Source organism: Capricornis sumatraensis, chromosome 5 (genome assembly GCF_032405125.1).
Source record: "Capricornis sumatraensis isolate serow.1 chromosome 5, serow.2, whole genome shotgun sequence".
In the NCBI taxonomy this organism is placed as follows: Eukaryota; Metazoa; Chordata; class Mammalia; order Artiodactyla; family Bovidae; genus Capricornis; species Capricornis sumatraensis.
Window position 1 is genome coordinate 111,344,596 of NC_091073.1, and position 72,089 is coordinate 111,416,684.

A 72,089-nucleotide genomic window follows, 5' to 3' on the forward strand; every position below is an offset into this window, starting at 1 on the left:
GTCCATGAATCAAGGCAAATTGGAAGTGGTCAAACAGGAGATGGCAAGAGGGAATGTCAACATTCTAGGAATCAGCGAACTAACATGGACTGGAATGGGTGAATTTAACTCAGATGACCATTATATCTACTACTGTGGGCAGGAATCCCTGAGAAGAAATGGAGTAGCCATCATGGTCAACAAAAGAGTCTGAAATGCAGTACTTGGATGCAGTCTCAAAAATGACAGAATGATCTCTGTTTGTTTCCAAGGCAAACCATTCAATATCACAGTAATCCAAATCTATGCCTGTACCAATAATGTTGAAGAAGCTGAACATCAATGGTTTTATGAAGACCTTCAAGACCTTTTAGAGCTAACACCCCAAAAAGATGTCCTTTTCATTATAGGGGACTGGAATGCATTTCGGTTAGCAAGTGTAATATCCTCCTGTTTGATCCCTTTATCATTATGTGGTGCTCTTCAGCTTTTGTTACAGTCTTTGTTTTAATGTCTGTTTTGTCTAATATGAATATTGCTACTCCTGCTTTCTTGCATGAAATACTTTTAATGTCCCTCACTTTCAGTCAGGCAAACATAACTTTTAAACATATTTCTGATTATGCATCTCTATGTGGAAAAGTCTTCAATTTTACCTCATTGCCTTGTTTGACATTCAATATCCTCTACTACCTGGTTTAACATGTTTATTTTTTTTAATGACACGATAAACTGAGCCCGTAGCCTCAAAATAAAATGTCCCAATACCCAAGAAAACCAATGCTGATTTCTTATCTGAAAGTAATATCTGCACCCTCTGGCTAAATTCGTTTTTAGTTTGTATTTTATTTTTAAAAATTGTATCTGTTTCATTTTCTTTATAAGAGAATCCATGGATGACTTACCTTTATACAGCCTCAAACAACCATTATATTGTTGTGTTCAGAGTAGGAATTCAGTAAGCATTTGTTTAACAATGTATTTCATGTTGATTTCACAGACATCACTGTAAATAATGTGTTTTGGAGAATATTCATTACTTATTAAGGGCCTCCCTAGTGGTACAGAGGATAAAGCGTCTGCCTGCAATATGGGAGACCAGGGTTCGATCCCTGGGTCGGGAAGATCCCCTGGAGAAGGAAATGGCAACCTACTCCAGTATTCTTGCCTGGAGAATCCCGTGGATGGAGGCACTTGGTGGGCTATAGTCCACGGGTCACGAAGAGTCGGACACGACTGAGCGACTTCACTTTCACTTTCATTACTTATTACCAAATAATTGTCTGCTTATAAAAAGGAGAAAGAATTGTATGATTCTCTGTTATTTTTCACAAATTATAACTGGTATACATAATAAGCTACCTATTCTGATTATTCACTTTTACAGTTCACCTAATAAAAAGCTAATTTTCTTAATTAGTGTTTATTTGGTGTCGGTACCATCTAGTGGCAAATTTGAGTAATGCTCAGCAATTAAATCGGCATTGAAGAGTTAGTACTAAGCCAAGTCTTGAAGATCATCTTGGCTGAATAATTGTATAATTCATTATACAAATTATTAAACTGAGGTTTTGAAAGTTTAGGAAATTTCTTACAGTCTACATAATGCTGAACATATATTATGTGAAATGAACTGTAAATGGGATATTAAGAATTATAAAGTGTGATTCATGACCTCACATAATTTACCACCAACACAGGAAATAGACTTTAAAATGTAAAAGATGACAATGAAATATTTAAATTATTCAATATAAGTTAAAATTCTTAATGATTTATCCAGACAAAAGTTTCTATAAGAATTCAGAAGAATAACAAAAATGTGCTGAGTGCATTGAATAAAAAGTAAAGGTTTTAGAAGGGGTTGAATTTGTGTTGTATTTTGATGAGGTTTCAGTATATTTATTGTGTAATCCATCTTTGCATCACTGATCTGAGATGGAATTTTCATTAAAAAATCCAATATATATTTGTTTATTTACAGTCTTTTATTCTGATCATCTCTCTAGTCATGCACCAGTAACACACTGTTTGATCACTATAATCCTATGAAGCTTGAAAATACAAAAGGTTTAGTCTTCCTTATGACTCTTCTTTTGTAAAAATGGTCCCAGTGGTTCATGCTTCTTAGTTTTCCATATGATTTTAGCACATCTAATCTAACTTAAAAATCCTGTTACTACTTTGGAATTGCATTATATTTATTGAATCACTTAGGGGAATTGACATTTTTATAATGCTCAGTCTTCCTGTTCAAGAGTATGAAAATTTTTCTATTTGATCAGGTTTGTTGCATCAATAAGCAATTCTTTATAAAGTTTCTTTTGGACAGTTTATTTACATGTTGTGTTAATTTTTTAAGATACCATGATATTTGATCTTTGTGTATACGAGAGTAGTCTATTGGCATTTGGAAGGAAGATTCTTTTTTTTTTTTCAAGATTCAGAGTCTCTGAAATATTACTAAGATGTACTTTATTAATTATGCTATTTTAATCTTATATATAGTATTTTTTTCAGTGATCTGATAGGGACTGAGAAAAGTGAAATAGTGTCTCCTACTGCTTCTGTTTTTCTGTTTCTATGTAAATCACTAGCAGTATGTGCTTTATGAAGAATGACTTTATTTCATTTGAAGTTACATCGTTATAGCTATTATATCTTCTGTGTTAATTGTATTACTTGGTGTTATGAGTGCTCTTATATGATTTATGCTGTTTTTTGGTCTGAATTAAGCCTTCTCTGTTTACAACTCATGGTTTGCTTGTTTGTATTTGCCCTGTTTGCCATTATTTGAACTTTTCTTTCTAAATATTCTGAATCTCTGCTTTGCCTGTGTTTCTTGTGAACAGCAGACACTTTGAACTTGAACTTTGAACAACTTGAACTTTGTTTTCCTTTCAGGCTCTAAGTTTGAATGAATTCCATGATCCAGTTTTATGCCGATCTTGACGGATTCACAGCCTTGAGAAACTGTGCTGTATTTGTATCATGAGCATGTGTATTAATAACTAGGAGGATTTGGTTTCATCTTGGAGGTTATGCTTTATATCTACAGTTTTGTATAGCATTTTAAATTTTCTATATTTTTACACTGAATTTAATTATCTGCCACAGGTAATAATTATCTACTGTGGGCAGTCATGAAATTTGTCTGTGTACCTACTCATCATCCTTGTCTTTTTCTCTCCTTTCTTCCACCTGCATTTAGTTGATCTTATCATTCTTGATAATTACTGTCATCAATTAAATGTGAGTATTGGCTGCGCGGGCGCAGGAGGGCCTAGAGGAGCTATCCCACGTTCAAGGTCAGGAGGGGTGGCGGTGAGGAAATACCCATCGTCCAAGGTAAGGAGCAGCAGCTGTGCTTTGCTGGAGCAGCTGGGAAGAGATACCCCATGCCCAAGGTAAGAGAAACCCAAGTAAGATGAAAGGTGTTGCAAGAGGGCATCAGAGGCCAGACACTGAAACCATACTCACAGAGAACTAGTCAACCTAATCACACTAGGACCACAGCCTTGTCTAACTCAATGAAACTAAGCAATGCTCATGGGGTAACCCAAGACGGGCAGGTCATGGTGGAGAGGTCTGACAGAACGTGGTCCACTGGAGAAGGAAATGGCAAACCACTTCAGTATCTTGCCTTGAGAGCCCCATGAACAATATGAAAAGGCAAAATGATAGGATACTGAAAGAGGAACTCCCCAAGTCAGTAGGTGCCCATATGCTACTGGAGATCAGTGGAGAAATAACTCCAGAAAGAATGAAGGGAAGGATCCAAAGCAAAAACAATACCCAGCTGTGGATGTGACTGGTGATAGAAGCAAGGTCCGATGCTGTGAAGAGCAATACTGCATAGGAACCTGGAATGTCAGGTCCATGAATCAAGGCAAATTGGAAGTGGTCAAACAGGAGATGGCAAGAGTGAACGTCGACATTCTAGGAATCAGCGAACTAAAATGGACTGGAATGGGTGAATTTAACTCAGATGACCATTATATCTACTACTGTGGGCAGGAATCCCTGAGAAGAAATGGAGTAGCCATCATGGTCAACAAAAGTTTCCGAAGTGCAGTACTTGGAGGCAATCTCAAAAACGACAGAATGATCTCTGTTTGTTTCCAAGGCAAACCATTCAATATCACTGTTATCCAAGTCTATGCCCCAACCAGTAACACTGAAGAAGCTGAAGGTGAACGGTTTTATGAAGATCTACAAGACCTTTTAGAACGAACACCCAAAAAAGATGTCCTTTTCATTATAGGAGACTGGAATGCAAAAGTAGGAAGTCAAGAAACACCTGGAGTAACAGGCAAATTTGGCCTTGGAATATGGAATGAAGCAGGGCAAAGACTAATAGAGTTTTGCCGAGAAAATGCACTGGTCATAGCAAACACTCTCTTCCAACAACACAAGAGAAGACTCTACACATGGACATCACCAGATGTTCCATGTCCAGTTATAACTGTTGCTTCCTGACCTGCATACAAATTTTTCAAGAGGCAGGTCAGGTGGTCTGGTATTCTCATCTCTTTCAGAATTTTCCACAGTTTCTTGTGATCCACACAGTCAAAGGCTTTGGCATAGTCAAGAAAGCAGAAATAGATGTTTTTCTGGAACTCTCTTGCTTTTTCCATGATCCAGCGGATGTTGACAATTTGATCTCTGGTTCCTCTGCCTTTTCTAAAATCAGCTTGAACATCTGGAAGTTCACGGTTCACGTATTGCTGAAGCCTGGCTTGGAGAATTTTGAGCATTACTTTACTAGCGTGTGAGATGAGTGCAATTGTGTGGTAGTTTGAGCATTCTTTGGCATTGCCTTTCTTTGGATTTGGAATGAAAACTGACTTTTTCCAGTCCTGTGGTCACTGCTGAGTTTTCCAAATTTGCTGGCATATTGAGTGCAGCACTTTCACAGCACGATCTTTCAGGATTTGAAACAGCTCAACTAGAATTCCATCACCTCCACTAGCTTTGTTCATAGTGATGCTTTCTAAGGCCCACTTGACTTCACATTCCAGGATGTCTGGCTCTAGATCAGTGATCATACCATCATGATTATCTGGGTCATGAAGATCTTTTTTGTACAGTTCTTCCGTGTATTCTTGCCACCTCTTCTTAATATCTTCTGCTTCTGTTAGGTCCATACCATTTCTGTCCTTTATCGAGCCCATCTTTGCATGAAATGTTCCCTTGGTGTCTCTAATTTTCTTGAAGAGATCTCTAGTCTTTCCCATTCTGTTGTTTTCCTGTATATCTTTGCACTGATCACTGAGGAAGGCTTTCTTATCTCTTCTTGCTATTCTTTGGAACTCTGCATTCAGATGGGAATATCTTTCCTTTTCTCCTTTGCTTTTCGCTTCTCTTCTTTTCACAGCTATTTGTAAGGCCTCTCCAGACAGCCATTTTGCTTTTTTGCATTTCTTTTCCATGGGAATGGTCTTGATCCCTGTCTCTTATACAATGTCATGAACCTCAGTCCATAGTTCATCAGGCACTCTATCTATCAGATCTTGTGGCTGAAAATAAATACACAGGGAAGCTGTTTGAGTAGCTGAACTAGAGAACTGAGATGGTCTAGAGAGACTGTGCTTGAGTTCATACTACTCTATTAACAGAAAGATGGAAAAGGTTTCAAAATCAGTTTTGAATCAGGAGACTGTCACTTATATGATCCAGATGAGTTATTTAGCTTGAAGAGAATTGCTTCTTTTATTAATAGGCAGGTAATAAATATATACTTTAAAATGCCATTTTGATGATTCACAACAGTTTGTATAAAGCTCTTAACAGTGTGCCTGGCATAAACTGCAGTTATTTGGTTTATTATTCTGTTATCTAAATGTGTGGATGGGGAAAGAGCTCAATCCAATCTATTGGTAGGATACTTGGAGTCCCAGTCTCCAAGGAGGGTGTCCCCACACTCCACTTAAACATTAACTCTGGGAGCCCCACAGGTGAGCAGCCAGGACTTTTCCCCAAAACTCCAAGCACCCCCATGCTTTCCTGTGCAATTGCCCACTGAGAGCTCTGCTGTTGTAATTAATAGTGGCAAAGTTTTAATGAACTCCGCAAGGAGATTTTTACTGACACTTACTTTTTCGATCCTGAAATAGTCTCTATTCCTTCGGGATCAATTAAAAAGGTTTTTTTTTTTTTTTTTTTCCAATCTTTGCTAAGATGCCTGAGGCAACTTTCCGGCTGTGTCTTTTTTTAATGAGTGAGTTCTGTAAGAGGCTCCTGCGCCTTGAGATTCTATAGCAAACTTACTGAAGTTGCAGGAGTTCTTGGGGAGTAAGGATATGAAAACTGAGAAACCCTAAAGGTGATTTCCCTGGACAGGCTAAGAGGTTGCACACACCTTTTAACTCAGAATCTCTCTAGAATCATTTGCAGTCACTGAGGAAGGGAGGAAGTGAGGGAGAGTTCTTTAGAAGTCTTTAATAACTCAGTGATCGGCAAGCTCTTCCAATTAGTTTCATACTTGAGTACAGACTTTGGGCCTCTGTCCTACTGGCTGGCAACTGGAAGACCTACAGCACTGACCAGATCTACACTGGGGAGCAGAAGCACATACGCTCGCCCGCCCCATCCCCAGACTCAGGCTACCTCAGGGCTTTCATTAACCTGATGGCTGTGTCAAGTGATCCCCTCATCCCCAAGAATCAGCAAAGATTTAATGTGTATATGCATATATACGTATGTTACGCCATATGTGTATGTGCTTTTGTTGTTCTTGTTCTTTAGTGGCTAAGTCGTACCCTACTCTTTGTGACCCCATGAACTGTAGACTGCCAGGCTCCTCTATCCATGGGATTTCCCATGCAAGAATATTGGAGAGGGTTGCCATGTCCTTCTTCAGGGGGTCTTCCTGATCCAGGGATCGAACCCGTGTCTCCTGAATTGGCAGGCAGATTCTGTACCACTGAGCCACCAGGGAAGCCCATGTATATGCTTCAGTTCAGTCGCTCAGTCATGTCCGACTCTCTGCGACCCCGTGAATCGCAGCACGCCATGCCTCCCTGTCCATCACCAACTCCTGGATTTCACTCAAACCCATGTCCATCGAGTTGGTGATGCCATCCAGCCATCTCATTCTCTGTTGTCCCCTTCTCCTCCTGCCCCCATTTCCTCCCAGTATCAGAGTCTTTTCTAATGAGTCAACTCTTTGCATGAGGTGGCCAAAGTATTGGAGTTTCAGCTTTAGCATCAGTCCTTCCAATGAACAACCAGGACTGATCTCCTATAGAATGGACTGGTTGGGTCTCCTTGCAGTCCAAGGGACTCTCAAGAGTCTTCTCCAACACCACAGTTCAAAAGCATCAATTCTTCAGTGCTCAGCTTTCTTCACAGTCCAACTCTCACATCCATACATGACCACTGGAAAAACCATAGCCTTGACTAGATGGACCTTGGTTGGTAAATAATGTCTCTGCTTTTGAATATGCTATCTAGGTTGGTCATAACTTTCCTTCCAAGGAGAAAGTGTCTTTTAATTTCATGGCTGCAGTCACCATCTGCAGTGATTTTGGAGCTCGAAAAAATAAAGTCTGCCACTGTTTCCACTGTTTCCCCATCTATTTGCCATGAAGTGATGGGACCAGATGCCATGATCTTCATTTTCTGAATGTTGAGCTTTAAGCCAACTTTTCACTCTCCTCTTTCACTTTCATCAAGAGGCTTTTTAGTTCCTCTTCACTTTCTGCCATAAGGGTGGTGTCATCTGCATATCTGGGGTTATGGATATTTCTCCTGGCAATCTTGATTCCATCTTGTGCTTCTTCCAGCCCAGCGTTTCTCATGATGTACTCTGCATAGAAGTTAAATAAGCAGGGTGACAATATACAGCCTTGACGTCCTCCTTTTCCTATTTGGAACCAGTCTGTTGTTCCATGTCCAGCTCTAACTGTTGCAGATTGAACATTTGATTGAACCAATCAAGCAATTCATGATGAAAACCATTTAATTTAAACTCATTTGTAGAAGTAAGTTTAGGTGGTGAAGCAGGTAATGGAAAGGACTGATATTTCTTGCTCATGTGACCAGTTCTTCTGAGTTCTTTGATCTTGCATTTATACTGATTTTCATACTTAACCATCCATCAAGCATATCAATGGAGCAAGATTAGGATTAAGGTAAATAGAAGAAAAACCTAGGATAAATTCAATCTGTTATAGACAGTCCAGCTAGGAGAAACATTGACAAGATATTGCTGATGGAATTTAATAAAGAAGATCTAGACCATTATGTAAAGATAAATAATTTCCCCATTTCTCAAAAACCTCTCCCTAAAATAAGCCAGCAAACAACTAGTAGTCAAAAGAGCTTCCTGAATATGCTAGGGTTAGTTTCTTATGTAAAAAATTAGATGAATTAAATTCAGTTTATTTTAGAGAAAGAGAATTCTTAGGGTGAAGAACTACTTGATAGAAATATAGAATTTGAAGTGTTAAGTACTCTTTTAGAGCAAGAAAGCTTTATCATACACGAGTTTCTTTTCTTCCTTCAGAGATACCACTGATATAGCTAATGGAGCAAAAGGTATAATCCACAAGAACAAACAGAATAGCAGAGGAGACATAAGCAAACAAGAGAAATTGTAACATTAAAATATATTTATAAGAGGTACATGGAGGAATGTTAGCTAATGTATCAGAGAGGAAGCAACCAAATAACAAACATGCAGAAGGGCAAGCCACTAAGCAGGAAAATGCGTTACCTCTCACAGCCCCTGAGAGTCTGGAGACTTGAGGCTGAAGACAATGAAATCACTGCATATTTTTATTGTATTTTCTGGTTAACATCTTAATAACAGTCTCTTTGGAAATTTAAATTTTCTATACGTGTTGAATAACATTCACACTTGTACAGATCAAGGCAAGTGGAAAATGATGTGAAGAAGTACTGCTTGTCTGAAAGCACGATAATGCCTTTTTCTTAGTAACTTTGGATTCATTTACTTGCATCTGTAAATGTTAACTTCAGTGTAGCTCTATGCAGAATATTCTTGTACCTAAAAAATAAAGTTAGAATTACTCATAGGATTAAAGTGAATAGTTTGCACCCTGGCATAACTATAACATAGCTCACTGGGTTTTTTTAATTCATATTTTCTGGTCTGTTACTCATCTCTTATCTTTTCTTAGCTCTCATTGGGAGATTAACTTCCTCTCACCATCTCTTAAATATTGGTCCTTTGAAAATTGAACCATAGTTGATTTATAATATATTAGTTTTAGATATACAACATAGTGATCCAATATTTTAATGTATTGAACTCCATTTAAAGTTTTTTAAAATTTTGGCTGCATTTCCTGGGCAGTATAATATATGCTTATACCTTATTTATTTTATACATAGTAGTTTGTACCTCTTAATGCCCCACCCCTATTTTATCTCTAAGCCCTTCTCCCTTCCTACTGGTAACCACTAGTTTTGTTCTTCATGTCTGTAAGTCATCTGAAGGTTTGTTACAGTTATATCCATTTATATGCTTCACTTTTTAGATGCCAACATGTAAATTATAATATGTAGTATTTGCATTTCTCTGACTTATTTCACAAAGCATAATGCCCCCCATATCCAACCATGTTAAAAATGGCAAAATTTCAATTTTTTTCTGGCTGAGTAATATTCCATTGTTCATATAGACCAGTCTTCTGTATCCATTCATCTGTCAGTGGACACAGGGGTGATCCCATATCTTGGCTATTGTCAATATTCCTACAATGAACATTGGGGTGCCTGTGTCATTTAGAATCAGTGCATTACTTTTTTGGATATATATATAGGAATTGAATTGCTGGATTGTATGGTAATTCTATTTTTAGTTTTTTGAGGAACCTCCATGCCATTTTGTACAATGCGGTATGCTAAGTCATTTCAGTCGTGTCTGACTCTGCGACACTATGGAGTGTAGCCTGCCAGGCTCCTCTGTCCCTGGGATTCTCCAGGCAAGAATACTAGAATGGGTTGCCATGCCTTCCTCCAGGGAATCTTCCTAACCCAGGGATTGAACCCAAGTCTCTTATATCTCCTGCATTGGGAGGCAGGTTCTTAACCACCAGCTGCTGTACTAGTTTACATTCCTATCAACAGTGTACTAGGATTGCCTTGTCTCTATGTCCTTACCAGCACTTCTCATTTGTGACCATTTTGATGATAGCCATTCTGACCGGTATAAGGTGACACCTCTTTGTTTTCTGATTTACATTTCTCTGATGATCGAGCATCTTTTCATGTGCTCATTGGCCATATGTACATCTTGTTTAGACAAATGTCCATTCAGGTCCTCTCCCCATTTTTAAATTAGGGTGTTTTTTTTTTAACATTGAGTTGTATCAGCCATATAAGCCAGACTCCTGGGATGCATCCAGGCTCCGCTTTTCTCCTCACCACACATCAAAGAGTCACAGTACTGATAACCTGTGTTTCTTTTACATGTCTCATATACATTGTCTCCTGTCTGTGTCTATAGCTACCACCTTAACTCAGGTACTCCTTACTCTCATGTGATAACCCTTCAGGTAGCTTTGCTTCATAGTCCCCATCCTTATTGTTTTAAACAGTTCTCTACACTTAACTAAAAAGTGTAACCATATATTTAACCATGTATTTAGTTGTATCATTCTAATTATTTAAAATGAAGTCCAGCATGTTAGGGAAACTTGTCTGTGAGTCCCCTTGCCAATATTACTCTTTTGCTGTGCCCTCCTCACACCCTCAGGTATAGTCTGGCATGCCATATTCATCTTACATCTTATTGAAGAGGGTTTAAGCCCCTCATTTACCATGAAGCATGTCCCAACCGTCTTTCAGAATAATCTAGCACCACTGTATACTGAGCATACTCCTATCACAGTTCCTTAAATGTTTACTTGCCTGGCTAGTTCTATAGGGAGACTACAAGATCCTTGAAGATCAAGGCAATGTCTCACTAATGTTTGAATCTTTAGTGTCAAGAACAGTGGCTGCGTACAGCAGATACTCAGTAAATATAAATTGAATGAGTGAATTATGAATGAATGGCATTTAAGTTACTGTGATTCGTATGAGTAATCATGGATATTAAGTATTCACATACAAATACGATGTGAAAATTAGAAACCATCTATTCAATCCTCCACTTTGGAGTAGTCAATTTCTTTTACCTTGTTAAGTTCTTCAGCTAGTTTCCTAGCCATGCAAACTTCTAAACTTTTCTAATCACTCCTCCAGAGGTTTTAGGACAATTATTCCTTGAGCTTCTTTATTCTACCCATGCAAATGTATGTGCTATGAATCCTTGATTAGGCAACCCAAAACTATAGGCATATTTCCTTCCGTGTCTTCTTAACAGAGAACCACATTGCTCATATGTTAACAATCTACTGGGCTGGCCCAAAAGTTCATTTTATGGAAAAACTTGAATGAACCTTTTAACCAATTAAATACTTCTTTTCTCTTCAGTAAAGAACTGGGTATGTTCTTAAAACAGAATTTTGGCTATTTCTCTCCAAAACTTTGCCCAATAAATAAATGTATATACAAATATACATACTCATACAGACACACATACAAACATACACATATATATATATGTAGGCATGACACACATAAGAGAGACAATAAGAAGAATTTTCAAGAAACCCTCTATTGTTTTATTATGTGACTATAAAGACAACACCTCAGTCCAAGGCATCATTATATCACAAGGTTCACTGAACTTTTGAGTGCATCCCTGCTTATTTAACATATGCATCATGAGAAACACTGGGCTGGGAGAAGCACAAGCTGAAATCAAGATTGCCAGGAGAAATATCAATAACCTCACATATGCAAATGACACCACCCTTATGGCAGAAAGTGAAGAGGAACCAAAAAGCCTCTTGATGAAAGTGAAAGAGGAGAGGGAAAAAGTTGGCTTACAGCTCAACATTCAGAAAACGAAGATCATGGCATCTGGTCCCATCACTTCATGGGAAATAGATGGGGAAACAGTGGAAACAGTGTCAGACTTTATTTTGGGGGGCTCCAAAATCACTGCAGATGGTGGTTGCAGCCATGAAATTAAAAGACGCTTACTCCTTGGAAGGAAAGTTATGACCAACCTAGACAGCATATTCAAAAGCAGAGACATTACTTTGCCAACTAAGGTCCATCTACTCAAGGCTATGGTTTTTCCAGTGATCATGTATGGATGTGAGAGTTGGACTGTGAAGAAGGCTGAGCGCCGAAGAATTGATTCTTTTAAACTGTGGTGTTGGAGAAGACTCTTGAGAGTCCCTTGGACTGCAAGGAGTTCCAACCAGTCCATTCTGAAGGAGATCAGTCCTGGTTGTTCATTGGAAGGACTGATGCTAAAGCTGAAACCCCAGTACTTTGGCCACTTCATGCGAAGAGTTGACTCATTGGAAAAGACTCTAATGCTGGGAGGAAATAGGGGCAGGAGGAGAAGGGGACAGAGGATGAGATGGCTGGATGGCATCACTGACTCGATGGACATGAGTTTGAGTGAACTCCGGGAGTTGGTGACGTACAGGGAGGTCTGGCGTGCTGCGATTCACGGGGTTGCAGAGAGTCGGACACGACTGAGCGACTGAACTGAACTGAAGCATGTGAATTAGACATTTGTTGTCCTTCTACCAGATGCCTCTTCAAGGCCAGCTCTGCTCTGCTTTCTTTCCTTCCTTTCTCCTAACACCCTATATCACATTTCAGGTACAACCTGTAGAAGACTCAGCATCCTTCTCAGCACAGTGCAGGAAGGTTGCTAGAAGTGTTCTTATCTATTAACACTAGCTTAGAGTTAGGAGGAAAGGAGAAAGAAATTAATGCCAATTTCAAGTCAGTTTCTCATTAAGAATGATATTCTGCTTCCTCCCAGCTCCACTAAATCCATCTGGGGCAAGCCTGAGGTCCAGGAGCACACCACCATCGAAGGCCCTGGGGAGCATGATTTACAGCGTGACCCCGGGAGTCTGTTTGTTCTTACTGCTTCATGACTTTGATGTGCATGAACGCATCTGGGTATTAAGTCATCACCTGCCAGCTTCTTTTCTCCTGAACATCCATCCCCAGAGTCCAGAGAAATGGAGACAAAGAGTTCCCTTGCTAGAGATGGCATCTGTATTTTGTATGTCCTAGTCCCCTCCCCCTCACGGACGCTCAGGGGACAGTCTGGGAGGACTTGGGCAGAGATGAGCATAAAGCCTCTACCGCTGGTGCTTATAGTGAGCAGTGATCCAGTCCCTGCATCCGCCTGTGTGAAAAAAGCAAGGATAGCTCCTGCAGCTGCAGACCCCCTCATTCAGAGGCAGCTGAGGGGAGCCAGAGCCTCAGCTTGGATCTTCAGACTCTCTCCTGGCCTCTGTGCTGTTTCCTATCTCTGGGTTAAGACCAGTGCCACAGTGAGTAAAGGCCTTTTGGCCAAGTGTGATCATTTAGAGAAGCTGGGATCTGGAGAAAGAAAGGACTCCAGAAATCGGCACACTGAATGGGAAGTTTGGGCCCAGCTTATGGGCAGGCAGATTTCTGGGCTTAAGACAGCCTTGGGATTTGCAAAGCTGGGTCGTAAGCTGCTCATTGAGAATGTTCACGTGTATCATGAACTGTCAGGTAATAGGTGTATACTTCTAGGGAACATTTCAGGTTCTCCCTTTCTGTCACCTTGTCACCTTGTTAACCATGGGTGGCCATAAGGTTGGTGGAGTGGTAGCCAAAAAATTAAAGGAGAGTCCAAAAACTTGATTAAATTCCAGAATATACTCTGGATGTTATTCCTAAAGTAATGCTTTTTATCCATCCTTTACCATCCATCCATTCATCCATTCAACAAATGCACTGTAAAGTTGCAATGGGCCCAGAAATAACATCTCTCTAGAACCCGGGAAGCAGCCCTGCAAGAAGGTGGTAGAGGACAGGAGTAGGAACAAAACAGAGATCCTTGCCCTGATCATAGGTCATGAACAACTTCTGTGAATGCTGACCAGATTAGTGATGGCACTCTGCTCATGCCCGGCATGGAAAAATCTAGATTTTCCTGCATAGTATCAGGAAGAAAAAACTTGGTGCCAATTTCATTTGCTAAAGCTTTAGACCTAGTGGACGCAGAAGGAAATATACTCCTTGAAGTTGCATTTGTACATCTCATCCCCCATTTTATTGGTGTATTTACTTCATGATCATTTATTGAGCAACTGCTGGGTGCAATGTACTCTGCACAAGCTTTAAAATAAAAGCAAATCAAATGATAAAGTATGAGCAAAATTTGAGAAGTGAAGAAATAAGAAAGCAAAATGAGAATGAAACTATGGGCTTTTCTTAAAAATAAAACAATTCGTCATTATGGAGAACAATTTATTCTGTGGCTGCCATCTTGACAGTATGAGTATAAACTTTGCAATCAGAGTTAAATAAAATTCTGTAGAAATGGAAATAATACATGACACCCTGTGTTCACTGATCCTGTTTATGGGAGCCTTTCTGCTTTACTGTGGATTAAAAGACTTGACATGATGAATCTGAAAATGATTGTTAGCTGAGTCGGCGCACAGCGCACACCACAAACTCCGTCTTTCTGTTAATGGCTAATCCAGACCCGCATTTGTTTCTCAGCCCACAGGCACTGCAGCAGCTGTGATCAGCACAGGCACTGTCACCAGGGCATGACAGAAAATCAGACATGGGTCACAGAGTTCATTCTCCTGGGATTTCCGCTCAGCCCAAGCATGCAGATGTTCCTCTTTGGGCATTTCTGCCTGTTCTATGTCCTCACCCTGCTGGGGAACGGGGTCATCCTGGGGCTTATCTCACTGGACTCCAGACTGCACACCCCCATGTACTTCTTCCTCTCACACCTGGCCATCGTCGATATTTCGTATGCATCAAACAATGTCCCGAAGATGCTGGTGAACCTTCTAAACAAGAAAAATACTATCTCTTTTGTCCCATGCATAATGCAGACCTTTTTATACATAGCTTTTGCACACACTGAGTGTCTCATCTTGGTGGTGATGTCCCATGATCGGTACGTGGCCATCTGCCACCCCCTACGTTACTCTGTCGTCATGAGCTGGAGAGTGTGCACTGTTCAAGCTGTCACTTCCTGGACATGTGGCTCCCTCCTGGCCCTGGTCCATGTGGGTCTCGTCCTGAGGCTGCCCTTCTGTGGGCCTCATGAAATCAACCACTTCTTCTGTGAAATCCTGTCTGTCCTCAAGCTGGCTTGTGCTGACACTACACTCAACCAAGTTGTCATCTTTGCTGCTTCCGTGTTTGTCTTAGTCGGGCCCCTCTGCCTGGTGCTGGGCTCCTATGCGCACATCCTGGCCGCCATCCTGAGGATCCAGTCCTCTGAGGGCCGCAGGAAGGCCTTCTCCACCTGCTCCTCCCACCTCTGCGTGGTCGGGCTCTTCTTTGGCACTGCCATCGTCATGTACATGACCCCCCAGTCCCGCCACCCTGAGGAGCAGCAGAAGATCCTTTCTCTGTTTTACAGTCTTTTCAACCCCATGCTGAACCCGCTCATCTACAGCCTTAGGAACAAAGAGGTCAAGGGTGCCTTTAGGAGAGTGCTGTGGAAGGAGAGGCTAATGTGAGGGATGCCAGGGAGAGTCCTAAGGGTGGAAGGTTTGTTCTCTGTGAGGTTTGGGAGAAGGTACTGTACCTGCCTTAAAATCTCATGTCTTAAATCTCTGGCATTAAGAATTTATATTGATCAGATGCTGTTCCTGACTCCTAAACATGGAGTTCTCTGCAGATCACAGACATGAGCAGAAGGTCATGGAGAAGTCAGGCCATGAGAAGGATCATGAGGCGGTGAATGCATGGCAGAGAGCCATCAATTCTCAGGGCCAGTTCCCAACACCAAGGTCTAGTTTCTTTTCTTTTGAGGTTTTGTTGTCTCAAATCTCTTCTTAAATTCCGCGACAGTTTCCTTCTCCCTTATAAATATAAGCATTTGCTAGTAATGTCATAATAAACGCTGCTACCTCTAACAAGACAGGATAAACACTGACCTTGGTTAAGCAGGATCCTATTGGGAAATGCAGTAAGAACTATAGAAAGAGCCAACTACTTGGTCTGGAACTTAAAATCTAAGGAGGATGCCATGTGTTCTGAAAAATCACCTGAATCTGAGCCTAATGAATTTATCTGTGTGAAAACAAAAGCTAAATTTTGAGAATTTTTTTGATATGGGAGACAAAAAATATGAAGATCTTCATTTCATTTCATTTAAGTCTGCACCATTTAATTAGAAAGAGTTTGTGTTTAGAATAACACACTCTCACGTTTATATGAGAGTTACCTTTATAGGGAGAGTTACCTCTTTCAGAGTTCAGGTTACAAAACTGGGAGTAGGTGACAACAGACCCTTATGAAGAAATATTATAGGGTTTAGATAATATTATAAAAGGAAGGGTCAAGAGAGGCTAATAGCTTGACATAATGTTGTAGGCCCACATTTCTTGATAAAGCCTTGCAGGAACCTCAGCACAACTCCAAAGAGCACCTGCTCCACGTGATATAAGTCACATGTTCTGGACCCAAGTGATCAGAATGATAGGGGAAGATTTGTTTCCTTTTAACACAAATTCAGGAACTAAGTGGCCAACACAGTAAGGCAGTGGTGATTTGTTCAACACAGAAGGAACGCTACCTTTTGAATTTTCTTCTCTTCTCTTTTCTTGCGGCATCACATGACATTCGAGTGTGTGATATATGATGACGGTATGATTATCTTTCTGTAGATCTATGTTTTCACCCCAATTCTTTCTTGTGTCATTTCCATTGTATATCTTTCTTCTGCTATGAAATGAAAGAATCAAAGAGGAAACTTTTCCCTTCCACCCTTTCTCCTAAAGCACTGTTTTCCACTTGGTTCCCAGAAAGCTCACTTACCGACTCTTCTTTTTACTGACTATTCTGTTCATCAATTAACTTGGACAAATCATTTTGTCTCTGGGCATTATCTCGGTCTTCTTACCCCAGCAATGTCAGGAGATTGCCAGCCCCAGAAATCCACATTTGCTCCAGTTCCCTCCCCACCCAAAAAGGGTGATGTGAATGAAGAGATAAATATTAGCTCTAAACGTAACTTTTAAGGCACTATGTAATTATTGTGTATCCTCTTTCAAAGGTAGGAAAAAGCAGGTAATATTTTCATAAAAATGACTTTTTAAGTAAAACTAGAAAAATTATGTTCTCTGAAATGTGTGTGTGAGCGCTCCATCATGTCCTAGTCTTTGCAACCCCATGGACTGTAGCCCACCAGGCTCCTCTGTCCATGGGATTCTCTAGGCAAGAATACCGGCGTGGGTTGCCATGCCCTCCTTCAGGAGATCATCCCAACCCAGATATCGAACCCAAGTCTCAAGTCTCCTGCGTTGGCAGGTGGGTTCTTTACTACTGGTGCCACCTGGGAAGCCCCCAAATATGTATACCTTATATTAAAAGAAGAGGAAGAGGAAAATATGGGATAATTTGCCTCATACAAACCATAAACCATTGGTTTGAACTCAGAATTTTTCTACAAGGACTCATTAGAAAAATCAAGGGATTGTATTCACTCTTGTGTCAGTTCAAAAATACTTGAGAAAGAATTGACCAAAAAGACCAATGTTGTATGAAGGTAACTGGGGTAGATGAATTATGAAGAAATATCCTGTAACAGGTCTGAGGAGTGGCTCTGACTAAAAAACAAAAAAAAAAATACAACAAAACTATATTTTGTTAATAAATTGCATAAAACGCTTAAATAGATGAGCGATTACTATGAATTGTTTCAATATTTGTGTTATGAGATTTTAATAAACAAATTATATTTTGTTGTGATCCATCATATATATTTTATTTTAACACTTGCCATAGTTTTGAAAAGGCTGAGGGCAAGAGGAAAAAAGGATACATTTACTTAATGCTTAGGATTCTTCTGGATGTTTCCCAATGTTGTCCTACTCACCTTTCACCCTTAATACTATAAAGTAGATTTAAAAAATTTATTGGAGAATATTTGCTTTACAGTGTTGTCTTAGTTTCTGCTGTGCAGAAAAGTGAATCAGATATACATGTGTATATATATACCCTCTCTTTTGGATGTCCTTCCTGTTTAGGTCACCACAGAGGGCTGAGTACAGTTCTCTGTGTGGCACAGTAGGTTCTCATTAGTTCCCTATTTTACACACAGTATCATTAGTGTGTATATGTCAACCTCAGTCTCACAGTTCATCCCCCTCTCATCCCCTCTCAGTGTCCATGTATTTGTTCTCTAGAAAAATGGCACAGTGAACCTATTTGCAAAGTAGAAATAGAGACACAGACGTGTAAAGAAGTTATTATCTTCTAAAGTTTGGAGTGATTTAGTAACTTTCTCTACACCTCACAGCCAGTAATAGGACAGAGTTGGGAGTTTAATATCACTGTACTGATTTCAACCCACACTGCTTATTAATTTTCTTCCTGAAACATCACCAATTTTACCTGAACCTGTCTTAGGCTTGGCATCTGCATGACAGCAGTATGGCAAAGAAATATGTTATAAAAAGAGTAGAATGGAAATCTAAGTGATCACACAGTAAGATTATATGCTGGTAAAACTCATGATTTAAAATCTACGTTGTTTTGGAGAAAGTCTCATTCAAATGAGATTGAAGAACAGTGCATAGGAACCTGGATCTAAAATGGTTTTCATTGTTGTTGTTCAGTTGCCAAGTCATGTCCGACACTTCATGACCCCATAGACTGCAGTACACCAGGCTTCCCTGTCCCTCACCATCTCTCAGAGTTTGCCCAACTTCATGTCCATTGAGTTGATAATGCCATCCAAACATCTCATCCTCTGTGGTCTCCTTCTTCTCCCGCCTTCAATCTTTCCCAGCATCAGGGTCTTTTCAGACGAGTTAGCTCTTCACATCAGGTGACCAAAGTATTGGAGCTTCAGCTACAGCATCAGTCCTTCCAATGTTAAAGACAGAGGAAGGGTATTCAGAGTTGATTTCCTTAAAGATTTACTGGTTTGATCACCTTGCTGTCCAAGGGACTCTCAAGAGTCTTCTCCAGCACCACAATTCCAAAACGTTAATTCTTCGGTTCTCTGGCTTCTTTATGGTCCAGCTGTCCCATCCGTACATGACTATTGGAAAGACCATAGCTTTGAGTATACAGATCATTGTCGGCAAAGTGATGTCTTTGCTTTTTAACTGCTGGAAGAAGATGAAACTGTAAGAAGAATTCTACATAGACTGTACACTCTATATGTAGCGGCATTTGCAGAAGGATTCATGAGATAGCATCTAGGATAGGAAATACATACAAAAATCATCTCTGTAGTCCGAAGTTTTGTTACATTCACTTCCCTACCCACAACTAAGACTTCTCACCAACTATATATCTAGAATAGCTCTACTAGGGAGTTTCAAGTTCTACATGTGGAAATATAAATTCATTGTTGTTGTAACTTGCACATTGGTTGAAATTTCAGCACTTTTAGAGGTTTGCTCATTGTATAGCTTTCTCTGTTCTTAAGATTGTCTGCCAAAAATTGTAGTGAGATTAGAAGAAAAATAAATAGATGAGCAAATAAACAAATGAACAGATACATTAAAAAAAATACTATCAGTGTTTAGGCTGGAAAAAAGAAATAGAAGAGCTATTTTCAAATGTCCCACAGAATATCCTTTAAGATGTAAAAGTGGTAGTTTATTGCTTCCCTGGTAGCTCAGCTAGTAAAGAATCCACCTGCAATTCAGGAAACCCCAGTTTGATCCCTAATTGGGAAAATCCCCCTAGGAGGGCATGGAAACCCATTCTAGTATTCTTGCCTTGAGAATCCCCATGGACAGAGGTGCCTGGCGGGCTGCAGTCCATGGGGTCACAAAGAGTTGGACATAACTGAGCAACTAAGCACAGAGGGAAAAACTAGAATCAATAAGTAGGTATATAAGGAGATGGAATAAAAATCCATGTGAGAAAATGTTTTCTAGCATTGCAAGTTACCCAGCAATTATATCTTATTAACTGGTGTGCAGTCTTCCTATAAATATACAAGCAGAGGCTGAATGAATATACCTGGATTGAATGGATATTTGGAATATATTCTCTCCAATGCATCTTAAAAAATTTTGTTATTTCATTTTTTTTTAATTTTAATTTTTAGTTTATTTTACTTTACAATACTGTATTGGTTTTGCCATACATTGACATTATTTCACAATAAGCTTTTTGTGTTATTTCACAATAAGCTTTTTAATTTTATTTTTAATTTTTACTTTTTAATTTAATTTTTTCAAAATTTTTATTTTTAGTTTATTTTACTTTACAATACTGTATTGGTTTTGCCATACATTGACATTATTTCACAATAAGCTTTTTGTGTTATTTCACAATAAGCTTTTTAATTTTATTTTTAATTTTTACTTTTTAATTTAATTTTTTCAAAATTTTTATTTTTACTTTATTTTACTTTACAATACTGTATTGGTTTTGCCATACATTGACATTATTTCACAATAAGCTTTTTGTGTTATTTCACAATAAGCTTTTTAATTTTATTTTTAATTTTTACTTTTTAATTTAATTTTTTCAAAATTTTTATTTTTACTTTATTTTACTTTACAATACTGTATTGGTTTTGCCATACATTGACATTATTTCACAACAAGCTATTGTGTTATTTCACAATAAGCTTTTTAACTTTATTTTTCACTGTGGGAAAGCTCAAATTGATTTTAAACAACCACTAGAGATTTTTAAATGGTACCAGAATTTTTCCATGTCAAAGTCCAAACTACCTCATTCTTTCAATTATTGAGCCAATACATCAAAAGAAAATATTGAAGTGGGAAAGAATGGTTGTATAAGCTCCATACTGGTGGTTCTCTTACTTTAAATTTTACACTGCCACCATACTTTATTTCTGAACATAGGTGGCTTCACATTTTAAAATACTAACTCACACTCCAATCATAGTAGCTCAAAGACTTTTACTTCAAACACAGAGCAGCAACAGATAAAGTATGAAAAGAGAAAATTAAAAAGACAAAATCAGCTTGCAAGGCAAGATAGACATCTGTGTGAACCAGAAAGAAAGCATAAATGACCTGTAAGTGATGCTGACACCATGGGTTTGCTGGCTGAGTCTGAAAGCTGTCAGGAGAGGCAATATCTTTTCTCTTAGAAACAAAAGATACTGAAGCACTCCGTGTGATAATGAGGAACTTGGGTCAGGCTCCTTCCTTGAAAAAAAGGTAGAGGAGGGCAGGAGGGACTCCCTTTGTTTGTTAATGGAGCTCAAAAATCTTTTCTTCCAAAAACAGCTTCACAATACAGCTTTAGGAGAATTGCAGGATAACAATGTCAGAACCTCCAGGCATAACACTGCAGCCTGACATGGAACCCAGCCATCCACTCTGTCTATGCTGGATCTCTGATATACTGACTATCACCTAGGGAAATAATCCTAAACCGTTAATATAGGTTCTAAGTCTGTATATGATGGCTCATAAATTAAGCTAAGACAGTCTGTAATCTTCTATATGAGAGAGAGAGAGAGGAAGGAAGGGAGGAAGAAAAGGAAGAGGGAAGAAGAGAGGAAGGAAAAAAGAAAGGAAGAGAGGAAGAAAGAAAGGAAGAAACTGGTCTGATGAATCTATTTTCATGACTTGAGGAAATCAGTGCCGAGAAAAACAGTTAAAAACATCAACTGTAACACAAACTCACTTTTGATGATATTTATTTTGTGACATAAGGAATGAGCAATTTGACAAACACCTTATATTTGTATGTTTCAAATGCATAAACTGACTTTTTAAAGCCATGACAACTGTTTTAAATGACCAGGGAATTAAAAAGATTAGAAAATAACAAGTAGATTTCAAAAAGAACCATTTAAAAATCTTAGAAATAAAACTATCATCCCTGAAATAGAACACACCAAAAAAAAAAAAATCAACAAACAGGATGAATTCTAGACTGAGCACACTAAAAGAAAGAGTTTGTGAAATAGCGGATGTAAAGGGAAAGTATTAGATACTCAGTAACATCCGACTCTTTGTAACCCTGTGGACTGTAGCCTACCAGGCTCTTCTGTCCACGGAATTCTCCAGGCAAAAATACTGTAGTTGGTAACCATTCCCTTCTCCAGGAGATCTTCGCAACCCAGGGACTGAACCTGGGTCTCCTGCATTGCAGGTAGATTCCTTACCATCTGAGCCACCAGGGAAGCCCAAAATAGAGGATACTAGTGAACAATTTACTAAAAATGTAACATATTATTTTTTAAGAAAATTGAATAAAAATCACATACAAGCTAGACTGAAATGCAATATTCATTTATCTTACAGGAATTCCAGAAGCAAGGACAAAATGGGGCAGAACACTAGTTGAATATATCACTCTTGAGATTTTTTTTTTTCCTGATTGATGAATGTGTGAATTCTCAAATCAAGAGAGTACTCAGTATCAAACAATGGTGAAGAAAAATAAATCCATGTCTAGACATATTATGCACAATTAAAGCTCAGAACATTAAGGAGAAGGAGAAAACTTACAAAAGTTTCAGAGGAAACAATAGCTAATCCCTATCAAGCTACCAGCCATATTTTTCACAGAACTAGAACAAATAATTTCAAGATTTGTATGGAAATACAAAAAACCTCGAATAGCCAAAGCAATCTTGAGAAAGAAGAATGGAACTGGAGGAATCAACTTGCCTGACTTCAGGCTCTACTACAAAGCCACAGTCATCAAGACAGTATGGTACTGGCACAAAGACAGAAATATAGACCAATGGAACAAAATAGAAAGCCCAGAGATAAATCCACACACATATGGACACCTTATCTTTGACAAAGGAGGCAAGAATATACAATGGAGTAAAGACAATCTCTTTAACAAGTGGTGCTGGGAAAACTGGTCAACCACTTGTAAAAGAATGAAACTAGATCACTTTCTAACACCGCACACAAAAATAAACTCAAAATGGATTAAAGATCTAAATGTAAGACCAGAAACTATAAAACTCCTAGAGGAGAACATAGGCAAAACACTCTCCGACATACATCACAGCAGGATCCTCTATGATCCACCTCCCAGAATTCTGGAAATAAAAGCAAAAATAAACAAATGGGATCTAATTAAAATTAAAAGCTTCTGCACAACAAAGGAAAATATAAGCAAGGTGAAAAGACAGCCTTCTGAATGGGAGGAAATAATAGCAAATGAAGCAACTGACAAACAACTAATCTCAAAAATATACAAGCAACTCATGCAGCTGAATTCCAGAAAAATAAACGACCCAATCAAAAAATGGGCCAAAGAACTAAATAGACATTTCTCCAAAGAAGACATACGGATGGCTAACAAACACATGAAAAGATGCTCAACATCACTCATTATTAGAGAAATGCAAATCAAAACCACAATGAGGTACCACTTCACACCAGTCAGAATGGCTGCGATCCAAAAATCTGCAAGCAGTAAATGCTGGAGAGGGTGTGGAGAAAAGGGAACCCTCCTACACTGTTGGTGGGAATGCAAACTAGTACAGCCACTTTGGAGAACAGTGTGGAGATTCCTTAAAAAATTGCAAATAGAACTACCTTATGACCCAGCAATCCCACTGCTGGGCATACACACCGAGGAAACCAGAATTGAAAGAGACACATGTACCCCAATGTTCATCGCAGCACTGTTTATAATAGCCAGGACATGGAAACGACCTAGATGTCCATCAGCAGATGAATGGATAAGAAAGCTGTGGTACATATACACAATGGAGTATTACTCAGCCATTAAAAAGAATACATTTGAATCAGTTCTGATGAGATGGATGAAACTGGAGCCGATTATACAGAGTGAAGTAAGCCAGAAAGAAAAACACCAATACAGTATACTAACACATATATATGGAATTTAGAAAGATGGCAATGACGACCTTGTATGCAGGACAGCAGAAGAGACACAGATGTGTATAACGGACTTTTGGACTCAGAGGGAGAGGGAGAGGGTGGGATGATTTGGGAGAATGGCATTGTAACAAGTATACTATCATGTAAGAATCGAATCGCTAGTCTATGTCTGATGCAGGATACAGCATGCTTGGGGCTGGTGCACGGGGATGACCCAGAGAGATGTTATGGGGAGGGAGGTGGGAGGGGGGTTCATGTTTGGGAGCGCATGTACACCCGTGGTGGATTCATGTCAATGTATGGCAAAACCTATACAGTATTGTAAAGTAAAATAAAGTAAAAATAAATACATAAATAAATAAATAAAATCCCTAAAAAAGAAAAAAAAGTAATAGCAGACTTCTCCTCAGCAAAACAGATGGCAGAAGAGATTTTTCAAAATGATGAGGGAAATGTCAAATTGTGTGTCAAATGAAACTTGGACGATTGAATAGTGATTTTGATGTCCTTTATTTAAGGGAAAACAACCCATGGATTGGAGGAATGCAATGCCTCATAAGCAGTGGAGCACTGTTCCCAAAGGATTTGGGACAAGAGCAAATTTTATAAACTGTTGGAAGAGGTCATATAGGAATAGGACTTTTTTTAAAAACTTTATTTTACTTTACAGTACTGTATTGGTTTTGCCATACATCAACGTGAATCTGCCACGGGTGTACGTGAGTTCCCAATCCTGAACCCCCCTCCCACCTCCCTCCCCATACCATCTCTCTGGGTCATCCCAGTGCACCAGCCCCAAGCATCCTGTATCCTGCTTCGAACCTAGACTGGCGATTCGTTTCTTACATGATATTATACATGTTTCATTACCATTCTCCTAAATCATCCCACCCCCTCCCTCTCCCACAGAGTCCAAAAGTCTGTTCTATACATCTGTGTCTCTTGATTGGCCAGGAGGCTGGGGATTTCTTTATAAAGCTGGCAGGTCCTATTTCCTAGGATAAGGTAAGCTAGCTAAAGCTGACTTTTAGGACTGTGATTAATGTATGTTAGGTCTCCTTGACAGGTGCTTCCCATAAGTACAGGCTGAATTAGGTTTATTTTGTGGTGTGTATCAGGCCACTGGGGTAGCCTACATTCTGTGGGTCTTGATAGACAAATTAGTCATGTATGGATGTGAGAGTTGGACTGTGAAGAAGGCTGAGCACTGAAGAATTGATGCTTTTGAACTGTGGTGTTGGAGAAGACTCTTGCGAGTCCCTTGGACTGCAAGGAGATCCAACCAGTCCATTCTATAGGAGATCAACCCTGGGATTTCTTTGGAAGGAATGATGCTAAAGCTGAAACTCCAATACTTTGGCTGCCTCATGCGAAGAGTTGACTCATTGGAAAAGAGTCTGATGCTGGGAGGGATTGGGGGCAGGAGGAGAAGGGGACGACCAAGGATGAGATGGCTGGGTGGCATGACTGACTCGATGGACGTGAGTCTGAGTGAACTCCGGGAGATGGTGATGGACAGGGAGACCTGGCGTGCTGCGATTCATGGGGTCGCAAAGAGTCAGACAAAACTGAGCGACTGAACTGAACTGAACTGATGGTAGTGAGGGGGCTTCCATGGTGGTTCAGACAGTGAAGAATACACCTGCAATGCAAGACACCTGGGTTTGATCTCTGGGTCAGGAAGATCCCCTGGAGAAGGGAATCGAAACCCAGTCCAGAATTCTTGCTTGGGAAATCCCATAGACCTAGGAGCCTGGTGGGCTACAGTCCATGGGGTTGCAAAATGTCAGACATGACTGAGCAACTAACACTTCACTTTCATAGCAGTGAGGAGGTTCAATGGGATCAACCTTATCAAGAAGGCAGAATACGTACAGTTTTGAGGAATTCTATTTTTCTTCTGAAGGCATTAATTCGTGATGGAGGCTTTTGCCTTTCATTAGAGGATTGATTTTGTTGACCATGAGAGCGATGATCATGACAGCATTCAGCTCTTGCCTTGAATGGATAACCACCCAGTTAATGTCATCAAAACCCTTCAAGGAAAACGAGCCCAAATACAGTGAAATTTATAATCCTAAAATGAAATATGTTGCTCTCATTAACCTGTTAGATATGCAACAAAATCTGTCAGTGTAGCCCATGAACCTACAGAAAATATAGTTAGTGGAAACCAGGTGTTGAAATGAAGATTTCTGAAGAATATAAAAGAAGGCAAAAACTGAGGAAAAGAGAAACGGAAGAGAATAAAAAACATGAAAGGAATTCTTGCCCTTGGCTGAACTTTGAATCACCTAGAAACTCTGGAAAACCTGTGGGCACCCACAGACTAAATAAATCAGTTTCTGGTGATAGGTCTTAAGTGTCAGTAATTTTTAAGGCTCCCCAGGTACAAGATTTTAGAACCATGACTCTAATGAATATATATCACATTAAAATCAATATAAACATTGCAAAAATCAACTGTATTAAAAAACCCTTTAGATTTTCAAAGAATCAACATCACTAGGACTCATTATTTTACCACAATACATTTAAAATTAACACAGAGATAATACAAATATTTGGAAATCAAAAATATACTTCTGCATAGTTTATGTTTTATTGACAATGTTAATGATAACATTTCTGGATAACAAGCAAGATGTATAACTTAAATGGTATTATAAAGTGCAAATTATTTCTAAAAACCACACTTAATAATCAGCTCAGGAATATACAATGACCAAGAATTAAAATAATGAGAGAGTATAATTTATTTAAGACCAGACAGAAGAGGTGGCAAGAATACATGAAAGAACTGTACAAAAAAGATCTTCACAACCCAGATAATCATGATGATGTGATCACTAATCTAGAGCCAGATATCTTGGAATGTGAAATCAAGTGGGCCTTAGAAAGCATCACTATGAACAAAGCTAGTGGAGGTGATGGAATTCCAGTTGAGCTCTTTCAAATCCTGAAAGATGATGTTGCAAAAGTGCTGCACTCAATATGCTAGCAAATTTGGAAAACTCAGCAGTGGCCACAGGACTGGAAAAGGTCAGTTTTCATTCCAATTCCAAAGAAAGGCAATGCCAAAGAATGCTCAAACTACTGCACAATTGCACTCATCTCATAGGCTAGTAAAGTAATGCTCAAAATTCTCTAAGCCAGGCTTCAGCAATACGTGAACCATGAACTCCCTGATGTTCAAGCTGGTTTTAGAAAAGACAGAGGAACCAGAGATCAAATTGCCAACATCGGCTGGATCATCAAAAAAGGAAGAGAGTTCCAGAAAAACATCTGTTTCTGCTTTATTGACTATGCCAAAGCCTTTGACTGTGTGGATCACAATCAACTGTGGAAAATTCTGAAAGAGATGGGAATACCAGACCACCTGACCTGCCTCTTGAGAAATCTGTATGCAGGTCAGGAAGCAACAGTTAGAACTGGACATGGAACAACAGACTTGTTCTAAATAGGAAAAGGAGTCCATCAAGGCTGTATATTGTCACCCTGCTTATTTAACTTTTATGCAGAGTACATCATGAGACACACTGGAGTGGAAGAAACACAAGGTGGAATCAAGATTGCCGGGAGAAATAGCAATAACCTCAGATATGCAGATGACACCACCCTTATGGCAGAAAGTGAAGAGGAACTAAAGAGCCTCTTGATGAAAGTGAAAGAGGAGAGTGAAAAAGTTGGCTTAAAGCTCAACATTCAGAAAACGAAGATCATGGCATCCGGTCCCATCACTTCATGGGAAATATATGGGGAAACAATAGAAACAGTATCAGACTTTATTTGTGGGGGCTCCAAAATCACTGCAGATGGTGATTGCAGCCATAAAATTAAAAGACGCTTACTCCTTGGAGGGAAAGTTATGACCAACCTAGATAGTATATTCAAAAGCAGAGACATTACTTTGCCTACTAAGGTCCATCTAGTCAAGGCTATGGTTTTTCCTGTGGTCATGTATGGATGTGAGAGTTGGACTGTGAAGAAGGCTGAGCACTGAAGAACTGATGCTTTTGAACTGTGGTGTTGGAGAAGACTCTTGAGAGTTCCTTGGACTGCAAGGAGATCCAACCAGTCCATTCTATAGGAGATCAACTCTGGGATTTCTTTGGAAGGGATGATGCTAAAGCTGAAGCTCCAGTACTTTGGCCACCTGATGCAAAGAGTTGACTCATTGGAAAAGACTCTGATGCTGGGAGGGATTGGGGGCAAGAGGAGAAGGGGACGACCGAGGATGAGATGGCTGGATGGCATCAAGGACTCGATGGACGTGAGTCTGAGTGAACTCCGGGAGATGGTGATGGACAGGGAGCCCTGGCGTGCTGCGATTCATGGGGTCACAAAGAGTCTGAAATGACTGAGCGACTGAACTGAACTGAACTTACTTATAAAGTAAGGAATTATAAAGATCATTTGTTCTTTTTACAAATGCCACTAAAATAGATAAGACTGATGACAAAACTAATATATACAATGTTAGTTTTAAAATGTAATATGACCCCAAATAAAAAAATTTAAAATGATAATATCAATATAAGGAGCAATTTCTTTCCAGTATGTGAGGGTATAATTTAGACACTTGCCACCAATAAGCCCTTAACCAAACAGATTTGATGAGGAAAATCCTATTTCAGACCTATTGCAGGTCATCACTCTCAGAGCAAAAGATAATTGCTGTATTATTTTCTTAATTTGTTGCTGTGTACACTAAAACAACTCCAATTTAGGAAACTATATTCTACCTACTCTATTATTTGAACATAGGAATGGTATTTTTGTTGTTCAGTTGCTAAGTCGTGTCTGACTCTTTGCCACCCCATGGACTGTAGCTTGCCAGTCTCTTCTGTCCTTGGGATTTTCTAGGCATGAATACTGGAGTGGGTTGCTATTTCCCACTCCAGGGCACCTTTCCTACCCAGGGATCGAACCCAGGTCTCCATTGCAGGTGGGTTTTTTTTTTTTTTTTTTTTTACCACTGTGCCACCTGGGTAGCCCATAGTGATGTGAGGTCAGTTAATTTCCATTTCAGGAAGAAGATAAAATAATAGTAGTTACAGACCTAGGGGGAAACTTGGTCTTTCTTCCCACAACCCCCTGGGGTCAGAATCTCTGGAAGCTAAAGAACAGGATTTAACAAGTCCCTCTGGGATACCTTATCCTCTTTCCTGACTCCTCGACATATTCTCTGTAGCTTCTGTAGATCCTGCTACCTGGTCTCACTGTATGAATTGCATTCCTCGTGGTGATGATGGAAAAAATATATGAGATACCTGTTCAGGTGAGGTGTAATATAAAACTCAAACAGTACTAGAGACGATGCGAATAATATATGGGTCTCATGTGCCCTAAATACTACTTAATGTATTTGGTGGGTTAAAGAAGGGGGAAATGTCAGAGTTCTTGAAACCAGAAACAAGTATAGCTCTCGAGAGCCCCCTTTCCCTCGAAGAAACAGGCAGTTTCAGTGTCCAGTGAATCTTTATCCCTCCCGTACATCAAACTCTCAGAAGTTTATTTAAACGTAGTTGAGCTAGAAGAGAATCTTCTCTTTTGAGAGCTATCTTGTTGCCTCTATGGAGACAATTTCTTTTCTCAGATAATCCTTGGAGGAAAAGAATTTCGACACTGATTTACAGATGCTATTTATTATACTTTATGGGTATACTGTCACTTTACCCAATTCATACTCGTCTTGTCTTCTCATATTTAACTGTGAATTTGAAGTAAGTTTGTTATATCATCTAGCCTTTTTTCATTATACAATTTCAGATAGATTGTAATGAAAAATCACAGTCTTAAATGTAGTTGTTATTATCTGCTAATAGCAAATATCTTCTATTTATGGATAGCTAATAGGAAAATTTTAAAAGTCATCATCTCTTTTAGAAACAACTAATATAGGTTATTACTTTGATGCATTTAGTATTGAATTTCTTATTTAAACCATAGGATAAATAGCTGTTTGAGAGATGTCCTTACAAACCTTTCTATTACCTCATGAAGTTAAGTAGTGTTTTCATGAAATAATGGGCCAAATTGACTACAAAATAAGTTTGTTACAGAGGCGTGTCCTGAAGGTTTTATTTTTAACATGAACTTTCTTTTGTTGAGTCATTAAATATGAGAAATTTCATCTCTGTGAGTTCTTTTAACAGTCTTATCATTCCAAGCAGGTTGTATACATCAGCAGACAGGGACTGTCTTGTATATACTTAGGTGAAACATGTAGCAAGACACAGAATGTGTTCAGTAAATATCTGTAGATTTTATGTTTTGTATTTTAGCTACTTGCAGATAGGAGGAAGATGAGGTGCCCACTCAGTGATTCTTCTACTTGAGTTTCTTGTGTGCTTTAGTATGTGGCATTTTATAAATAGTATTGCTAACTTAAGTGGCCCCAAGTATTACAAGGAAGTTGAAGTGAAAATGGTTAACACTTTTCTATACATTGAAGGCTGATGAATCCTATAGTTGGAAAATACCTTAGCATAACACAAGGAATCCCATCTTGAATAGATGATTAATCAATCTTTGATTTAAAACATTGGCTGACATAAAGTTGAGTCCTAATACATCAACCAGTTTTCAAGGAGGTGATTATAATTGTTATAAAGTTATTTCTTAATAAGACAAAATTATCATCTCCTAGCAATTTCTACTATGAATTTGATTCTCCCTTTGAAGTAGGGTGAAAGTTTATCAACTTTTGTTTAGGAAGGCTTTCAAATATTAACTTATCAGAAAAATTTAATGGGGACTTACAGAGAAGAACTGAATTAGGAATTTTTTTAGATTGATGTTTTAGTGAAATTCAGATGGATTCTGGACTGATGAAGGCTATAAAGTCAGACAGGCAAGAAAACAGACAGTGGTTTAAAAGTTTCAATGGTTCAAACCTACTCTATTATAGAATGATTTTTTAAAATGTGATAAGCCACAACAAACTAAAGATTCATGATAAATAGTAACTCTTACATTAGAGTTGAGAAGATATAAAATATATAAAAGATTCTGTGACAACGACTCAACAGTTAGGGCTTTAGCTCTAATCTTGGATATAAATCAATATTTTTTAAATCCCAGGTGATGACCCATCACGAAATCATTCAGCCAGCATTTTTACTAATGAAATAGAGTGAAATAATATAGAAAAGAAAATACCAAATACACGGCACAGAGTGGGGATTCAAAAAATATATATGTGTATGTGTATATATATATATATATATACACATATATATACATATATATATATTCATGTATATATGTTCCCAGCAGATGTTTTACTATATGATATAGTAAATCTATTGGGAAAACTCAAGCATAGATAAATATAGATATATGTATGTATATATATAAACATACACATATGTATAAACATATGAATGTGGTAGATATCTCTGTGTATATATGTGTATATGTGTAAACATACTTAAAGATATAGAGTATAAATATTCACTTAGAATATAAGAGGAGCAACAGGGGTAATGTAATGATCATGAGACAGTGTGATCAGAATACCCATTGTGGGTACAAAAATCAAAAGACAAAGGTCTCTACTTTAACCCTAACTGAAGTTGTAACAAACTGCTTGCCATGCTCTTGAATTAGTTGTGTTATGCTATCAGTAGAGATCACAAGCCCACAAGTAAGTCACTTATGAAAGGCACACATTTGTGAGACAGCCTGATAGATGAATCACTGACATGTTCCTCATTCTTCTCCTTCCTTCATATATAGATGTAAAGACGGTAGTGGAAATTTACATACATGAATATATGTACACAGCAGCACAGGAGTATACGTGGGCAAACCTCTGATATAATCAGCACAGGCTGAGAAGAACTCCACTGCTATGAAGGCAATTTAAGTATTGATATATTTTGAGCTGTGAGAAAAGTTGGTTTGGGAATAAAGATTTATTGAATACTAGGCCTTCTGAATATTAGCATTTAGCATACCACAGTGAAAATGTTCCTTCTGTCTCATGTGGCATGCATAGTTTTCATTTATTAAATGACTAACAGGACAAAAATATCATTGAAGATGTTTTATTAGGGAATAAACAGTGACTGACAAAGATTCAGCATGTTAAAGCTCTTCTCTTGGACATTCCAATTTGGCAAGATTCATTGTCTCTTTCACAGGGAAATGGAGGGAAATCAGACCTCTGTCACAGAGTTCATCCTACTGGGATTCCCCCTTAACACAAGGACTCAGATGCTCCTCTTTGGGCTCTTCTCCCTGTTCTATGCCCTCACCCTGCTGGGGAACGGGGTCATCCTGGGGCTCATCTCACTGGACTCCAGACTGCACACCCCCATGTACTTCTTCCTGTCACACCTGGCCATTATTGACATGGCCTACGCCTGCAGCACGGTGCCCCAGATGCTGGTCAACCTGCTGAGTCCAGCCAAGCCCATCCCCTTTGCTGGCTGCATCACACAGACCTTTCTCTTTCTGAGTTTCGCTCACACTGAGTGTCTGCTCCTGGTGGTGATGTCCTATGATCGGTATGTGGCCATCTGCCACCCCCTCCGTTATTCGGTCATCATGAGCTGGAGAGTCTGCATCACGCTGACAGTGACATCTTGGGTTTTCGGAGTCCTCCTAGCCCTAGTCCACCTGGTGTTACTCCTACCATTACCCTTCTGTGGGCCGCATCAAATTAATCACTTTTTCTGTGAAATCATAGCTGTTCTCAAGCTGGCCTGTGCAGACACCCATCTTAATGAGACCATGGTTTTGGCTGGGGCGGTGTCTGTGCTGGTGGGACCTTTCTCCTTGATTGTGGTGTCTTATATTCATATTCTATGTGCCATCCTAAAGATCCGGTCAGGAGAAGGGCGCCAGAAAGCCTTCTCCACCTGCTCATCCCACCTCTGTGTTTTTGGGCTCTTTTATGGCACAGCCATTATCATGTGTGTTGGGCCCCGATATGGGGACTCTAAGGAAGGGAAAAAATACCTTTTGCTGTTTCATAGCCTTTTCAATCCCATGCTCAACCCCCTGATCTATAGTCTGAGGAATAAAGAGGTCAAAGCTGCTCTGAAGAGAATGCTTGATAAAGAGAGAAGTTGACAAAAAACTTAAAGAATAATAAAGGGACTAAGTTTAAAGGGACCTAAGAGGTCATCTCGTCCAACAACTACACAGATATCAAAACATGATCTACACAGACATCAAGCTACAAAGATATCAAAAAGTCCCGATATTGGGGCCCAACATACATGATAATGGCTGTGCCATAATTTGGTCATTTGATGCAAAGAGCTGACTCATATGAAAAGACCCTGATGCTGGGAAAGATTGAGGGCAGGAGGAGAAAGGGATGACAGAGGATGAGGTGGTTGGATGGCATCACCGACTCAATGGACATGAGTTTGGGTGGACTCCGGGAGTTGGTGATGGACAGGGAGGCCTGGTGTCTTGTGGTTCATGGGGTCGCAAAGAGCCGGCCGTGACTGAACTGATACTGATAAAAGAGCCCAAAGGATCTCTCCTGAGCAGGCATTTTCTTCATCTTCTTCAAAGTTTCCTAAGGCTGTCTTCCAAGAAAGCCCAGTCCACATTTCTGGCTCTGGTAGTGACGCTAGTGCTGCACAAGAAAATGCAAACAGCTTCCAAATAGCTGCACAGAGTGTATACTTTTAATGTGGTTATGTGAAATATTCTGAATAAGAAGAAATAAGTGTGCATATTTTCTCCTCTGTTATCAGAACATATAGGCAAAATGTTATGGAATAAAACAAGGTATTTGTAGAATATTTAAGGTAAAGGAGTTGGGAGAGATTAATAACATAGTAGTTCAATATTTTAAATTCAGCCACTATCGTCTCTTTCAAAAATTGGTTTACACTTGAAATATTTCTTTACATTCCCATGATAGTGATGTTTCCTAAGGCATAACCAGCTTAAATGAGGTAGAGCATGAGCCATGGCTTCAAGGGAAAGAGAATTAAGACTATAACTGTGATGCAATTAAGAGCAACAGGAAAACACCGAACGATGTCATGCTAATAAATATGTAGACATGCCAGAGCTTTCTCAGTCAGTTTTTTCTCTACTTGTGGAGTGTGGGTGGCAATCCATGGATTGTGGAGGTGAGAGAAGAGAGCAGAATGGAAGTAGCATAGTCCTTCAAAGAACTCTCTTTTTTTCCTCATTGGCTTGATCATGGGAAATGACCAAATGACCTTGTCTCTTATGGGAAATGATCAAAATTTGGAGAAAACACCCTAGCAAATAAGAACACACTGTAATTGTGAAGATTATTTGACCAGGGATACAAGAGCTACAACCTGTCAGAAATCATTTGATTTTAAATTGATATTTGAGTAAGTTTAATATGGCAGAAAGTGAAGAGGAACTAAAGAGTCTCTTGATGAAAGTAAAAGTGGAGAGTGAAAAAGTTGGCTTAAAGCTCAACATTCAGAAAACGAAGATCATGGCATCTGGTCCCATCACTTCATGGCAAATAGATGGGGAAACAGTGGAAATAGTGTCAGACTTCAGTTTTCTGGGCTCCAAAATCACTGCAGATGGTGATTGCAGCCCTGAAATTAAGACGCTTAGTCTTTGGAAGGAAAGTTATGACCAACCTAGATAGCATGTTGAAAATCAGAGACATTACTTTGCCAACAAAGGTCCATCTAGTCAAGGCTATGGTTTTTCCAGTGGTCATGTATGGATGTGAGAGTTGGACTGTGAAGAAAGCTGAGCGCTGAAGAACTGATGCTTTCCCTTGGACTGCAAAGAGATTCAACCCGTCCATTCTAAAGGAGATCAGTCCTGGGTGTTCATTGGAAGGACTAGTGCTGAGGCTGAAACTCCAATATGCTGGCCACCTCATGGGAAGAGTTGACTCACTGGAACAGACCCTGATGCTGGGAGGGATTGGGGGCAGGAGGAGAAGGGGACGACAGAGAATGAGATGTCTGGATGGCATCACTGACTTGATGGACATGAGTTTGAGTAAGCTCTGGGAGTTGATGATGGACAGGGAGGCCAGGTGTGCTGTGATTCATGGGGTCACAAAGAGTCAGACACGACTGAGCGACTGAGCTGAACTGAATCAAGCATGAAATGCTAACAATTATGAAGTGATAGAAAATAGTTAAGAAGTAATGGAAAAAGATATATAGAGAGGCTTTTTTTTTGTTTTTTCCCTCTTTTCTCAAATTACATAATTAAACCTTCTAAATATTTAAACTGTATATAAAGGAATTATTGAAATTTTAAAATGAGATCTGTTGTGAAGAAGTGTTTTTGAAGATGAAAACATATGAACTTCTCTCTTATAAAACAGCCCTTTTTAAGGATATCCATTATGAAGGCATTTTATCCATTGCCAAAAAAAAGGTTTAAAAATATGCATGTTTTGAGTTCAGCTAGAGCTTGGTTTTTACAAAGTTCTTTCAGTAGCTATGTGTGCAACTTACCTAAATTCTTTAAAATTTAGTTTTAATATATGTAAAAATTTCACTGATACTAAGCTCACAGGTTTGTTGTGAAGAGAAAATACCTATATGCAAAACGCTTGCCAGAATCCATGACTCATAGTAAGAGCTCAACAAATGGTATTAATATCACATACAACATAAACTTAGCATATCTTTAAACAACAAGACCTATAACCTATAAATAAGACAGTAGCAAATTAGATTTCCCACTGTACTAGAAATAACCAGGAATATTATAAAATTTAGCCTTTTACCTGATGCAAAATAATTCTGAAGTCCATGACTCATAATGTCTTTACTTTGCAATCTTAATTTTCTAAAGAGATAATGAATAGTTAAAAATACATGAATAAATACAAGTCAAAATTGCTAAAATTCATTCACATGTATGTACACTCAAACACACATTTTGTGCTGTTAGGTCTGGAAATGAAAAAATGAAAAGGATACATTTTCTACTGTGACTTTATTCACTCTCTAGCGGGAATAACAGCATATGAATAAATGAAATTGACCTTGCCACACACCAAGTTAATTACTGAGCTCTGCAGAGGGTAGTGCTAATATAGCTCAGGAAAATATAACTTAGAGTGAGAGTGGCTAAGAAAGACTTTCAGGAGAAGATCATCTTAAGGGATGAGTGAGAGTTAACCAGAAGTATGAGGTGGCATGGCAGAACTATGTATTCCGTCTAATCAGTGGAAGGAGCAAAAGCCCAAAGGGAATAAGCGACATGCATGGGGTGGGGGAAACTACAAAGCTCAGGGTTTTTTGACAGAAAAACACGAAGCAAGGATTAATGAGAAGCAAGGTTGGAGAGAAAGCAGCATGGAAACACTCATATTCCAAGCTACTGGTCCAGATAGATGTCCTGTGTGAAATGTGAAGCCATTAAAGGGTTGTAAGTATGAAAATATCAAGTAGACAGACCTTAATTTAGGCTGGTTCTAGGGCTGTGTGGAGCAAGGATTTGAAGTATCCAGGGCGGGTATCAGAGAAATCAACTTAAAAGCTACTACCAGTCCAGGCAAGAATTACTGGCTAGATGATGGCCTGGAGAAATACACATAGGTTAGAGCGGTAGTGATGGACCTGAGAGATAAGAAGGGAAAATGTTGTTGTTGTTCAGTTGCTCAGTCATGTCCAACTCTCTGCAACCACATGAACTGCAGCACACCAGGCTTCCCTGTCCTTCACTATCTCCTGGGGTTTGCTCACACTCATGTCCATTGGACTGATGATGCCATCCAGCCATCTCATGCTCTCTCACTGCCTTCTCCTCGTGCCTTCAATCTTTCCCAGCAGCAGGGTCTTTTCCATTAAGTCAGCTCTTCGCATCAGGTGGCCAAAAATATGGGAGCTTCAGTTCCAGCGTCAGTCCTTCCAATCAATATTCATGGCTGATTTCCTTTGGATTGACTGGTTTGATCTCCTTGCTGTCCAAGGGACTCTTCAGAGTCTTCTCCAGCACCAGAATTCAAAAGCATTAATTCTTAGGTACTCAGCTTTCTTTATGGTCCAACTCTCACATCCAGACATGACTACTGGAAAAACCATAGCTTTGACTAGATGGACCTTTGTCAGCAAAGCAGACTTTTTTCTGCTTTTTAATATGCTGCCTAGGTTGTTCATAGCTTTTCTTCCAAAGAGCAAGAGTCTTTTAATTTCATGGCTGCAGTGATTTTGGAGCCATTTTGGTCTGCCACTGTTTCCATTGTTTCCCCATCTATTTGCCATGAAGTGATGGGACTAGATGCCATGATCTTTGTTTTTGTTTTTGTTTTTGTTTTTTTGATCTTTGTTTTTTGAATGTTGAGTTTTAAGCCAGCAGTTTTACTCTCCTCTTTCACTTTCATCAAGAGACTCTTCAGTTCCTCTTCGCTTTCTGCCCTAAGGTTGGTGTCATCTGCATATCTGAGGTTACTGATATTTCTTCCAGCAATCTTGATCCAGTTTGTGCTCTATCCAGTCCAGCATTTCACATGATGTACTCTGCATATAGGTTAAAAAAGCAGGGTGACAAAATGCAGTCTTGGCGTACTCCTTTCCCAATTTGGAACCAGTCTGTTGTTCCATGTCTAGTTCTAACTTGCTTCTTGACCTGCATACATATTTCTCAGGAGGCAGGTAGGATTATTTAAGTCCCTGCCAGAGGCAGCAAGGGTCCAGGAGAGCTGTCTCACTGCTCCTGGATCCAGACACAACAGTTCTTGAGTGCTTATCTCTCCTTGCTCAACCTTATGTGATGTTTTTATGCAGTTGCTTTGCACATTGTTCTCCAGCAGAGATACTAATGGGAAATGTTAGGGAAATATTCATATATTTTGAGATTTATTCTCATTGTATCCAACAGCCCCCTGTCTGTGATTTCAAGCCAGAATAGGAAACTCAGTATATATATGCATCTGACCAACAATGTTTTCTTGCTTGTCTTCCTTTTTCTATTTCAATGGGACCAGAAGAACAGAGTTTATGCCTCTCTGAAAACAGAGAATACCCCTACATCTTAGGCTGGATTCTCTCTGCCACTAGATTTTTGCAACTTCAGTGGCTCCATTATCCTGAAAGTGAAAGTGAGGTTGCTCAGTCATGTCCGACTCTTTGTGACCCCATGGACTGTAACTTATCAGGCTCATCTGTCCATGGGATTTTCCAGGCAATAGTACTGGAGTGGATTGCTGTTTCCTTCTCCAGCAGATCTTCCCGACCCAGGGATCGAATCCAGGTCTCCCACATTTTAGACAGACGCTTTACCGTCACTCAGTCATTTCCCACTCTGTGACCCCATGGACTGTAGCCCACCAGGCTCCTCTGTCCGTGGAATTCTCCAGGCAAGAATACTGCAGTGGATAGCCATCCCCTTCTCCATGAGATCTTCCCGACCCAGGGATCAAACCCAGGTCTCCACATTGCAGACAGATTCCTTACAGCTGAGCCACCAGGCAAGCACCAACATTTAATGATAAATAAGGAAAAAGAGGAGTGAGACAAAAGAGTTGGGAGAGGAAGTTCAAGGGTGCTTTACTGATGCTGGCATTACTTCTTGGCTTTAGAAACAACTAAACGTCCTACTTCATGGGATTGTTTTATGAGACGTCTTATGAAATATGTCTCCTGGAACAGTCCATCCAAGAATAGATAAGCGAATAATTTAATTGCTTGACCCTCTCACTGATAAATGAGTGAGAGAATACCCCACTCCATGGGGTATTACTTTACCTTATAGCTTACCTTCTAGGTTATATGCACATCATGGCCGCCAAGGAGTCCAGTGTGACTTTCTCCAGGGGTAAAGGAAACCTTGGCCCAGGAAGCAAGAGGCATGCAGAGGCAGGAGATGAGGTGCTATTGTATTTTACTCAGTGAAGCCAACCAGGTTAGACCATGGTTAGAGTTAGTTACATGGATGGCTGAGATGGGATAAGTGGATGAAGATTCCAGATAGCTCAGACTGAGAGATGTGAGGAAGTGAGAGGGCGATATCTGCCACAAGGGTTAAGTCCCAGGGAACTAAGTCTTGATTTATCCATGACACACAATGAATTTAGACAGTCTACTATGTTTTCTGACTTTTATATTGGTATGGACTTTTTTTTTTACTACTTTTATGATTGCTATATTGGTATGGATTCAAAACCTTTATTCTAGCTGTCAAAATAAGAATACGGAATGATTGAGAATGTGACTGAGACTTGTCCATTATAGTTTGTATAGAATGTACTTGTGTGTTTAAATACTAAGTTGCAATGAGTTAATAAAAACTATATTGATGAATTTATCAATTTAGAGCTTTTTGGAGGAATTTGTGTTCATTTTTGTGAATCAGTAGTCCAAACACAGCATCACAATTATCTAGCAGCAAAGAAATTCAGTAAAACTACATGATAATGTATTTACAATGGTAAGAAAAAGAAAGAAAAAGAAGAAAGGTAAGAAAACTTTCTTATAAAGCAAACTGCCTTTCAGTTAAATTTCCGTATTCATTATCAAGCTTTCAGTTTTTAACTGTCTCTGTTATAAATAAATAAAGCTTTTTAGCAACTAAGTTAAAGCTGTTTAACAGCTAAGTTTTTGAAATGTTTCAAGAGTTTGAAGTAGAAAAACAAAAACTTGCATAGAACACAAAATTTAAGCTGTTCTTTAAGCATTTTCAGAACACTTTAAAATTAATTTCCCCAATTATCATCATTCATATGAAAATATAAATAATAAATAAATGTTGAAGTTAAAAAGAGATACAATTATTTGTAATTAATATTGATGATTTTTTCAATTTTATTCTCTCTTTATGGCAAGGCCTTAAGAAAATAAGTAATACTATTGTGTGTTCTTAGGCGCCTAAAGCTCTATATCTTTCTTCGGGGAAATTTGATACAAAGAGATGAATACTGTTAGTTTCAATCCAGTAATTCCAATTTAAAGAATTTATCTGAAGATATAATTATGTGAGCAAAGAGGCCTCATTGTAGTGGTACTTATAGTAGCTAAAAGGTTGGAAACATCCAAGGCTTCTCCTATTAGAAGATAGATAAAACATGTACTTGTATGGAACATGCATTCAAAAGAATATATTCTTAAAAATCAACCTTTATCATATATGTATTGACTTGTAATATTTTAATTAAATTCACATTAAATGAAAAAGATCACTAATGCCATTCATATAATATGCATTTTTGAGAGTAAATTCACATAAAGAAAATATTTTCTTAATCTGAATTTTTATGTCCAAGTATTGCCTGGAGAATCCCAGGGACGGGGGAGCCTGGTGGGCTGCCATCTATGGGGTCACGCAGAGTCGGACACAACTGAAGTGACTTAGCAGCAGCATGATGAGCATATATTAACTATATAATGAAGAAATAGAAAGATTTTGAAAGTGTAGTTTTAAAAATAGAAAATCTATAATATGAAACAGTTAAATTAAGGTTTATAAACAATCTGATCATGTAGAGGCAAGAAAAATTATGGGCTGGAAAAATTGGGGAATACAAGAATCTGATGGGTAAATGAAAGAAACTGGAAAAAGGAAACGGTGAAAATACCATGAAATAATACTTAAGTGGAGAAATTGGAATATAGAATCAGCAATTCTCAGAAATAATATCTTCAAAATTTTTTTATTCCTATTTTATCTTTTTCAGTAGTATATATTTGAATTTTTACCATATTCCCATATGTCTTTCAGACTCAGCTCCATTTTTCATTACTTTTAATGCTATTGCTTGTTAGTTTATTATTAATCTTCAGATAAGTTCATTGGTCTTGCTTGCTGTTGGGGGCAGTCATCTGTTAAATCTATCCAATGTTTTCTTAATTTAAGATGATACATGTTGCTGTTTCAGAATAGATATTTGATTCTTTTTGCAGACTCTAATACTTCGTGAAATATTGTATTTTTCATTTTTGCTATCTTTGTTTCCCATTTCTTCAATATAAATTTTAGTTATCTGGTAACTTTATTTGTAACCACTATCTGTATTATGTCTGGGACCTCTACTGTCAACTGATGTATCTCTTGAGCATTGATCATTTCTTCCTGATTTTCAATGGCTAAACGATACATTGTAGAAGCTATCAATTATATTATACTTCTATGAAAGTGAAAGTGAAGTCACTCAGTCATGTCCGACTCTTTGAGACCCATGGACTATAGCCCACCAGGCTCCTCCACCCATGGAATTTTCCAGGCAAGACTACTGGAATGGGTTGCCATTTCCTTCTCCAGGGAATCTTCCCGACCCAGGGATGGAACCTAGGTCTCCTGCATTGCAGGCAGACACTTTACTGTCTGAGCCACCAGGGAAGCCCTTATACTTCTATAGAGATTATTTATTTTTTGTGCTTTTCCCCTGAACAATTACATTTGTTGGAGATCACCTTGTTTCTCTTTGGCCTTGATTTTAGGTTTGTTAATATGGGTCTATTTTATTGTTACTCTTACTCCCCAGATGTCATTTTTGCACCTAGATCAAAATCTTTATGAAGATCTCTCCAGGTTGGCTAGATTATAACTCCAACTTCTTCTAGACATTTTGCAACGTCTGAAATATCTGTTCAGTTATGCTCAGCTCTTCTCACCTCTCAGTCCCTCAACAACTGTTCCCTGTTAGGTTTTAACATTCATGTGCTTTAGGATTAAGAAATACCTCACAAAAACTCTTGCACAGATTTTGGGGGCTTCTTATCTACAGATCTTTCCTTTTCCAAATACCTCCACAACTCAGTTCCTAACCCTCTTATACTCCGTATCTCCGTTTTCGAATACTTCCTTCCAACAAGACTGTAGCTTTCGGCTCAGATTCCATTTTTATGGTCATCGTTTAGAAAATGCCTCTAGGAACTAGGCCTCTGGGAAAGTGAACTCAACTGGCATGTCCTTTTTCTCAAGGATCACAGGTTATACTATTGACTCATTTGAAGCCTAAGTTCACCAACAATTATCTTGATAACTTGCTCAAATAATCATTAAATGTTATTAAAGAATTTTTCAAAGAATTAATCTTCAGCATGTAACAAATTTTCATTAAATTCATTAATGATTAAGGCAGCCTGAAACCCCTTGGAAAGGGTTTGGCAAGGGTATTTATACATAGTTTACGCAAATGCCAATCTGCTCCAGTTAACGTTTTTATTCTTATAATGAGGTCTTTATTAGTAGGAAGGTAAAAACTGGGGCAACACAATCCTGAGCCATATTCCAAAAGAGATGATAATTCCTAAATGTCAGGTCACATACCTAAAAGCCAGTATTCAGCAAGCTGACTTGTGGCTGTTAATCATGCCCGCCATGTGGTAACATTTCATTGTCTGAAGAGTGAGTAATTAGCTACTTTATACTGAGTTGTGTCCCTTCAAAGTTAATGTATAGAAACCAGGGCCCTGGAGTACACATAAATGTGACTTTTCGGAGATAAGATTTATGGAGGTAGTTATATTAATGTGAGGTATTTATAGTGGCCCTAATTCGAAGTGACCAATGTCCTTGAAAGGAGAGAGAATATAGACATAGACAGAGGGAAGACCTTGTGAAGACAGGGAGAAGACAGTCACCTAGAAACCAGGAAGAGTGGCCTCAGAAGAACCAAACCTGTCAACACCTTTGTCTTTGCCTACAAAACCCTAGGATTGTGAGAAAATAAACTTCTATTATTTATGTGGGGGTTAGGTTTTGGAAATCCTGGAAAACTAGGCCATTAGCTCAGAGTTACAAGACTCAAATGAATGTTAGCAGAGAACCTAAGGACATCCTACTGTTGGCTTTAAACCATCTCTAGATTACTTATAACATCTACTTGCAAGATTGTGTTTGACCTGGCTCACCCCTCTCATTGTGTATTCATAGAATAGAGTGTTTCTGGAAAATAGTGAGAGGCACTTATTAAGCATCACAGCTGTCGGAGGTACTGATAATAGGCATTACACATGAAGATATGGTGCCAAACTGTCTGACCAAAAAACTTCAGAGGAAGAGCTGAGCAACGAGACGGATACAGGTGGCTCCGAAAGGCTGCAGCATCTTCCTGGGACTATAGAGGACCATGCGCTTGCGTAGGGATGCCTGCATGTCCAGGACTCGGATAACTACAAGGAAAAAGCGAGAAGGTTCTGAACTCTCACCCTCTACCTGACCTTAGGGGTCTGTACAAGTACAAGAAGTGAAGACTTGTGTGGAGAGATGAACTGCCTGCCTGAGCACTGACTTTGCTCTCCTGGTGGCCCTTCTACTTTCCTGGTTGCTCCTGCTCATTTCCCTTATCTAAAAACACTGGCATTTTTCAGGGTTGATTCTTCATATCTATTTTCTTTCTACTTTCTATGGACCTCATCTGTCTCAGTGATTACAATACATTATATACGCTTGTGCTGTTGCGCTTTGTCGCTCAGTTGTGTCCAATTCTTTGCGACCCCGTGGACTGTATGTAGCCTGCCAGGCTCCTCTGTCCATGATTCTCCAGGCAAGAATATTGAAGTGGGTTGCCGTGCCCTCCCCCAGGGGATCTTCCCAAGCCAGGGATCAAACCTAGGTCTTCTGCATTGCAGGTGATTTCTTTACTGTCTGAGCCACCAGGGAAGCCCATTACATATGCTGCTAACCCATAAATTAATATCTCAATCCAGTTCTCTTCCCAAAATGCGGTGGTCCAGAACAGATGTTTGCCTGCTGCACGCCGGCCTGAAACAGTAGTGCCTGATGACTTTCTATCTCAAGAGACCAAGTCCAGTGTTCTTAAAGTCACAAACTTGCCTTAATTATAAGAGAATAGAGTTCAATCTTCATGAGTTTCTGAGTAAAAGCAATTATTTGTAATGGAAAATTTTGGTAGTTCATTTCATAATAACACTTTTCAGCAGACAAAGATCGTACACTCTCCAGGGAGGATTTGGTCCTTTGAGGTGCTGTCTTAACAAGCTCCATGGGGTCCACAAGTATCACATCATGACATTTAAATCATTCCAAAAGAGGGTATGGAGGAAGGCATGACTTGAAGATCAAGTACATAATAAGTCTAATTACTTGGAGATTGTTCTATGTGACATAATCCATAATATATGACTTGTTAAATTTTCATACCAAGATCCCTCTGAGTAGCATTACCCCAGCCATTCTCCTGAGTTCTTATTTCTCTGCTTAAGTAGTTACACACACACACACACACACACACACACACACACACACACACACACACACACACTCATGGATGGCAAACCTGGAGAGCAAAGCGGGGAGGGGTAGGTTTTGCTCTACTCTGTAGGGAAGACATAGAATAGTGAGAAGACACTTAGTAATTTGTTCCCTGGGCTCGACAGGAATGTCTCTGGGGAATGGGCTGGTTTTAGGTGATCAGACTCTAAAACCCTCACACCTCAAAGCTCCTGAGCACCCTGAGTCCTGTCCTTCCGTCAGGACAGAAAAGGTGTCTGGGACTCCCCATCCACTGCACTCACTCCAGGGAGCAGGTGACTCAGCTCCAGCCATTCCCATCTCTGTGAGTTTTCCTCTACATTCAAGCCCAAGATGAGGAAAAGATCAGAGGTAGTACCAGTCCACAGTTGCACAAATCATTATTTATATACTAGTCAATGGTTTGATCCTGGGCCGGGAAGATTCCCCTGGAGAAGGAAATGGTAACCCACTCCAGTATTCTTGCCTGGAGAATCCCATGGACGGAGAAGCCTGGTAGGCTACAGTCCACGGGGTCGCAAAGAGTCGGACACGACTGAGCGACTTCACTTTCACTTTTCACTTTCAATGGTTTACAGATGAGGACAGAAGGCTGGCAGAAATCATCAGGTTTAGGAAGTCAAAAATGGCGCTTTTGTGAAGACCCCTTTCTTGCTCTGTGCTGGGGTCTCAGAGTCACATCTGATACCCACACTGTCTAACCATAGGTTCCTCATTCCTCTGACTAGTCCCTCCCAGGTCACAGGGTTCCAGCCGTATTCTCCAGGGGTGGTGGTTCCGATCCCAGGGAAACCCTTAATCAGATCCTAGAGTGGGATTATGTGGCTCCACTGTCACTTAAGTTTAGAGGAAAGTATTTGCTGCTGGAAATATGGTAGAACATTCTGCTATGAAAGCTGTTTCTCCATTTCACCTCTGTTCTGTATCTGGCATCATGTTCAGTAAAAACATTTGCTTTATAAAAACTTTAAAAATTTAAATGCCTTCTTTCTCTCTTTTTCTTAATCACTTTTAAGAAATGGTTGTTAAAAGTATTACCCTAAGTGAAAATGTGTTGTTCTTAAATTTAGAAATCCAAGAAGAAAAGGAAATCCAGTCAGAATGTATACTATTGATATGAGACAATCTTCTTTTGGATTCTGTTTAAGAAATATTGCTACTCTTAGATCCTCTAATTTGTATTCTGGAAGATTTGCTTGTATCTTTTATGCTTAGTTCTAAAACCTACCTGGAATTTATTTTCTGTATTATATATGGTAAGGTTCATGTCTTAGTTTTCTTCCTCATGGGTAGCCATCCTACCCAGCACTGTTTATTGAAAATACCAGTGCCACCTTTCTCTTAGATCAAGCGTGTATGTGTGTGTGTGTTTGTGCATGTATTTCTGAATTTCTGAGTTAACCAAGCTGTTTCATTGGCTTATTTGTTCACCCTTGCCTCAATACCACTTTGAGTAATAGTTGTAGTTTTATAGTATATGATTATAATCAGTAAATTCCTTTTATTTCATTGTTTATTCTCAGATATTTTGGCTATCCTTGATCTTTGACATTTTTGTATACAAAATTTAGAATAAGATTATTAATTTCCACAAATAAAGAAAATTCCCTAGAATTCTGATTTTGATTTCATTGAAAGTATAGATGAATTTGGAAAAGTTTAGAATCTGTACAAATTTTCCAATTTTTAAACATCTATGTATTTTCATTTTTTGCATTGACTTTTAATCCAATATTTATAATTACACTTAATTTCAACAGTTCATCTATAGTTTTTTCTTCATACACAGTTGGTATTTTGTATTTTCCATTTTAATGTGCTCTTTATTATTCTTTTTGCCTGTTGCTGACTAGTTATGAGTCAGTGTTAAATAGAAGTGTTTTCAGTGAAGCATATTAGATTTATTTTCTAACTCATAAGAAAAGTTTTTATCATTTTATCATTAAATATAATTTTTCTGTGAGTTTTGGAGATATTTTTTTCAGATTAAAGATGTTTCTTCCTATCTGATGTTTGCTAAGTCTTTGTAGGGAATAGATTCTGAATTTTATCATTTTGGTGGATTTACCTTTTCATTATTATTCTGTAGTAGTTCCTGTGTGTCTTAAATGCTTTGAAGTTATCTCAGTATTGCAACTACCGGACTCTACCAGGCTCAAACATGTTTTTCCATTATTTGAGCTTTAACCTTGGTCTGTGTGTGAGAGAGACAGAGAGAGACGGAGACAAGGACAGTGACAGAGAGTTTGTATGTCTGTATGTACGTATAGGTAGTTTAGGTATGACTCTTGAAAGGATTTTGTGACTGGATTTTCTTTTCTCCTTTTATCATGATTAACTATATCTTTTAATGGAGAAGGAAATGGCAACCCACTCCAGTATTCTTGCCTGTAAAATCCCATGGATGGAGGAGCCTGGCAGGCTACAGTCCATGAGGTCATAAGGAGTCAGACACGACTGGGTGACTTCGCCTTCATCTATCTTTTAATGTCTTCCATTTATGCATAATGTTTTATTTATATACATAGGTTTATTAATATCAGCTACACTGTGTTTTCTGTTCGTTATAAATTTATCTGTCCCTGTATTTCTCCTTTTCTTCCTTTTGCCTGCTGTGGATTCATAATGCTTTTACTTTCTTTTCATTTGTCTTGTAATTTGGGGATCCATAGATTTTATGTAATACCTTTTAAAAATGATTTCCATTAATTGATAGTATCTAAATTTAATCAAGTACTCTAACAAATTTCAAGTGATTCAAGATTCAATTCTTATCAAGAATATTAATATTAACTTTCTCTATCTAATGTCCCTTTCTCTATTTACTCATTTTCAAAAATGTAATGTCCCCTTTTAAAATGCCAAATAATCATTTTATAATCTATAGGTTACAAAACTAATCAATATCATTTTTTCAAATTATAAATGCTTTGAAAAAAATAGGTAGAGGGGATAGATGGTAACCTGGCATCTTTCATAGAATAAATGTGCAATTGAATTATAGTTATAAAATGTATAAAACATGATGATAAGAGTAAAAAGAAATCTAAGAGGATAATTAAGACTCTTGAGATAGGTTGATAGACTACAACATTGATTGAATAGGAATTCCAGAAGGTCAATACACAGTGAAACGTAGAGAATGAAGAAAAGACAATAGTCAAAGAGATGATTGTTAAGAATTTACATTTTTTTGAGAATTTATTTTTTATTTATCCTATTCTGTTCTCTGAGGACATTTTTTCTAAAGATTATATCATCTTCAGTTATGAAAAACTGCTTGAGTGTACACTTATGTTTATGTATGTATTGCAATCATTAAGTATAATAAATATTTGCAGTTTAAGGACTTAGGTCTATTTTTAATGCTGGAATGTTTATGGTGAAATCTCTTCAAATACTATTTCTTCACTATTTTCTTCATTCTTTTTTGCTCTGGAAACTTTATCTTTTCTAAGTGCAGCCTGTCATCTATTATTCATGTCTCTAAACTCCACTTTCAAAGTATTACCCCTGTTTCTGTATTCAAGTCTGAGTGGATTCTTAATGTGACCTCCCAAGACTCTATTTTCCTCCTTAACATTAGGTCTGGAAATCATTTTCTTTATTGATTTTTAAAAATTATATGGCTATATTTCTTATTTCAGAGGTCCATAGTTGATCTGTTTTTACACACTGATTGTGTTTTCCTGCCTTCCTTATTTATTTTTAACTTATTAAACATTTGAATAAATAGCATACCCTTTATTAATGTACTGGAACATCTTAACCATCCTTAATTATATTAGAGTTTTATGAAGATTCTTCTATAAAGTTAGTTTCATCTTGAATAAATCAAATTTCAATCATTTGCCTTGTTTTCCTCTTGAGCATGAAATTTTTTGGTATGCTTTCTAGGCACATATTTTGAGTGAAAGTCTTTTTGTTTTTGCCAGTAGTTTTTATTTTGATTTGGTCTTTCCACCTTTTCTTTCTTCCTCTCTTGTGGTTTTACGCTTTTTTTGCTCTTCAGATGACTTCATGGGCCCTTTACATAGAATCAGGTCCTATATAATAGTGTCTCAGGCGCTAGTGATCTAGTGCCAGAGCCAGCAAGCGTACTGGCTTCCTTGGAATCACTGTATCTAGCAGCCCAACAGCAGTGTGTTTTGTTTTGCTTTGTTTTTATCTCATTTTATGGGCCCAACCCAAGCCTGTAGTTTCAATCAACCATATTCATACCCCATATCCCAAAACCTGTCCTGACCACATACCAGCTGAGTTTCAGGTATGATTCTCTGATTTCATAGTTGGACCATATCATGTTTCTGATTAATTTGTTTGAAGAATTGTCTCACTTTAAACTCTGGTTGTGTATTTGGGGGGTTTCATTTTATTTTTTATTTCTATGTGTTTGAAGTACAGGAGAACCTAAGAACTCATCTTGAGGATGAATATTTACTTTCTCCTTAATAAAATATAAATCAATAGTTTAAGTATACTGATAAAATTGTTCAGCATCATTAAACTTCATTTTCTGTGAGAAAATAGAGATTAGTGAAAATAGTGGTAAATGAAACAATCTGCCACTATCTTCTCATTAGCTTCAGCTAACGAATTTTAAGAAATGACAAATATTTTATTTTTTGAAAAGAAGACAGAGATCCCAATTTTTATGCAAAATCTACTAATTTTAAAAATTGATCAATAACTAAAATTTTTAAAATGTCAATAAAAAGCAAATTGACTAATCAATATCACAGGACTTTGGGCTGATTGGATCCAGGAATTACTGATTTGTGACCTCTGGAATAAATTCTCACTTTGTATGAGCATATCAACTTTTTTCCTTCTCTGCCCCTCAGCTCTAAAATTTCTGTCCCAAGTGCAGCATTTTATTTATCTGTCAAAAGAGCATGGGAAGCAATCAGACATGGATCTCAGAAGTCATCCTGCTGGGATTCCAAGTTGACCCAGAACTTGAAGTTTTCCTCTTTGGCCTCTTCTTGTTATTCTACAGCCTCACGCTGCTGGGGAACGTGGTCATCCTGGGGCTCATCTGCCTGGACCCCAGACTGCACACCCCCATGTACTTCTTCCTGTCACACCTGGCCATCGCCGACATGGCCTATGCCTCAAGCACTGTCCCTAAGATGCTGGCGAATCTTATAATGCAGAAGAAAACCATCTCTTTTGCTCCATGCATACTTCAGACGTTTCTGTATTTGGCATTTGCCGTCACAGAGTGTCTGATTCTGGTGGTGATGTCCTACGATCGGTACGTGGCCATCTGCCACCCCCTGTACTACTCGGTCATCATGAGCTGGAGAGTGTGCATAGTCCTGGCTGCCACGTGCTGGATTTTCAGCTTCCTCTTGGCTCTGGTCCATATTTCTCTCATTCTGAGGCTACCCTTCTGTGGGCCACAAAAAATAAACCACTTTTTCTGTCAGATCATATCAGTATTCAGATTGGCCTGTGCCGACACCAGGCTCAACCAAATCGTCCTCTCTCTCGGCTCGGTGTTTGTCTTAGTCGGGCCCCTCTGCCTGGTGCTGGGCTCCTACGCGCGCATCCTGGCCGCCGTCCTGAGGATCCAGTCCGCTGAGGGCCGCAGGAAGGCCTTCTCCACCTGCTCCTCCCACCTCTGCGTGGTCGGGCTCTTCTTCGGCACTGCCATCCTGATGTACTTGGCGCCCAAGTCCAGCCATTCTCAGGAACAAAGGAAGATTCTGTCGCTGTTTTACAGCCTTTTCAACCCTATGCTAAATCCTTTAATCTACAGTTTGAGGAATGCAGAGGTGAAGGGTGCCCTGAGGAGATTTCTGGAGAAGAGATCGTTGTGAGAGACGATTTGAAGTGTGGTGTGTGAGCCTGTCTTCATGACTCTGAAACCTTGAATGTCTTTTTGAGTCCTTTAATTTAACAAACCCTGTACTCTTTATCTTTGGAATTCTTATAAAATGAAAAAATAAATACCTTTACTGTTTAAGCTCTTGATAGTAGCTCTGAGTTAAACATTACAAAATAGAAAACACAGGCTAACCCTATTCATGAATACAAATGCAAATATCTTAAAATATTAGTAAAACAAGTCCATAAAAATAAAAGTAAATTATGATAAAGTTTTTATCCTGAAACGTCAATAATTGTTTAACTTTCAAACAATGAAAAAAAAATTGTCACGTTAACAAAATATACAATGAAGAAATTGTTTGAAAAAATTTAACATCAATTAATGGTCAAACTCCTTTCAACCTAAAGAAGATTTACTTCCAAAATGTAAATAAAACAATAAGAATAATAAATTAACTTCTTAATATAATCCATAATTAAAATGAAATTTTATAAAATGTCCCCATAAATAACAAATTTGAAATGCTTAGAAATAAATCTAACAGAGGATGTACAAAACTATAAAGAGACAGTTAGAAAAATTACTGAGGCACTATGGTAACTAAATACACATATATATGATATGAGATATATCAGGCTCTTGAATTGAGAGACATAATATTGCAAATATTTAGTATCTCCCAATTGATGAATATATTAAGTGTAATTCTAATAACTATCTTACAATATCTCAGAAATGTGTGGGTATCTGCAGAACTTGAAAAGCTGCTTCTAAAATATGAAGAGCAGCAGCTAGGCCAAGCACCATTAAAAAGGATGAAGTACAAGGTGAGAGAATTTTACAGAATGTACTATAAAGTGCAAATAAGTAAAACAGTGTAGTCTTTATCCAGGGATTCACCAATAAACAAACTGAAAAAAAAAAAAGTAAGGAAGCTGACTCATGACTTTATAAACAGTTGCTATATGAGTCCATATATGGCATGGAAGATCACTGGGGAAAGGAAGGGCTTTGCAGGAGATACTTTTGGTACTATTGAGTAACCATGTAGATACTCAAGCATGCTAAAAAACCATTCCTAGCATTTTCAAGTCCTAAGTGTCAAAGGCAAAACTATAAAGCTTTTGAAAGTATGAAAGGGAAGGATTTTTAAACCAATGTGCAAATGAGCCACCAGAGAAAACATTGATAAATTTGACTAGGTGGGAATTAAAAATATCTATTAACCAACAAAGAGCTTAAAAAGACTGAGAAGACAAGACAGAGATTCCTATTTTACTGGATCTTCTAATTTATCAGGTCTCAAACATCATAGACTTCAAATTTCTTCCTCAAAGACCAGCATATTTCAGAGCCCCACTTGTCAGAACTAAGTGAGTTTCTATCACATATCTCTGAAATGTCTCTTTGTCATGACATTTTAAACTATCTGAAGTTTTCCTCCTTTGTATTTGTTCATAGGTTTATTTACAGTTTATAATCTCTAACAAACAAAATCACTATCACCACAAGTATCCACTTTGTCTTCCTCATAGCTATGTCTGTAGTAACTAGAGCAGAACAAGACACAGAGAAAGCCCTCCTTAAATCTCTGTAGACAAACTGACCAAAAGGCATCCCCAAGTTTTCTTCTTGAAACCAAGAAGCACTCAAGCTAGGGTAGAGACAGATACATTTTTATTTTATACTTTTTAAAAAAATTAAATTTATTATTTATTATTATTCTTTTTTTTTACTTTACAATATTGTATTGGTTTTGCCATACATTGACATGAATCTGCCACGGGTGTACACGTGTTCCCTATTCTGAACCCCCCTCCCAGCTCCCTCCCCGTACCATCCCTCTGGGTCATCCCAGTGCACCAGCCCCAAGCATCCTGTATCCTGCATCAAACCTGGACTGGCGACTCGTTTCTTATATGATACTATACATGTTTCAATGCCATCCTCCCAAATCATCCCACCCTCTCCCTCTCCCACAGAGTCCAAAAGACTGTTCTATACATCTGTGTCTCTTTTTGCTGTCTCACATACAGGGTTATCATTACCATCTTTATAAATTCCATATATATGCATTAGTAAGCCATATCTCAAGTGCACACACAGTGGCTACTGTGTCAGACAGCACAGCTACAGAGCATGTTCTTCTCTACTGTACAGTGTTGTTCTTGATAATTAGAAAAACTTGAAAGTCATATTAGAACAAAAGTCTTTCTCTTTCCTCTCTGACACCTCTCCTCTCTCCTCCTTTTCTACAACAATCTCTTCTTATATCTGGTTCAGAATTCCTACAAGAGAATTCTGATAAGATTGTCCAAGGTTTGTGGGTGACGACCTAGAGGGATGAGATGGGAGGAGTGGGAGGGCTCACGAGGGAGAGGATATATATATATATATAGATAGTTGTGACTGATTCACATTGTTGTATGGCAGAAACCAACACAACATTATAAGCAATTATCCTCCAATTAAAAAGAAAGAAAGTAAAAATAAATCCCTGAATTCTACAGCAATGACCCCAAACTTCTTATAAAGCACCCAAACAATAAAAATACTTGAGTTGCAATCAAAGGAAAATTTAAAAGGATGAACTGCATATGAAATATATATTTAATAAATTGTTCTATAAATTCATTCATTAATAGTTTTTTATAACAAATAGTTCTGACTAAGATAGCATTAAAATATGCCTATTGTTAGTATTTTGAATTAAAACTAATTCAATCTACTTCTTTATTTTTTAAAAATATTTTTATTAAAATATTTTTATTTATGTATTTCTTTTTTTTTTTTTTGCTATTTTTTATTTTTATTTTTTTTTACTTTACAATACTGTATTGGTTTTGCCATACATTGACATGAATCAGCCACGGGTGTACATGAGTTCCCAATCCTGAACCCCCCTCCCACCACCCTCCCCATATCATCTCTCTGGGTCATCCCAGTGCGCCAGCCCCAAGCATCCTGTATCCTATATCGAACCTAGACAGGCGATTTGTTTCTTACATGATAGTATACATGTTTCAATGCCATTCTCCCAAATCATCCCACCCTCTCCCTCTCCCACAGAGTCCAAAAGACTGTTCTATACATCTGTGTCTCTTTTTGCTGTCTCACATACAGGGTTATCATTACCATCTTTCTAAATTCCATAAATATGTATTAGTATACTGTATTGGTGTTTTTCTTTCTGGCTTACTTCACTCTGTATAATCGGCTCCAGTTTCATCCACTTCATTAGAACTGATTCAAATGTATTCTTTTTAATGGCTGAGTAATACTCCATTGTGTATATGTACCACAGCTTTCTTATCCATTTGTCTGCTGATGGACATCTAGGTTGCTTCCATGTCCTGGCTATTATAAACAGTGCTGCGATGAACACTGGGGAACACGTGTCTTTCAATTCTGGTTTCTTTGGTGTGTATGCCCAACAGTGGGATTGCTGGGTCATAAGGCAGTTCTATTTGCAGTTTTTAAGGAATCTCCACACTGTTTTCCATAGTGGCTGTTATTTTATACTTTTAATTCTCATTTTTTAAACATTAGAAGACCAAGGAATAGAGAGGCTGAGTAATTTGACTCAGAGAGTCAACAATTTGACCCAGAGTCATTGTTGAGGTAGCATATGAAAAAGTTGGTGCTAATGTTGTAGCCACGTGTTCTGGGAAATAAACTCACTCAGAAGGACAGAGCAGATAGTGGAGTGCAGTTTATTACACCGGCAGGCAAGGCAGAGTCTTCTCTTAGCCAAGGACCCTGACCAACTTTTGTGAAAACCTTAAGCGTACTGCTCAAGCCCACATTCCCAAATTCCTTGAACCTAGCCTGGAAAGTGTTAAAGGGAGATACAATCAGGTTACAGCCACGATTCATAATCAGAAGGGTCAGCTGGTTATACAGTGTAGCGTACACCAATGGGTGTCATAAAGATTACAAAGGTGATTGACTACATAGGGGATTATTAGATTCTTTTTGGTGACGGGAAATCTTGGTATGGAAGCTGGTGTTTATCTGTCTGGGAGTCCAGTTTGGCCGTAGGTATGTTATCCCCATGGCTACCAGACACATGGTCCAAAGCTCACTGGAAGTGCAAGATGGAGTTTCCTTCTTTTTCAAGATGGAATCAGCTCAGCCTGTTTCTTTCCTCCCTCATTCCCCACCCTCTTGATGCTCTCAACTTCCAGTGTGAGCATCACTCATCAGGATGTACTGCATTTCCTGGTATATATTTGGGTAAATGAATTTAGCCTCTGTGATAGAGTTAACGACACATTGGAGAATACAAGGTCCACATAACAGAATCAATAGAACAACTATAACAATGGTTAATATAGTGTTCACCAATCACCCTTTACCCATGATAGAATAGAAGTCCAAAAAGCGAGATTATCATCAGACATAGCTTTCACCTGACCTTTCATGTTGTCTATTTACCATTGCCAGATAAATCAGGACTATATACACAACTTTAATTATAGCACAGGTCCCTCCTTGTGCTGATGCTATGGTCAATCTCAAGATGATACCAGCAAGTCCTTGTAGCAGCAGTTGCTTGTAGAGCTTCATCTCTGTTTCTTCTTTAAGATGATCTTGGTTTCATGGGGATCAGTGGGGTCCTTTTGTGTAGTCCACTTGGTGTCCTCTGGGTCTGCGTGGTATGCTCTCTTCAGCCTCATGTGGTGGATCCAGGGAGTGACACCTGCAACTTTAACTGCAGTAGAAGGGGTCAGAACAACAGTATATGGACCCTTCCAATGTGGGGCCAAGGAGTCCTGTTTCCAGCCCTTGACCCACACCAGATTCCTGGGCACAAATTCGTGAATCTGTTCCCCAAGGGGGAACAGCACCCTTTCTTGTACAAACTTAGTTACCTGACTTATTACCTTACCCAGTTGTTCCATCTGCTGTGAAATCTCATCTCCCCTTACCCGAGGCAAATTTGTTGACACATGTTTTACAGTGGGAAAGTGAAAGAAAGTGAAAGTGAAGTCGCTCAGTCTGTGTCCGACTCTTTGTGACCCCATGGACTGCAGCCTACCAGGCTCCTTCGTCCATGGGATTCTCCAGGCAAGAGTACTGGAGTGGGTTACTGTTTCCTTCTCCAGGAGATCTTCCCAACCCAGGGATCGAACCTGGGTCTCCCACATTGCAGGCAGACGCTTTACCATCTGAGTCACCAGGGAAGCTTTTACAATGGGAGGGGGCCTCCAATACACAATTTCGTATGGAGAATAGCCATGGGACCATGGAGTCATCCTGAGTCTGAGCAGAGCCTTTGGAAGGAAGTCCACCCAGGAGCAGTCAGTCTCTATGATCCACTTGGAGAGGGTCTCTTTTAAGTGTCCAGTTGGTTCATTCCACCATCCCAGAACTCTGGGGCCTATATGCTGTATATAATTTCCACTTGATATTTAGAGCTTTACATACCTGTTGAATTAAGTCGACTACAAAGACAGGGCCATTGTCTGATCCTATACTGGTTGGAAACCCAAGCTGGGGATTATTTCTCAAAGCAGACAGCGAGCCACTTCATTTGCTCTTTTTTTTTTTTAAATTTTTATTTTTACTTTATTTTACTTTACAATACTGTATTGGTTTTGCCATACATTGACATGAATCCACCATGGGTGTACATGTGTTCCCAAACATGAACCCCCTCCTACCTCCCTCCCCACAACATCCCTTGGGGTCATCCCCATGCACCAGCCCCAAGCATCCTGTATCCTGCATCGGACATAGACTGGCGATTCGATTCTTACATGATAGTATACATGTTACAATGCCATTCTCCCAAATCATCCCACCCTCTCCCTCTGAGTCCAGAAGTCCGCTATACACATCTGTGTCTTTTTTGCTGTCTTGCATACAGGGTCATCATTACCATCTTTCTAAATTCCATATATATGTGTTAGTATATTGTATTGGTGTTTTTCTTTCTGGCTTACTTCACTCTGTATAATCGGCTCCAGTTTCATCCATCTCATCAGAACTGATTCAAATGTATTCTTTTTAACGGCTGAGTAATACTCCATTGTGTATATGTACCACAGCTTTCTTATCCATTCATCTGCTGATGGACATCTAGGTTGTTTCCATGTCCTGGCTATTATAAATAGTGCTGCGATGAACATTGGGGTACATGTGTCTCTTTCAATTCTGGTTTCCTCTGTGTGTATGCCCAGCAGTGGGATTGCTGGGTCATAAGGTAGTTCTATTTGCAATTTTTTAAGGAATCTCCACACTGTTCTCCATAGTGGCTGTACTAGTTTGCATTCCCACCAACAGTGTAGGAGGGTTCCCTTTTCTCCACACCCTCTCCAGCATTTATTGCTTGCAGATTTTTGGATCGCAGCCATTCTGACTGGTGTGAAGTGGTATCTCATTGTGGTTTTGATTTGCATTTCTCTAATAATGAGTGATGTTGAGCATCTTTTCATGTGTTTGTTAGCCATCCGTATGTCTTCTTTGGAGAAATGTCTATTTAGTTCTTTGGCCCATTTTTTGATTGGGTCGTTTATTTTTCTGGAAATGAGCTGCATAAGTTGCTTGTATATTTTTGAGATTAGTTGTTTGTCAGTTGTTTCATTTGCTATTATTTTCTCCCATTCAGAAGGCTGTCTTTTCACCTTGCTTATAGTTTCCTTTGTTGTGCAGAAGCTTTTAATTTTAATTAGATCCCATTTGTTTATTTTTGCTTTTATTTCCAGTATTCTGGGAGGTGGATCATAGAGGATCCTGCTGTAATTTATGTCAGAGAGTGTTTTGCCTATGTTCTCCTCTAGGAGTTTTATAGTTTCTGGTCTTACATTTAGATCTTTAATCCATTTTGAGTTTATTTTTGTGTGCGGTGTTAGAAAGTGATCTAGTTTCATTCTTTTACAAGTGGTTGACCAGTTTTCCCAGCACCACTTGTTAAAGAGATTGTCTTTACTCCATTGTATATTCTTGCCTCCTTTGTCAAAGATAAGGTGTCCATATGTGTGTGGATTTATCTCTGGGCTTTCTATTTTGTTCTGTTGATCTATATGTCTGTCTTTGTGCCAGTACGATACTGTCTTGATGACTGTGGCTTTGTAGTAGAGCCTGAAGTCAGGCAAGTTGATTCCTCCAGTTCCATTCTTCTTTCTCAAGATTGCTTTGGCTATTCGAGGTTTTTTGTATTTCAGTTGGGGTGGGGAAGGCCTCCACCCATCCTGAGAAGGTACATACCATGAGTGTCAGCAGGGTTTAAAGTCCACTTAGAGTACCTTTTATCTGTATTCCTGGAGGTTTTTGTTTATGTCCAGGGGCAGCATTGCCCTTTCATTTTTGGTGGCCCTTTCTGCTTCAGCCAGCTGGTCTTGGGCCAGGGTATACTGTGGGAGAGTTAAAGTTAACTCAGGCATATTTGAGAGTACACAGGTTCTGATAGATTCCCCCACCAGCTGGCCCACATTTATCAGCCACATGTTTTGAGGCTTTATCTGCTAGTTGGTTTCCCCCTGTTTGTGGGGTGTCTTCCTTTTGGTGACCCCAACAATGCATCACTGCTACCTTTTCAGGTTCCCATACAGCATCTAATAGAGTGGAGATTTCTTGTTTTCAATATCCTTCTGTTGGCTGTCAGAAGACCTCGCTCTTTATATAAAGCCCAGTGTACATGTATAAGTAGCAAAAGCATACCTGGAGTCTGTGTAAATGTTTGTCTTCTTGCCTTTTGAGAGCTGGAGGGCCCGGATTAGAGCACATAGTTCAGCCCGTTGAGCAGACCAGTGTGATGGCAGAGAGCTGGCCTCAGCGATGGCTTCTTCCGTGACGACTGAGCATCCCGACAGTCATTGTCCTTGTTTCACCAGGCTGGTGCCTTTGTGTACAGGCCCCACTCTGCGTCTGTGATTGGCTGGTCTCTCAAGTCAGGTCTGCTGGCATAAACTTCTTCTAGGATTTCCTTGCAATCGTGTGAGGGCCCACCTTCTCCCACAGGAAGGAGAGTGGCCAGATGCAGGGCCTGACAAGGCTCAATAGTAACCTGGGGATTCTCACATAACAGTCCCTGGTATTGAGTAATCCGGGATGTCGACAGCCATTTATAGGGGTCCCCTCACAGGAGAGTGTTGACCTCATGCAGGACTTTTACTATCAAATCTTGGCCCAAAGTCAGCTTGGTTGCCTCCTGGACCAGTAAGACAACCTCAGCAACTGTCCGTAAGCATCCCAGCCACCCAGGGGCAACATTGTCCAGCCAATTTGAGAGATAAGTCATGGGTCTGTTCCATGTCCCCATATTCTGGGACAACACTCCCATATTCACCTTGTCCTTTTCAGTTACGTAAAGAGTCAACGGCTTAGCAAGATCTGGCAGGCCCAAGGCGGGTGCGGACGTCATTGTACGGGGTTTGAGTTCTATTACCAGTGAGACTTGTTTTGCAAGCCTGGGGGGGCTCTGCCCAGACCTCAGGGAATTGTTGAGTTAACTCTCTTGACTGTTTAGCCTGTTCGGTTTCCTTTCTGGGAGATCGTGCAATCTCCATTCATCTTGAGGGATTACTGAGAGGAAGAGTAAATAGGTGGTTGAGCCCACTTGAAGAGTGGGTCTTTCGTTGGGGGGAAAGGTCATTGTGGCCCCCATTTAGACAGTAAGTCTCTTCCAAACTAAGGTACTGGGCATTCAGGGATATATAAAAATTCATGAATCCCTTGGTGCACCCCCATCTGACATTTTCAGGGTAGGCTAGAGACACAAAGGCTGCATTTATCACCATCTGAGACCCAGCAGCCTCTGGATCTATGAAGTCTATTGGTCTCGCACAGTCTTTTGTAGAACTCAGAGGGTGATTCACTTTCCCTTTGAATCACTTCAGACGGTTTTGCCATACTCATAGTTTCAAGCCCCACTCTTGAGACCTTGTAAAATAGCCACCCAATACCTCTCCAGGTGGCCCCTCCCTTCCTCCGTGTTACAGTCCCCACCGGGCCTCTCATCGGGGTGGCTGATTCTGCCCACGGCTGCGGGTGTGCAGTACCCTCAAGTGCCATTTCTCTTAACTATTTTCTGGCCTCTGTTAGGAGCCTGTATCTTTCCTCAGTGCTGAAAAGGGAGACTAGTAGTTGGATTATGTCATCCCATGTAGGGCAGTGGGCTTGAAAAATAGTCTCCATTAGGCTAATCATGGCTTGTGGCTCCCCTGAGTACAGTGGAGTGTGTCTCTGCCAGTTTAATATATCTGTACATGAAAATGGCTGGTAATAATAGGCTACAGGGGGCTGAAGGTAGTGCCCCATGCGTCCTGAACCGGAGGCTGTTGTAGCTCTCTGAGGGGCACCTGTAGTGGGGTTCTTTCCCCCTGTTCCTTGGTGGAGCGCAGCCTCTAATTCCTGTGTTTTCTTCCCCCTTCCCATCAGTACTCTCCAGGAGGGGTGGATACAATCTAGGAGATCCGGCTGAGGTGAATCCTGGGAGCATTGACCAGAAGTGTCCATTGCTGAGATCGGAGCCTGCCGAAACTGTGGCTCTACGATCTCCGCGAGAGCTGGTGGAGGAGCAGCGGCTGTTGCAGGAACTTCACCTGGCCCTGGATCGGTCAGTAAGGCGGCCTCCGGTCCTGGTGGTGCACTGGGCTGTGGGCATGTAATCGTCCAGTATGGGGGAGATCATCCCCATCCAAATGCTCTAGAATTTCTTTCTTATCATCAGTCAATTTTTATGCCATTAATATTTTTCCCTTTCCCTTCTGGATACAAAACCTTGTCCAAGTGAGAGGGTCTTGAACTAACCCTAGCTATGAGTCAATATATGGATGTTGATCCAGGTGTCCCAGCTCTTCTCTGACTACTGTATAGACTGCTTCCACTATTTTTAAGTTCACAGTGTCTTCTGGCAGCCATCCTACAGCCATAGGGGGCCATTTGACCTCACAGAGTATGTGGAGGCGGTTAGGCATCATATTCACCCCATAGTCTCCTCCAAATTCCTTATTTAAATTTTTAATCATGCACTCCAGTACAGTTGCCTTAGATTGATTTCCTCGCATCTTGCTTACCTTCTCGGACCTTCTTCTACTTTTCCTTCTCGTTCTGTCTACGAAGTTCTCGGTACCCTATGCACTTCTGATATTTCCACTCAATGAAACACTTAAATTGCCATATCACCTCTTTCCTAATTGGGGTGAGAAGAGCCTTACCTGCCAGATCCCAGAGAGAGAAGGGGAATCAGCGTGTCTTCACCTGCCTGTTGGCATGGTCAAACCAGAACACCACGTGATCCAAGACTGTTTCTCCCTTAACTTTTAAAGTTCGTTCTGACTTGGTGGTCTTGATCAGGTGCAGATGAAAACACAGATGGGTTAAATAGCCCACATCCCAGGCTGTCTCCAGAAAAGCCAATTTACACCCACTTATATATTCCTCTCCCCTCCTTCTAGCCTGACAATTCTGAGGGGCTCAGGAATTTCATGGCAGATGGGACACTTCCTAGGGGATGGCAGAAGACCAAGTTTCTTCTAACAAACCCCTGGCGATTGCTTGGTAATAATTGTCCCCAAGATGGCATGGACACCACCTCTTAAATGACATTCACAAATTTCCTTCTTAAGCCCTAACACACTCGTCAACCTGTGTACCAAGCAATTGCTGCCACCTGCCTATTCCAGTCTCCTGCAGGTCCGTGCCCCTTTTAGTCCCTTCCATGGGGGTGATCAGGCCCCTTCTTCCACCCTGCTGGGTGGGTTCCTCCTCACCTGAGTGCTTAGTTCCCCTGCTGTCGTCCACTAACTGCTAACGTGAAAGGTCTGGGCGTTGAGAAGCAGAATCCTTCCAGAAGGGCTAGGTGCCTTCCCCCCTCCAGAAGATTCTAGTCGCAAGGCCTCAGAGTAGTCCCAAATGGGACTTGTCTCCTCAAAGTGAGGAGTTTTCTGGTTAGTGCACCAAATGTTGTAGCCACGTGTTCCAGGCGACAAATTCACTCAGAGGGACAATGCAGATAGTGGAGTGCAGCTTATTACACTGGTGGGCCCAAGGCGGAGTCTCCTCTTAGCCAAGGACCCCGACCGACTTTTGTGAAAACCTTATGTACCTTAAGTGTACTGCTTATGCCCACATCCCCAAATTCCTTAAACCTAGCCTGGAAAGTGTTAAAGGGAGATACAATCAGGTTACAGCCACGATTCATAATCAGAAGGGTCAGCTGGCTATACACTGTAGCATACACCAATGGGTGCCATAAAGATTACAAAGGTGACTGACTACATAGGGGATTATTGCATTCTTTTTGGTGATGGGAAATCTTGGTATGGCATCTGGTTTTTATCAGTCTGGGAGGCCAGTTTGGCTGTAGGTATGTTATCCCCATGGCTACCAGGCATATGGTCCAAAGCTCACTGAAAGTGCAAGATGGAGTTTCCTTCTTTTTCAAGATGGAATCAGCTCAGCCTGTTCCTTTCCTCCCTCACTAAAACATGGGTAATCTAGATCCAGAGCCTGTATTCTTAATTGAATTATATATGCAGGTGTAGTTTATACCAAGAATCCAGTGATTCCACACAATACATAGATATTTCTCTCTTCTGTCCCAAGGAGAAAAAGTTAGCAAAAATTACCAAAGGAGAATAAAGATAAGACAAAAGTAGAAAGGAAATGAGATATTTAATTCACAAAACAGTCTTCAAGAAAGAAAGCAGTATGAATATTTGTTTAGGGGAGCAATATGGTTGATAAACTATTTTCAGATGTTTTGGTGGTAGAACTTTTCTGGCATAACAATATTTAAAATTTATAAAGAAGCAAAGAGAAAGAAAGAAATAGAGGAAAACAGTAGAATGGGAAAGACTAGAGATCTCCCCAAGAAAGTTAGAGATATCAAGGGAACATTTCATGCAAAGATGGGCACAATAAAGGAAATAAATGGTATGGAACTAGAAGAAGCAGAAGATATTAAGAAGAGGTGGCAAGAATACACAGAAGAACAATACAAAAAACATCTTCATGACTCAGATAACCATGGTGATGTGATCACTCACCTAGAGCCAGACATACTGGAATGTAAAGTCAAGTGGGCCTTAGGAAGCATGACCACAAACAAAGTTAGTGGAGCTGATGGAATTCCAGTTGAGGTATTTCAAATGCCCAAAGATGATGCTGTTAAAGTGCTGCACTCAATATGCCAGCAAATCTGGAAAACTCAGCAGTGGTGACAGGACTGGAAAAGGTCAGTTTTCATTCCAATCCCAAAGAAAGGCAATGCCAAAGAATGTTCAAACTACTGCACAACTAAACTCATCTCACACACTAACAAAGTAATGCTCAAAATTCTCCAAGCCAGGCTTCTACAGTACATGAACCGTTAACTTGCAGATGTTCAATCTGAATTTATAAACTGCAGAGGAACCAGAGATCAAATTGCCAACATCCGCTGGATCATCAAAAAAGCAAGAGAGTTCCAAGAAAACATCTACTTTTGCTTTATTGACTACACTAAAATCTTTGTGTGGATCACAACAAACTGTGGAAAATTCTGAAAGAGATGGGAATACCAGACCACCTGACCTGCCTCCTGAGAAAACTGTATGCAGTTCAAGAAGCAACAGTTAGAACCGGACATGGAACAACAGACTGGTTCCAAATTGGGAAAGGAGTATATCAAGGCTGTATATTGTCACCCTGCTTATTTAACTTCTATGCAGAGTACACCATGTGAAATGCTAGGCTGGATGAAGCACAAGCTGAAATCAAGATTGCCAGGGGAAATATCAATAACTTCAGATATGCAGATGACACTACCCTTGTGATAGAAAGTGAAGAGGAAATGAAGAGCCTCTTGATGAAAATAAAAGAGGAGAGTGGAAAACCTAGCTTAAAACTCAACATTCAGAAAACTATGATCATGGCATCTGGTCCCATCAGTTCATGGCAAATAGATGGGGAAACAATGGAAACAGTGACAGACTATTTTGGGGGGCTCCAAAATCACTGCAAATGGTGACTGCAGCCATGAAATTAAAAGATACTTGCTCCTTGGAAGAAAACCTATGACCGACCTAGGCATTATGTTAAAAAGAAGAGACATCACTTGGCCGACAAAGGTCTGTCTGGTCAAAGCAATAGTTTTTCCAGTAGTCATGTATGGATGTGAGAGTTGGACTATAAAGAAAGGTGAGCGCCAAAGAATTGATGCTTTTGAACTGTGGTATTGGAGAAGACTCTTGAGAGTCCCTTGGACTGCAAGGAGATCCAACCAGTCCATCCTAAAGGAAATCAGTCCTGAACATTCATTGGAAGAACTGATGTTGAAGCTGAAGCTGCAATACTTTGGCCACCTGAGGTGAGAAACTGACTCCTTGGAAAAGACCCTGATGCTGGAAAAGATTGAATGTAGAAGGAAAAGGGAATGACAGAGGATGAGATGGTTGAATGGCATCAGCAACTCAATAGACATGAGTTTGAGCAAGCTCCGGGAGTTGGTGATGGATAGGGAAGCCTGGCATGCTGCAGTCCATGGTGTTGCAAAGAGTCAGACACAACTGAGTGACTGAACTGAATTGAAAGAGAAAGTCTTTTTGTATGTCTTTCTCTTCTCATCAGGAAAGAATTTTCCAGAACTATTTCTTCTCAGCAGATTTTTCATTGTATTCCATTGGCCAAGTTGGGTCAAATAGCTATCTCTAAACAAATCGCTGAAAAAGAGGATGAAATTGAGAGCTTAATTTAGATCAGTTCCCTGTGACTCAGGGGTTTCCTTGGCTCAGATGGTAAAAAATCCGCCTGCAATGCAGGAGACCTGGCTTCAATCACTGGGTCGGGAAGCTCCCCCGGAGAAGGAAATGGCAACCCACTCCAGTATTCTTGCCTGGAGAATCCCATGGACAGAGGGAACTTGGTGGGCTACATGCAGTGTCAGACAGGACTTAACGACTAAGCACAGGCAGGCTTGTGTCTCATTGAGGCCCCTTTCTCTGATAATTTCACCATCGAATACCTGAGGAAGATCATTGCTAGGACAGCAAAAGGGGATAATTGCCATAGGGCAGACAACTGGCAGTATCTGCTAACCAGTTTCAGTTCTGAAGCAAACTTTCTTAAATCTTGAGTAGAAAATTGAAATGTGCTAACATTCTCATCTTTCAGTTTTAGAGATCCAGTTGATACTCTCAAAATAAGGCAGTATGGTTAGAGACCTAATGGCTACAATCTGAATATAATGAAGAATTATACTTATATCAAGAAGACTGAGTTAAGAATTTTTGTAGTTAAAGGATTCTGAAGTAAATTAAGCATTTTAGTTTCATAATAGATATTTTTCCTTCTGCTATATTAAAAATATATATACATACATATATATTAAAAAAGGATGAGGAACATGAACCAATTTTTATAAAAATATTTCTCATTATCTGTTTATATTTTTCTAAGAGCAAAAGAAATGTAGGATTCTAGTAACCCAATGTGTGAGTGATACGGTTGTAATTCTCTGAATTGCTTATTTTCATATTGGGAAAATATTCCCTTTACACATAAAAATGTCAAATTACTGTTCTAAAATATCCTATGATTACATGGTGTTAAATGATTCATCCATCTGTCCTATTAGCCTGGATCTGTACATATTCATGAAGAAATCACTGAGATACCGAGCTGTTAATCATAATGGCTAGTTTAGGTGATCTGATATGGAACACTTTTAGATTTTTCCTTAGAATTTTTCAGAATTGCTTTATTTTGTATTATGGAGTTTATGTCCTTTTTACTATTTTTTTTTGTACATTTTTTTTCCCTAAAAGTGGGTGGAGAGAGAGAAAGGTAAAGAACGGTGGCGAATTTAAAGAAAGAAGGCAACATGAATGCAGCTTTCCTGTTTACTCCTAGGATGTGCTGCTGCTGCTGCTGCTGCTGCTAAGTCACTTCAGTCGTGTCCGACTCTGTGCAACCCCATAGACGGCAGCCCACCAGGCTCCCCGGTCCCTGGGATTCTCCAGGCAAGAACACCGGAGTGGGTTGCCATTTCCTTCTCCAGTGCATGAAAGTGAAAAGTGAAAGTGAAGTCGCTCAGTCCTGTCCGACTCTGCGCGACCCCATGGACTGCAGCCTATGGGATTTTCCAGGCGAGAGTATGGAGTGGGGTGCCATCGCCTTCTCCCCTAGGATGTGAGTCAGAGGAATGCAGGTTTTGGCTCTCTGGATCAGTGATGTCCCTTAATGCCTTAACCTAAAGGGTGCCTGATGTTAATGGCACATGATAAACACTTGATAAGGGTTAGCACCAACTCTTCAGCTTCTGAGTAAAGTGCAACACAGTGTGTGTTCCATTAATCAGCCCAATGAAGGAGGAGAAATCCCTGAAGACATCCATGGTTGTTAGAGTGGGAAGCAGCACCCCCACTTGAAGCCCATTCGCCCACAGCACATCAGCCATGACAGCAAGTTTGAATAGAAAACCTTTTATTAGCAATATTTTCTGTCACATGATTTTCTAAGCAAGAAGTACGGAGGGATTAAAGGCTTACAGCTGCAAGTAATAAAGGTGATGTTAACCAGTTCCCTACTTTTTGCCCCTCTGCTTGGATTGTTTGTGCCAATGGCTAAGACTTTCTTCACTTTACAAACCACCTCAGCCACCTCTGATGATATACCCATCTCTGCAGAGATTCCGTTTTCCTTCTGTCTGGATTGGATGCTTTCTAGGCACTTCATCTGCCTTTAGTATGTGTTGTATGCCTTAGTATTTTAATCTCATATATTTCTCTTTCCTGGTTTATTCCTTTGTTTTGGCGAAGCACATTCTACAATAGCTTCCTCTAGTTAAAAAGGTGTTGCATGACAGAAGTTATGGTAAAAAAGAGTTATCAACACTTATAATTTCTCATCATTTCTTATAACATTTATCTTTTTTCAAATACCCCATTGAAACAGTACATGCTAAAAGAACTTAAAAAAAAAATAAGAAAGAACTCAATCCTGCGTAGGGAGAATTTCTGTCTCAGAGATAGCAAAACAATAAAATGATATTTAGGTGCAGCTGTAGATATGTATTTAACTGTAATCTGAAAACACTTATATCTCTAAACTGACTTTCATTTAATAGGTGTCCATTAATGATTGAGCCAATTATGCCTTATAATATTTATTCTTACTAAAATATAAAATATTGATGAACATAAATACTAAATAAATACATGAAGTCTAAGACTTTTCAGAATAAATATTTTTGCCCTAGCCAATTCAAACATTAAAAGTAAAAAAAAAAAAAAATGGAGACAGATGGTTATACCTTTTGAATCCACAAAGCTACAATGACTGTCACCATACTATCTTCATGAAAATAAATAACATTATAATTGTGCTCAAAGTCCAACTTTTTGCAACCCAATGGACTGTAGCCCACCAGGCTCCTCTTGTCCATGTTATTTTTCAGGCAAGAATACTGGAGCGGGTTGCCATTTCCCTCCTCCAGGGGATCTTCCCAACCTGTGGATCAAACTTATCATTGTCTCCTGTATTGGCAGGCAGATTCTAGACCACTAGCGCCACCTGGGAGGCCCTAAATTCAGAGGCTCTATCTGACTGTTTCTTCTGGTGAAGAAAATTGATTTTTCTGTAATAATCTGGCTTCACTTATAAAATATCGGAAAGATAGTAAAATTGCTAAAATGTAAAAAGAAATTAAACACAACCTTAAAGGATGCAATTAGTGTTTTTAGGAGACCAGAAGAAGGGAGTCCAATTTGGTCTGAGATAGTTGAAGAGGCTCCATGAGTGTTTTGAAGGATTAGTATTGTGTTTGGAGTCAAGTGGGTAATACAAGGATAAAATTGACTTGAAACAAGGAATAAGAATTCGAGAGAAGTACTGGGGAGTTTCCTGGGGCTTCCTTGGTAGCTCAGATAGTAAAGAATCTGCCTGCAATGCAGAAGACTGGGGTTCAGTTCCTGGGTCAGGAAGATCCCCTGGAGTAGGAGATGGCAACCCACTTTTGTATTCTTGCTGGAGAATCCATGGACAGAGGAACCTGGAAGCCTACAGACCATGGGTTCACAAAGAGTCAGACACGACTGAGTGACTAACACTTTCACTTTCACTGGGGAGTAGTGCTTGAATGAATAGAGTGTGCATTAGAGAATAAGAAGTAAGTAGACTGAGGCTCTACTGGACACACAAGATTACCAGAAGAAAAAAAACCCAATTTACCTCCTCTTAAATATTTTTTGTCTGCTCTGTATTACATTAAATACATATCTTCTATGTTAAAGTGCCTTCCAACTCAGTTTAAGAACTAAGACACTCTAGAAAACTAAATTAACATCAAAACCTAGAAAGTTAGAACTATAAGGGCTTTGTAATCATCAAACAGTATCACTTAGTGCGTCAGAAGGAGGACAATTGAAAGAGACAGAGATTAAAAGAAAGGTGTAAATTTCAACTGTGTGGCCTTAATCTGCAATGAAGAAATAAAAATGTAGCTCTGAAATCTAGAGATGTTTGGAAAGGAGGGCCAACTAAAGAAGGTTAAGGAGAGGTATAGCTAAACTGCCAAGTCAGAAATATTTGAAAGTGATAAAAGTGCAGTGATTACTTGGCAATATTTTCTACATTGGCAGTCCCTGTCTCCCTGAGATGATGTCTTAACAGGGTCCGTAGCACTCCTCCCATGAGAGATCAAGAAATCACAGCTTCTCCTTTACGAACAAGAGGAGTTAGAAGTAGAACAACCTTGAGTCTAATAACATAAGCATTGAGACAAATTAATTTATGACATGATCTTGATTTTTTTTTTTTTTAAGTTTTCTGAGCCAAGTCTAACATAGTAGAGTAACAGCCTCACTCAATCTCAGGAAAATACAAATACACACAAACAAATCCCAAACAAATGCCTATAATCATGCCAATGGCATACTGAAAGAACTAAATGAATAAACATGGGAAATGCATTCACTGGCTCACTCACTAATGGGAAAGCAGCAGACACTTTAATTCTCTTTGGGGAGGACGTGAGTAGAGCTGAAACACAGGCTTCTGTCCCCTGATCATTTTTCATGTCTTTAGGGAGGGGGTTGGGTCCAAATGATAGAAAAAGCCTTCACTCTATCATAGAATTCTGTGTCTGGGCTTCACCCCTCTATGAGGCCTCTGTGAGGAGAATCAATTGTAACCCGCCCTCCGTGTGAAGTTTCCTCTCAACCAGATGCCACGTTGAAAAGGACAGCACAGATTCCACACGGTAAGAGGGTTCATTAGTCATGAGAAAGCTTGGCAGGTGGAAACAGGAAAGGGGGAGTGAATGAAACCACTGCCTTCAGGTGTTAGAGACTCAAAGCCTTCCCCGTGTCCTAAGCCTAACTTTAGACTGTGGTCCTGAGGGTATTTCTAGGGACCCCTACCTAGCACCATTGCGCTTCCTTTGTGCTTAGCTGGTAAAGAATCTGCCCACAATGCAGGGACCTGGGTTCAATCCCTGGGTTGGGAAGATGCCCTGGAGAAGGGAAAGGCTCCCCACTCCAGTATTCTGGCCTGGAGAATTCTATGGACTGTACAGTCACAGGGTCTCAAAGACTTGGACACGACTGAACGACTTTCACTTTCGCTTCACTTTACCTAGCACCGTGCTGTGGCCTTGATGCCTCTGACCTCCCAGGACTCCTGTCCATGTCCCTTTCATCATCCTTCTGAGGCCGCTCTTGGGTTTGTCACGACTGTGTCAGACAAGAGGGGTAAGCTCCATGTAGGACAGGATCTGGCTAAAGGGCTACAGAGAACATCAGGGGACACATGGCCCATGTGCCTCTTCTCCACAGAAAAAATCCTGAAGGCAGAGGCCTGTGGTCCGCTTACCCAGTATCTCCTGGCATATAGATTCTGTTCCTTATTTTAGCAGAGAAATGTTATGACCTCTAACCTGCCTCTTTATGAAATTAGATCCAGAATTTGCTCTCCAATATTGACTTCCACTCCTTATAGTAAATATTTAAATTCTAAGGTGGCTTATGTGAGTTAACTCATTTAACTTTTCAAACATCCTATGAGTTAAGGTTTATCCACCCCAATTTGCAGCTGCAGAAATGAAAGGACAGAGAGGAACAGAGATCACCAGCCTAGCCTACAACAAAGCCAGGACTTGAACCCATGCGGTCAGGACCGGAGACCATGTCTGCTTTTTTTTTAAATTAGCTACTCATGAAGATTAGTGAGCTACTAACAGAGAGAATGACTAAATCTGAGTAATTGTGAAAATTGGACAGATCTGTACTTCCTCGGTGCTTCGGCTTTGACAACCCTGTATTCCGAGAGAGTGATCTACAGAAACATTTAATTGGAGTCAGTGTGGTATTCTAAATTATGCCCCGTTTTCTTTCATAAGATTTACTTTCTCTCACATTGGTATTTTGGCATAGCAGAACTTCAATATAACTATTAAAACCTGCATTTTCTTCTTCAATCCAGAAGTGAGGTTACTTTCCAGGATTCTTTTATTTTTTAAAATTCTATTCTAAGTTTAATTATAAAAATCATAATATAAAAAATTAATAGAAATGAGAATAAAGTGGTGTGTTTTCTATTTAAAATAAAAAATAACCAAAACAAGCAGGGTAAGTATGAAAGAATGTACATACCATAATTTTGTTGCTTCTTTATATTTGATTTATATTCCCAGTGATTTATATTCTCTTGGAACTGTGGTCCCTTTAATACAATTAGTAAAAGCTAACATTTATTTCTGGCTTCCCTGGTGACTCAGTGGGTAAGAATCCACCTGCAATGCAGGAGACGCAGGTTTGATCCCTGGGTCGAAGGGAAGATCCCCTGGAGAAGGAAACAGTAACCTACTCCAGTATTCTTGCATGGCAAATCCCAAGGACAAGGGAGCCTGGTCAGCTACAGTCCTTGGGGTCACAAAAGAATCAGACATGACTTAACAACTAAACCACCATCACCCAACATTTATTTAACTCCTACTGTGTACCTGTTTAATGGTATTTTTTCTTATATCAGTCCCTTAGACCTTGCTGTCACCATCTTCCAGATGAAAACAATGATGCTGAGAATCAGTGGCTCAGGGTCACTGGTCCCCCTGCAGAGAGGGCAGTGATGGGCTGCTGGCAGTGCTGCTGGCCCTGCTCTTTTCACCCCTTTGCAGGGATTTTGCTCTTTTCAGTTCCTGCTGATTTTCATGCTATGGAAGAACAGAGCAATGTATCCATGAGACATTTTGCATCATTCTGTGCATTGAAGACTTTTCCTTCAGGGCAGCAAGATGGACCCTTAAATGCATCTTCATTTCAGGTATTTGTATCTCTGTTGTATCTGTCACAGCCTTTCTCTCATAGGAAAAAAACTCTAGCTTCTTGAACTGTGAAATTCAAAATGCAAAACCATACCAATATTTAAAGGGAAAAAAAATCAATTTCACCTTATGCTACATTTTTGTACTTTTCTTGTCCTGACAAATGAGTTGGTCCACAGCTATTGTGTATAGACAGCCACCATGGTAGAGCTGTCGCCTCAAGACTTTCCTATAAAACCGTGAGAAGTGCACTTGACATCAGTGGTTTGTCTGAATTTCACACCTGATGAGAAATGTTGTGTCATAATTCGTTCTGCTGCTGCTGCTGCTGCTAAGTCGCGTCAGTCGTGTCCGACTCTGTGCGACCCCAGAGACGGCAGCCCACTAGGCTCCCCCATCCCTGGGATTTGTCTCCTTATTTGTTGCTGCCTCTTGAATATAGGTTTCTTCTAAGATAATAGTTTCTTTAAAATTTTTCTTGCCAAAAATATTGCATGTAAAACTATAATTTCAGATTGTTTGAATGACCAACTTGGATTTGTCCAACAATTCTATCATTTGGGAAAGGGAGGCTAATGACTTGCCTACCCCTGTGCCTGCTCCCCTGGGTCCCTGGTCTGGGTACAGTAGGAGCACAGATGCTCACAACACGGCTGAGCCCACTGGGCTTTTCCCTTGTTGCTCTCCCAGGAGCCAGCTCAGGCCCACACAGGCTTCCTGGCCCAAATCCTGACTTAGCCTCTCTGTCCTTCAGGTTCTTACTCACACTTCCCCTGCCGGAGGTCTCCTATGACTCATTCAAACACTCTCCTTGGAAAGAAATACACAGTTTCCTGTGTATATATTAGCCCTAATACCTGAATATGAGACTATTTCTGAAGTTATTTTAAAAATTTTGGTTATTACTTTTGTTCTTTCTTATTAAAAATGAACTTAAAAAAAATATATCGCAAGAAGTTCATCCTGTAGGCGTCCCAGAGATTAAGAGCTCTGAAACCCTCCTATTCAGCTTGAATCAGTGAGAGCAATCCACACAGTACTTGGTGTCTCCCCAAAGTGCCATATTCCATCCTGTCATTAAATTTGTATTGTTCAGGGACTTCCCTGGCAGTCCAGTGGTTAAGACTCTGCATTTCTATTGCAGGGGCCCCAGGTTCAATCCCTAGTCAGGGAACTAAGATACCACATCCTGCAAGCCTGCACAGAGCAGTCCAAAGATTTTTAAAATTTGTATTGTCCTGGAAATTGGCAGTTTCCCATTTCATATTTTCTAATGGGACTAATTCAACTAGGATATATATCCTTTAATTATGCTCTGTATGTGTGAATTTTAAAATGAATCAGTTAAGAAGAAGCCAAACAATCTCTATCAGCTCAAATAAGATAACAGTTCAGTGACTTGGTAAGATATTTTATTGACCATAATTTGCTGCTATTTGGGAAACTCTAGTGAAGTGAATACTCATAACTTTGGAAATTAGTGAAAGAGAAACACCAAATCCGTGTAGGCATAGACACAGAAGTTCACATGCAGGAGGGTAAATGTCTCTGAAATTTGCAGTTTCATAGCACTCTGATCAAATGTGTCTTCTAGTGAGCATATTGGTCAATCCCGGGAATATAAATAAGAGGCATTCACAGAGGCAAACACTGGACTGTGTCATTCGAGTGCTATGCAGGGAAAGTGGAGGCTTTCATGAGTCCATCTTAGATACATGGTCCCTCTAGGAAGCAGTTTGATACTAAGTGACTTTTTCTAAGTAATTGATATAAAAATTCTTGGACTAGAGGACTGCTAAATTACCTGTAACTTCTCATTCTGAATTTACATGTATTGGTTTTATTATTGTTTTCAGTGTTCTGGTTTTTAAATCTGAAATCCCCAGAAGCTACCTTATAGATAAAAAGAGCATTGAAATGTACTTTGCGTGACAAAGGTCACTTTCTTTGATCTGTGCAACAGCAAAGCTTAGCTTTGTTTGTGCTCCTC

At 39.5% G+C, this 72,089-nt stretch overlaps 3 protein-coding genes and 1 non-coding gene across 4 annotated transcripts; all 4 read left to right on the plus strand.

The window, feature by feature from the left end:
- The first annotated feature begins 14,624 nt into the window (after window positions 1–14,624).
- Window positions 14,625–15,557, plus strand: LOC138079980 (olfactory receptor 2A5-like). The gene has a single exon (XM_068972807.1). The coding sequence runs from the start codon at window positions 14,625–14,627 to the stop codon at window positions 15,555–15,557; it is 933 nt and encodes a 310-aa protein (XP_068828908.1).
- Window positions 15,558–32,018: 16,461 nt separating this feature from the next.
- Window positions 32,019–32,948, plus strand: LOC138080011 (olfactory receptor 2A25-like). Its single transcript, XM_068972866.1, has one exon. It carries the CDS (start codon window positions 32,019–32,021, stop codon window positions 32,946–32,948), a length of 930 nt encoding a protein of 309 aa, XP_068828967.1.
- A 15,962-nt stretch (window positions 32,949–48,910) lies between these two features.
- LOC138079968 (olfactory receptor 2A12) lies at window positions 48,911–49,840 on the plus strand. The gene has a single exon (XM_068972787.1). It carries the CDS (start codon window positions 48,911–48,913, stop codon window positions 49,838–49,840), a length of 930 nt encoding a protein of 309 aa, XP_068828888.1.
- Window positions 49,841–71,200: 21,360 nt separating this feature from the next.
- Window positions 71,201–71,273, plus strand: TRNAR-UCU (transfer RNA arginine (anticodon UCU)). Its single transcript has one exon. It is a non-coding gene; the product is annotated as a tRNA-Arg (tRNA).
- The last annotated feature ends 816 nt before the right edge of the window (window positions 71,274–72,089 follow it).

Excerpts from the sequence above, each read along its gene's own strand:
- LOC138079980 (XM_068972807.1), top strand. The coding sequence starts at position 14,625 with ATGACAGAAAATCAGACATGGGTCACAGAGTTCATTCTCCTGGGATTT.
- LOC138080011 (XM_068972866.1), top strand. The coding sequence starts at position 32,019 with ATGGAGGGAAATCAGACCTCTGTCACAGAGTTCATCCTACTGGGATTC.
- LOC138079968 (XM_068972787.1), top strand. The coding sequence starts at position 48,911 with ATGGGAAGCAATCAGACATGGATCTCAGAAGTCATCCTGCTGGGATTC.